This window comes from Marmota flaviventris, chromosome 9 (assembly GCF_047511675.1).
Source record: "Marmota flaviventris isolate mMarFla1 chromosome 9, mMarFla1.hap1, whole genome shotgun sequence".
NCBI lineage: Eukaryota > Metazoa > Chordata > Mammalia > Rodentia > Sciuridae > Marmota > Marmota flaviventris.
Window position 1 is genome coordinate 14,792,281 of NC_092506.1, and position 60,948 is coordinate 14,853,228.

Sequence of the window (60,948 nt, forward strand, 5' to 3'; positions counted from 1 at the left end):
AGAGGATTTCAAGTTCCCGGCACCAGCCTGGGTAACTTAGAGAGACCCTGTCTCAAAATAAAACAATCAAAAGGGCTGCAGCTCTAGTTCAGTGGTAGAGCGCCCGTGGGTTCAATCCCACAAAACAAAACAAAACAAATTTTGTTTCATGTGCAAATTTATTTAAATGTTGTATAAAATTACCTTCAGCTTATGTGTCTAGGCATATATGAAACGTAAATGAATTTTGTGCTCAGACTCTGGTCCCATCCCCAAGATATCTCATTATGTATATGCAAATAGTCCCAAATCCAAAACAGTCTGAAATCTGAAACGCTCCTGGTCCCCAAGCAATTTGGATACAGGGTGCTCAACCTGTAGTGAAAAGGATAGTGTCTTTGGCGGGTGGCTCTGTACTGACGGCTTCCACTTCATCCTCACAAAACTGAGATAAGTAGTAAGTACGTCCTGACTGCCAACTTAGAAGCAGGGAAATGGTGACTGAGAGGTGAGGGGATTTGTCCAAAGTCGTTCAGGAGCTGGGACTGGAACGTGGGTTTGGCACACTCCAAAGTGTGGGTTTTCCCTTTTTTTTGGGGGGTGGGGGTACCAGGAATTGAACTCAGGAATTGCAGGAATTGCACTCAACCACTGGGCCACATACCTAGCTCTATTTTGCATTTTATTTAGAGACAGGGGCTCACTGAGTTGCTTAGCTCCTTGCTTTTGCTGAGGCTGGCTTTGAACTTGCCATCCTCCTGCCTCAGCCTCCGCTGGAATCACAGGCGTGCGCCACCGTGCCCAGCATTGTGTGGGTTTTCAAAAACAAGCCCACTCAACTGTACTTTGGGGTACCATCCCCCTGAAGTGCAGTCAGCCTGTACAGCTCAAGTGGCAACTCCTCTGACTGTGTAGCCTCAGGAACTTCCATCCCGCGTCCCCTGTGTCCCTAACTGTCCCTGCGGCCAGGCTGCTGTAAAGCTAGTGTGATGGTGAGAACAGGGAGCCCCCAGTCACAAGGACCATGGATAAGAGATTTGTGTTTAGAGGTGATTACATCTCTACAAAGTCCTGGGGATCCCTGGCCTCCGCTTTGTCACTGTTAACGGTGAGGTGAGGGCTGGGGCTGTAGCTCAGGGGCAGAGCACTTGCCTCCCATGTGGGAGGCCCTGGGTTGGGTCCTCAGCACCAAATAAAAATAAACGAATATAATAAAGGCATTCTGTCCCTCTACCACTACAAAAAATTTAAATGAAACAGTGAAGACAAGCCCCCAACAGGGTCGTGGGAGTGAGCTGAGGTGGTCAGGAGCACCTTGTAAACCATGTGGTTCTGGGAAACGTTAGGAAGAAGAAGGAGGGGGTGTTCTGGAACCCACCCATGGCCTTAGTATAGTCCTTGACTTTGACCTAAATCCCCAGGATGAGGTTCAGGTTGGGGCAACTCACCAAGACCAGTGTTAAATAAGGCTCCTTCCTCTTTCTTAAAATAGTATTTTAACAAGCATTTATATAGTGCTTACAGTATGCCAAGCACTATTCTAAGTGCCTTACAAATTATTCATGCATTTAATTCTTATGAAATCCCTAGGAGATGGGTGCTTGTGCTACCCCTGATTTACAGGTGGGAAAACTGAGGCCCAGGTTGAAATATGTTACCCCCTTGTGAATGGCAGGGTTGACCTGGGTCAAGTGCTCACCCTCTGAGTGCCGACGGCTGCTCATGATTTCCGCACTAGCACAAGCCATTTTCCCAGCACACTATGCATTTTACTTCTCTTCCTCCCCATAAAAATGCTCTCTCTGTGAAGGCAGGGACTGTTCTGTCCACCACTGTATTCTCAGCACCTAGCACACTGTGGGTACTTGACAAATGCTTGTTAGATTATTATTGCAATTGCTATTATCATGAGCCTCAGCGATGAAGACCTGGTTTTCCAGCCAGCAGACTGGTGACTATCTAGCCAGCCCTGGGGTGGGAGGGGGAGGTGCCTGCCTGCCAGGCTTAAGTGGGGAGGGGGAGAAGGGGGTACCTTGTCCCCTTCCAGCCAGAGGCTGCATAGCCAGGGAAGGTTTCCTTCTCCTGTGGTTTGGAGGGTGTGTTATTGCTTCCCAGGGAAACAGACCCGGAGGATCTGACTGTCAGGCGCTCAGCATAACAACAACAATAAACAACAATTAGATCAATAATAATAACAATAAATAACAATTGCTGTTACTCCTTTAGCTTTCAGAGCCTCCTTTTCCGGCTGGGTAAGAGTGTAACAGCGTTTCACCCTTTGTTCTGTCCTCCCTTGCACTGAGAGGAAAGGTGTGGAAACAGAAAGCCCGAGAGGGCAGGGCGGTCCATGTCCTATTATCCAGGGAGCTGGACAGAGTGGGCCCTTCTTTGGGACCTCAGAGCAGTGCTCTGCCCTCTGGCCCCACTTGCCTGTGCTGTGGGAGGGCCTGGGGGTGGATGAGAAGAGCAACCACAGAGCCCTTTGGGCTGGGGTGCCTGGCGCAAGGCACAGTCCCCTGAAGGCAAACGCGGGGAAAGCAGAGATCACAGAAAGACACATCCACACACCCAGACAGACATGGGGGAGTGTGCAGAGTGGGTGTGTGAAGGGAGACAGACAGAAGAGGCAGAGGCAGACAGATGGGGAAGGCAAGTCAGGGAAAGAGGCAGAGAGGGCCGGGAAGGGACAGGCAAAGGCAGGTGAAGACAGGTGGGGGCTGGGGTGCTAGAGGGGCACACAGGGACCCACACTGAGGCAGGCAGACAGAAGAGATGAAAGACCCTGAGAATGTGAGGGGGACAGAAACTTAGAAAAGGGGCAGAGAAAGAGAGACGTGGAGACTCTGAGGCAGGAAGCTGGCTTGGGAGAGAGGAGGGACTGGAGGCCCCGGGACAGGGCTGGGGGGGGGGGGTGGCGGGGCGCTCACCTGGAGGTGGAGCAGGCTGTTCTCCTGGAGGTAGAGGTACTGCAGGCTGACCAGGCCTCGGAAGATGTTCCCGGGCAGGCTGCTGAGCTGGCAGCGGTACAGATGCAGTGACTGCAGCCGCTCCAGGCCCTGGAAGGTGTCAGGCTCCAGGGAGCGCAGGTGCCGGTTGTCACCGAGGTCCAGCTCCTCCAGGGCCTGCAGGTGGCGGAAGGTGCCCGGGTAGATGGTGGAGAGGTTGTTGGAGAAGAGCCACAGGGTGAGCAGGTTGGGCCCGAAGGTGCCGGGCCGCAGGGTGCGGATGAGGTTGTTCTGGAGGAAGAGTCGCTGCGTGCTGGGCGGCAGGGACAGCGGCACCGAGGAGAAGTTGTTGGCCTGGCAGCTCACGGTGGGCGGCGACGAGTAGCAGGTACAGAGCATGGGGCAGCTGGGGGCTGCGGGGGGCAGGGCCAGGAGCAGCAGCAGCAGGCAGGCTGAGGCAGGACCTGCGGGGAGAGGCCAGTGAGGGCTGGCTGGAGGCCCAGGGGCCGCGCCCACCCGCCCAAGACGTCAGGCAGGGGCTTCTGGATGCCCCTCAGAGTCTGCAGAGGCCTGGCCGCTTCATTCTTGAGGCTCCTTTGAGGCTTGCAAACTTTTATTTATTTGTTTGTTTGTTTGTTTATTTATTGGCACTGGGGATTCAACCCAAGGTGCTCTACCACTGAGCTGCACCCCCGGCCCTTTTCATTTTTTAAAATGATTGTTTTAGCTGGGTGCGGTGTCGCGCACCTGTAATCCCAGTGACTTGGGAGGCTGAGACAGGAGGATTGCCAGTTCAAAGCCAACCTCAGCAATTTAGTGAGGCCCTAAGCAACTTAGTGAGGCCCTGTCTCTAAATAAAATATAAAAAGGGCTGGGGATATGGCTCAGTGGTTGAGTGGATCCAATGGGTTTCAAATCCCCATTACTGTGTGTGTGTGTGTGTGTGTGTGTGTAATTTTGCGACAGGGTCTGGCTAAGTTGCCTAGGCTGGCCTCAAACTTGCAATCTTCCTATCTCAACCTCCAGCATAGCTAGGATTCTAGGTGTGTGTGCCACCCGGTAAGGCTGCAAACCTTCTTTTTGAGGTATATTAAAACATAACACCAAGAGGCATTGTAGGAAGCACCTCCATGCATATAAAGTTGTTTGATGATCACATGTCTTTTCATTCTAGTCTGCTTTCACCGCCGCATGTTTGACCTTGTTGAGAGATTAATGTCAAAAGACTAACTGTGAGAGCTGCACCACCCCAGGGTCCACAGTGGGCCGGGAGTCCTTTGTTGTGGGGGCAGTCCTATGTAGGGTGTTCAGCAGTCGCTCTGTCTTCTATCCACTAGATGCCAGCAGCACCCTGCCCCCAGTTGTGACAACCGAAATGTCTCCAGACATTGCCAAATGTCCCCTGGGGAGAAAAACCAACCACTTGAGAATGACTAGAACTAACTGAAGACTCTGTGAGTCTAAGGCCTGTGCACAGCGTTCCTGAGGCCCAGCCTTGCTGAACCCAGTGACCAAAGTCCTCCCTCACCTTCCTGCTGTTTTACCTGGGAGGAAGCAGAGCCTCTACACTCCAGGAGGGACCATAGGGACCAATGGGTCTACCCAGGGCCACCAGGCACATGCACCAGGATCAGCTGTCCTCCCCAAAAGAATGCAGAATCCAAACTCTGAGTGTGGCAGCCCGGAAATCTGCGTTCTGCATCTCGGGCTCTTCTCGTTCAAAGTCACTTTAAAAAAGTTTTAATTTTTTTCCTAAAGTAATGTTTGAAGATTGGGTATGGTCCACCCTTCTTACCATGTAGATAGAGAAGGAGATGCATGGAGTTAGCCTAAGGACTGGAGGGTCCAGTGCAGGGGCCTGTGTGTCTGGGCTCCAGCAAGGCTGGGCAGGCTCCTCCATCCCTGTCCACCCGCAGGAACTAGAGCACATTAAAGTTCTGGCTGGAGCCAGCTTGACCTCTCCCCTGCATGTGCTTCCCACAGATAGCTCCTGGGACTTTCTTCTGGCAGCCTTGCCTGGAGGGAGGACAGCCCAGCCTCCCACAGCCAGGCCTCAGTCCCTGGGCCACAGCAACGGAGCACCCTTGGCTTCAAGCAGTGTCCCAGGCCTTCAAAGGCTCAGGGGAGGCAGACCTGGTTCTTGGGCCCAAGGACCTGAGATCCTGGGGCTCTGTGTGGATCCAGAGACCCCAGGAGAGGCTCAGGGGTGGGTGACTGAGGGTGAGGCCTCCAGGGCTGTGAACTGCACACCTAGGAGGTTGTTTTGTGCCGATGTCACACTCCGGAGGTGGCTGTGTGTGGATGCGTGCATGTGTGTGTGCTTCTGGGAAACCCGGAGCCAGGTGCTTACTACGTGAAGTGCTGTGAGCCAGGTGTTCGCACATGGCACCGGCAGGCCCTGAATATGGCCTTGCTGTCACAGGTGCTGGGGGGTCTCCTCCCCAGGGCAGCACACTGGCGCAGATTCGGGACCCAATGCCCAGCGCCTGGTGGTCCTGGAGGTCCGGGCTGCTGGCTCTCTGGGGCCTCCCAGCACCAACCCAGGAACCCAGGCCCCATCGCCCTGTCCCGGGCCCCTCCCTGCGCTGCGCGGTGCGTGCGAGCGTGCGAGCGTGCGCTGGCTGTCCCCCGCGTGTGTGTGAGTGCCGGGCCCCGTGCGTGTGTAGGCTGGGTGTGATGTAATACTCAGTGACACAGCGCGGCTGTTCCATTCGTTCACACCACCTCCGCGTTTCTCGGCCCTTCTCACCCCTCCCCCGTGCGGCGTTTCACGATTACTTTCTCCTCCCGAGTTTTTCAAAGCCACGTGGGGCGGAGGAGCATGTCTCTCACCCCTCATCTGTACCACGCAGGGGTGGGGTGTGGGAGCACAATGGGGGACCCACGGTAGGTTTCCTGAGCACTGAGGTTTAGGGCTTCAAATTGGACATTTTCAGAGCTGCCTAAGTCCTCCAGGTTCATCTGGTACGATCATTTGTTCAACAGAGGTGACAGCTGGGGCTCAGAGAGGGCAAGCAACTTGCCCAAGGTCACACAGAAAAGTGGTGCCAGGCAAGGATCAGAATAAAGGATTCTCCTGATGCCCCAGCCAGGACACTTCCTTTCCTGTCAGTTACCCTCTGAGCTCTGCCTCCCCAAGGACTTGACACCAAAGGAAACCCAATCCTTTTCTGATCCCTTAATCCCACCCCTTATCCACAGGCTCACAAGAATGTGAGCCCTAGTGGCCACCGGCTCTCTGGGGGATTACGGAGCTCTTCCTCCAGCCTCTGGGACTAACTGCTATCCCAGGAGAGATGTGCACTCCAAGATGACCCCGGGGGTCAGTTCCTCCTCTTCCAGGCACCAGGTGTCTTCCAGAGTTGAGTCCCGCTGGGCAGGGACTGGCAAGGGCCCCACTCACCCTTAGTATCCAGACTCCCCTGCTCTCTCTTGAGGCTCTTCTCTCTTCCAACAGCCTCCCTATTGTCCCCAGGTCTCCCCCCACCACCGCCCACCTCCCCCAGCCTGCGATGGTATTCCCTGCAGGTTCCTTGAGGAGGGACCCTGAGCTGGGGGCCCCTCCGTGACAGCTGCTGCGTAACAGTGACTCTGTTGCCATTTCTGGCCCTCGCTGCTGCTGCCGTGCAAAAGCAGCGTAACCCAAGGAGCCTCATCCATAATTCAGGCTGCGGCGCTCACTGGAGGCGAGGAGGAGGAGGAGGGGAAGGTGGGGGGCTCCGGCTCCCTCTGCCCCAGGCTGGGCTAGAGGCGGCACTCAGGGCAGAGCTGGAGGGGGCACTCAGGGCAGAGCTGGGGGCTTCCTCCCACCCCTGTCCTGCCCAGTGTGGGCCTCTTCCTTCCCTCCCCGCCCCTGATTCTCCCGCCTCTTCCCCACTACCCTTCCCTCAGGTCCTCACTGCTGCCTCTTCTCTGAGGACCACGGCTCCACTCCTGGCCCCCATTTTGTGGATCCCTGGCAGAGACCCGGCCGAGATGCACAATGTGTTGGGCTGGAAGGGGGGATACCTGGCGGCCCTCCAGAGCAAACCCCCACCCCCATTTCACAGTTGAAGGCTGGGGAGAGGAGGGGCTGGTTCAGAGCGGGCAGCCCATGCCTTCATGTCGCCCTGCCACCTTACACACAGAGGAAAGCCCTTTCTCACCGTCCCCTTCACCCTCTGCTCAGGGCTCCCTCTATAGGCAGGTGAGCCCGAGCTGCAGGGGAGTGTGGAGCACGGAAGGGAGGAAGCCATCTGATAAGAAGCCCCTACTGTGTTCCGGACACTGTGCTTGTATGTGCTAACTTCTTTCCCCAAAGGAGGCAACCCGACACAGTCCCCTGTGAGGTCAATGCTGCCAGGACCCCCAGCTCGAAGAAGGAGGGGCCTCAGGTCATGCAGTTAGTACAGCCCCCCCCCCCCCCCGCAAGGCAGGGTGTCAAACCCATGTTAGGACAGACTCCCTGACCTCTCTCTAGGAGCCCCCTTCCTCAATAATATCCACAGAAACCAGCCCTGGGTAGGAGAGACAGTGCCCTTGAGGGACAGGGAGGACAGAGGCTGTGCCCAGGTGCCCAGGTCTGGACTGGTCATAATGTTGGCTGTTTGGCTGTTTAGGGTCAAGGCAAGGAAGGGGCCCAGGCTCTTTGTAGTTTTTTCTCCTGGGCTCCTAGCCGTGGTTGTTTTAGGGGACCACACATGTGGGAGTCAAGAAGTGATGACCATTGTCCAGAGATAAGGCCAGAACTGTCCGGCAAGGAAAGCAGAGGAAGGCCAGAACACAGTTATTGATCCCGAGGTGCCCAAGCCAAAAAGTATCCATTCACTTAGGGGCCGTTGTCAAGGACTCTGGGCTTTCTGACCTCGGATGCCTAGGCTCTGAGACAAGTTCCCGCCTGGGCCATCCTTTAGGCCAGAGGCCCTCATGCAGGAACTTAAGGAGCAGGCAGGTGGACCTGGGTGGAGGGCAGGAGCCAGGGTGCCAATGCACGGTTGCCCGCACAGAGTGGTCCCAGGAAACAGGCAGGCCTCTGGCTCTGGAAGGAGTGGCACAGGGTCAGGACGGAAGCCCCATCTCCACACCCAACATGCTGCTTTCGGGAAAGGCTAGGCCTGCCATGCAGATGCCCAGGGGGCAGGGTCCCAAGAGGTAGAGACTGGGAGCAGGATGGAGGTGGGGTGATGCCAGGGAAGGGCCTGGGGAGGCACGGATGCCTCTGGTGACTGGAGGTTGAGAGCTGCTGCAAACAGCTTCTCACTCTGTCAGAATGTAACACCCCAAAATAAGCAGCCACTGTCAGTGGCAGCATGCGACGTCGGGGCTCGGAGATATAAATGGCAGCACCAAGCCTGCCCGGGTGCCCACCCTAGGAGGCTGCCTCCCCTCTGGGAGGTCCTTACCCCGTCTTCCTCACAGCTGCCCCCAGCCCCTGAGCTCAGTCCTGGGTCTGACCCACCAGCCACTCCCTGATAGAAGGGATGTGTGACAGGCAGGCTCCTTGGGAATGGAGGGCTTCCACGTGGAAGTGGTTTCCAGAGCCTCTTTGTCTCATCCCTGGGCAGCCACCCCCTCCCGCTGGGCCCTCTCTCCCACCCCTTTCTTTTCCTTCTCCTCTTCCCTCTCCAGCCCTCTCTGCATCCAGATCTACCCCAGCCCCTCTCCCATCTACAGTTTCCGGTTGGTCCCCAAGCCTGGAGCTCATCCTTGACCATCTTCCCCTGGTTCTGTCCCTATCCACTGTCCCCAGTGTGCTCACGTTTCTGATCTTCCCATTCCCATTCCGGTTTCCAGGGCACCAGTCCTCATTCTTTTTCCGTTATCTCCACCCCTGATTCTAGGTGCCTGTCCATAGTGTTCTCTTCACCTCTTGCCCTGTTCTGGTCTCCCCTGCCCTTCCTCTTCCTCGGTCTTGCTCTGGATCCCCGGTCCCTGGAAGCTCTCCCCTCTAACCTTTATTCCTCCTCCTTCCTCTCCCCCATTCCCTCCTCTCCTCCGACTTCCCTAACCACTTTTCTCCATCTTTGACTTTCCTTCCCTAGCCTTCCCCCTCGGACCCCTTCCCCACCCCACCCCCAATCTCCGGTCCACACCCTTGCCTGTCACTCAAACCACGGAACTGTCCTCTTTCTAGCCCGTCCATCTGTCCTACCAGGGAGGGCCCTTGGGGATTCCCTCTGCGCCCCCCTTCCCAGGCAGCCCCCTACCCACATCGCTCGTCCTCCCAGGTGACTGCAAAGTGCTGAGGCACCGGGCACGAGTTGCTGAGTCGGCGCTTCCCCGGCCGCCCGAGTCCTCAGCGTTCCGGGAGCAGGTGGAGCCGGGACAGCGGAACCTGAGCCTCCCTCCCCGCCTCGGCCCGGCGCGCTTGCCCCTCGCGTCCGCTCTCGGTCACGAGCTCCGGCACACTCCGGCAGCCTCCGAGCCGGGTGCCCTCCTCCTGCGGGCAGCCTCGGGGACGGAGGCGCGGCCGGGGCCGGGAGCTCTTCCCCCTCCCAGAGCCACCCACTGCCCCACCCTCGCGCCCGGGAAAGGGGCGTCCGGCTCGCCTCTCCAGGTTAACCCCGCTCTCCCGCCGGCGGGGGTCCCTACCTTGCAGCAGGCGCCTGAGCCCGGGCAGCATCTTGTCTCGACGCTCGGGGGAGGGGCGGCGGGGGGAGGGCGCTCCCACTCGCTCCCTGAGCCCGCCGGACGGACGGCGGGGACTCCGCGGGGCTCCGGGGGGGCCCGGGAGTCCCGAGGCTGCGTGGCCCGGCCGCGGCGCTCTACCCTGCGCCCCCCGGGCTGCGGGCCTCGGGAGGAGCCATCGGCCCCGACGGGACGGGGCGGGGCACGACGGGCTGCGGAGGGCTGGGGCTGGCCCGCGACGCTCTGTGCCCGCACCCTCCCAGCCGCGCGGCTGGCACCGGGGCCCGTCAGTCCGTCGGTCCGCGCGCCCCAGCTGCTCGCCGAGGGAGAGTGGGGACAGCGAAGAAGCGCTTCCCAACCACCCTCCTCGCCTTCCCGCACTCGCAGGCTCCTCCCTCGCTGCCTGGCTTGCCGACTTAACCCTTTCCTGGCCACTAGGAGGCGGGAGCGGCTCTCCGGTCCACTCCATCCCAGCCCCCTCCCAACCTTGGGGGATCCTGTGCGCTGAGTTCTATCGCCTCCGCGGCGCCACGCTTCTAGAGAAATCCCTTCTTGCGGGGGAGCGCTAGTGTTAGGAAATCCCATGGACTTGTCCGGTTTTCCCCTCCCAACCTTCCTGGAGGAGATGGGCTTCTGGGTCATTCTCCGCTCCCCTCCCGCCGCATCCTTGGCTGTGCCTCTCTCTTCCACGCGAGACCCTCAAGATCCCACTTTTCCTTCCAACCCCAGACCAGAAACCCAAAGTGTGCGACTGTAAGAATAATACGTGCAAGAATTTGTGTGTGCAAGATCGAGGGCATATGAACGTGCACGCGCGCTCAAGGGTGCTCGTGCAGGTGTGACTGAGTGCTGGCACGCGACCTTTTATAGCTGGGAGGATGGGGGCACTTGAGTGTGAGCACTGGTGAGCCGCTGAGTACCCGCTAGTGTGCGTGTCCGAGCGGGTGGGAAACTGAGTGAAGCTGAGTGAGATTTTGCGCGAGCAAGCTTGGGTGGGCAGCGAGGACATGGGTTGCACGGGTGTGTTGTACGCCCCTTAAAGCATTTAGGAGCGGATACAAGTTTGGGCGCGCGTGAGAATTTGCGCGTGTTTATACGTATATGTGATGTGTCCAAGAGGGGATATATCATTCCATACGAGAGGACTAGAGAGGACAAAAGGTGGGGAGGAAATTGCTGGCTTCATGCGAATTTCTACTTTCTTTGATAGAGGGCTGGATTCTGGCCTCGCTGGGACCTCTCGCTCCCCTAGCGACCTCTTTTTGTCCCATGTCAACCAATCTGTGATCTAAGAGACTCCTTACAAAGGCTAAGATGCCATTCCCCGCTCTTCTTGGCACGGCCCAAGGTGCCCAGCATCCCGTCTTCGAGGGCCACCCCAGAGAAGGATAAAGCGTGGGACCCTTGGGGATCTATCTCTTCGGGCTAGTCGCCAAGCCGCGCGGGCGGGGTTGAGACTGATGGAGCGGCGCGTAAGGCGGGCGCCAAGGCCATCTGCGCTCAGTCCTGCTCGGCCCGCGGCAGTGCTGGACTCCTGGGCAGCCGCTACTGTGAGGAAAGCAGAGGAACCCCAGGTCCGGCTGCCTCTGGCAGGCTCCTCCCTTTCTGTGCCAGGGTCCAACGCATGGCATACAGTCGGCGCTTTATAAATGCTGCTCTCATTCTTCCCATTCATTCTCGGCTTCTTCCATAATCGGTCATTCTTCCCTCGTACTCATTCGATTTCTCTCACTTTCTCCCCCCACCAATCCTATTCATATTTTATGATCTCCGGCTCTGTTGTCTCCCTCCCTTCTTCCCTCCCTCTCTCCCTTTCTTACTCTCTTCCTGCCCTTTCCTCTTCTAGGCATCTGCTTCTTTCTGTCACTGTCTTCTCTGCTTCTCTAGCTGTCTCTCTGTGTCTTGTTGTCTCTTCTCCCTGCCTCTGTCTCTCCGTCTCTGCGAGTGTCTCCCTATCTCTTAATCTCAACCTCGCCTTCCAGTTTTCACCCAACAGTTTCATTCTCAGGCTCCCAGCCCTCTTGCACCTCGCGCTGAGTGCCCCCTGCTGGTTCCATCCTCTGCACTTCTTGGGCTCCCAGTACGGCCCCCCCCCCCGCCCCCCACACTAAATTTCCTCCCACCCCTTTCATTTGCAGATCAGGTAGAAACAGCAAGAGGTATCTCCGGGGCTCCTTTCCACCTTCCATCTTCAAAAGGCAGGGATAGGGTCCTGCATCTTCCTGGGACCCACCCTGCAGAGGTCCCTGCGCCGGGGGTGGGGGAGGACCTGGAGGGGGTGGCGGGGAGGGAGTGTTGGGGGTAGCAGGGTGGGATTTGGCGTCCTTCCCCGGAATGAGCCGCGGCACAATCTGTCGCTGGGTTTGTTTGCCGAGCTGCCTCCGGAGCGCAGTGGGGCTGGCTCCCGGGGAGCGAAATATCACAAGATGCGGAGACAGACGCTGAGGGGCGGGTGGGCGGCGGGCTGACTCAGGTGTACTGTCATCAGCTCCTGGCCCGCGCCCCTCTGAGAGGGGTGGGAGGGGACCCCCGGCCTCCAACATAGGCGGGAACGGAGGCTGGCAGGGGAGCCCCCATCCTGGGGTGAGCTTCAGGGAAGGGAGTGCCCCTTCTAATAGTCCTTGGCTTGAGGCCTCTCTTTCTGTCCAACTTGGGTATTCCCTAGACAGTGAACATACCCCATTCTACAGGTGTCACGGTTTCCTATAATTGTCTGTTGACTCACCCCTCCTACCCCCCCTGCCCCGCCCTAGACTGCCTGCTTTTTGAGGGCAGGAAATACCTATCATGCATTGTCTTGTCCATTAGTTGCTCAGTGGGTACTTCTGGATGGCTTGCTGCGTGGTGAGCTCATGACTAGTGTCAGTTTATAGGAAATGCCACAAAATATTTGGTCTCCCCTATAGATCATTCTGTCCCCTAATTCCTCCCTCTATCCACGATTGCAGTCCCTACTCCTTCCAGCTTCAATGGGAAAGGGCTCTCTCTTGAGGTTGAATACCACAGTTCTCCAGGTGAACCTAAGCAATTTACTCCCCTTCCATAAGCCTTGGTTTCCTCAACTGAACAGAATCCACTCTCTTAAGGCGCCATTCAATCTCCAGCCACTCAAGGCATGAGAAGCTGCTTGTTAAAATGAAGCATGCAGTGGTAGCTGACGTCATTGCCATCTTGGTGGTCATTCTTTGGTGGTGAGGGCTATGGCAGTAGATTCAGACACAGTGTCTGAATGAGGTATCTGGATGAGTTGGATTTCTATCAAATGTTTTGAGGTTAGAAGGAACAAGCAGATAGCAAATTATAATCAGGGACTGTGCCCTAGGCCATGAAGGCCCATCTCTGGCTGGACACTTGGCCAGGCTCTGCGGTACCTGGTCCTCTGGCCTTGGCTGCAGAGTTGGCCTGCCCTCTGGTGGCCGTAGTTGGATCTGCAGCCTCAGTAGAAGCCAGAGATCTCTAGAAATGGGCTCATGAATGGACTTTTGCTGAGAAGGGGGGAAGACACCTTGTGTGGACAATAGTGGGCCTTGAAAAGGAGGAGGTCATGTAGAATGAGGTTATTGGTACAAACTACATAAGTCTTTATATCTTCTGTGAGTTCCCACCTATTAACCATACCACTATTCTCAGGGTGCCCATGAGACCCCTCTTCCCTCTGGTGGCCCCATCTAGTGAGCTGCAGTAACTCCCTGGCTCTCTCCTTCTCCTGTTTGGTACCTGCACTGTGTAGGGCACGTGGTAGTTAGTGAACAAGGTGGGGCAAGAGCACAGCTTTGATGTGTATGTTCCAGCTTTGCAGCTTACTAGCTGGCTAGATGACCCTGGGCAAGTTGCTTAACTGTCTTAAGTCTCCAGTTTTCTCATCTAGAACATGGGAGGGGTGCAACACCAGTTCCCAGCTCATGAGGTTGTTTGAGGACCAAATGATATAAAACATCAAAGAACCTAGCCTGACCTTGTGCTTGATAAATGCTAATAATGTTATTACTTCTGCCTTGGGCCAACAACAACCTAGAAAAATGATGTTAAAGTCCAGTAGCAAAAAGCTAAGTGGTGGCCTGAGGCCTCCTCAGGAGCGAGTGGCAGAGCTGGATTTGGGAGTCAGCTTTTAGTCATGACATCCTCCTTTTATGGCTGACCTTGACATCTCCACCCTTTCCTGGCACGTGCCAGGGCTTCCCAGTGTGATATCAGGAATCCTGGGTTGAATTAGAAGTGCTAGCTTGGACTCTGACTCCAAAGGACTGTGTAACCGGGGTTGGCCTTTCTGGGCTTCAGGTCCCTCACCTTTGAAAGAACAGCTTGGTCTCGGTGCTTTTGAGAGATCTAGGAAAAGCCATTCTCATTTGTTTTGTGGCTTCTTAGCTGGGAACTACTGAAAATGGAGGTTGTCAGCTAGATCCCTTAGGCCCCACTCTGGGCTCCTTTGCGTGCTCACTGGCCATTAGGCCTGCACCTGAGCTGGTCACTGACCTCACACACTATATACTCTGGAGAGTAGAGGGCCTGTGCCTGTGACTCAGAACCCTCCCCGTGCCCTGCTCGGCCCAGTCTGATGGGGACAGGGTTCCTTTCCTGTGTAGGAAATGAAGAAGAAAGCCTAAAGCAGATTAGTTTAAAGGTCAGATTGTCTTTTTCTCCTTTCCTGCCTAGATTCTGGGGTCTCTGTCCATTTATATAATGGTAAGAACTTACTTCAGGCTGCACACCTGTAATCTCAGTGGCTCAGGAGGCTGAGGCAGGAGGACTGCAAATTCAAAGCTAACCTCAGCAACTTATTGAGGCAGGGTCTCACTGAGTTCCTTAGTGCCTGGCTGTTGCTGAGGCTGGCTTTGAACTCGAGATCCTCCTGCCTCAGTCTCCCAAGCCACTGGGATTACAGGTATGTGCCACCGTAATGGGCTAATTACCCCCCCCCCTCTCTCTCTCTCTTTTTTTTTTTTTTTACAGATAGGGAAACAAGCTCAGATACACAGTACTGCTCTTAGACCTAAGCGAGAGGGGTCTTGCCTTGAGCCTCATGTTCTTAGGGCTCTGCTCTGGCCTCCCTCCAGCCAGTGTCCCTCCAAGGGATGAAAAGTCCCTAAGATCTTTCATTTGCACTCTAGCCCCAGCCTTGCAAATATGAGGGGCAGCCATTCTAAGAGGTCACATAACTTCATCAAGAGTGACATGGCTAAGAATCTAAGAGCCTGGCTCTGAATCCAGGTCCAGTGACTCTTTCCTCTGTTAGGAAGCCCCATGCCCTTTTTGACCACAGGTCAGAATTCTGGCTTCCTGGAGGTCGACTGGTTAGACACTTGGGTCCCATTGTTTCTGCTGGAGTTCCCTCTTGGATGAAGACAGCTTCTCTTTCTCACTGGACGGAAACCCCATCGAGTGCAGAGTCCATGTTTTCTTTGACTCTGTTTATTTTATGCACCTGGCACACCCCTCGTGGGCAGCCCAGAGTAGGCACTCAGCGAAGGTCACTCACCTATCAGACACAGGGTCTACTGGGGGAGCTCCCAATCAAATAATGAAGGTACTAGTTGCTATGGGTCATGCATGCTGATGTTAGAGGGAGTAATGTCTGAGACAGAGTGGGGGTGGACAGTTCTAGAAAGTCCTACTTAGGCTGACTGTTTAATAAATAGCTTTAGACTCTCTTAGTCTGGGAACCCATAGTATGGGGGCAAAACACTGTTGATTCCCTTTTTCCTGTTGCACTAATTCTCCTACTGTTTTCCCATCTCCTGAAGACACCAGCTGAGGATGAGTGGTTATGGCAGCCACTTGGTATGTGACCCTCTTTAAGCAACACATGCCTCATTTGCATAGTAAGTGGATAGGACAGCAGATCTTTCCCTCTCGATTCTGTGGATTGAAACCATTGGATTTGCAAGAGAGAGTGAGTGTATGCATGAGGGGATGGGAGGAGTGGGGCAAAGAGAAGTGCCACAAGCCCTAATAGGTGGGACTTTGAGCCTTTTGTTACTGGTGGGGGAGGGGACTGGGGCCACTGCCCAGTCCAGGTCCCCATTATAGGATCCTACTGACAGATGTCTCTCTCTCTCTGCTCACTTTCCTGAATTAATCTACAAATTAATCTTCCCAGGGTATATAGTTTAGATCATGTGTCATCCTGCTCAGGAGCCTCAATGGCCAAATCTGGCTGGCAAATGATTCCTGTCTGTGGACTCTGACGTGATCACTTGAATTTTCCAGATGAGTCTTAAGACTTCAGCAGAAAACCAGGTGAAGGATACAGATGCCTACTTCACCCAAGAGGATAAGCAAAGAGTAAACAAATACTTGGAAAACAGTTCAACCTATTTGCGATCAAAGAGATGGAAATGAAAGCTGAATCAGGATAGCATTTCAGACTTATTACATTAGCGGAATTTCACAAACACCATCACCCAGCGCTGGCAAGGCTGGATGGAGTCTGTGCTCCTCTGTCTCTGTCCACAAAACAGTCTAGTAAAATGTAACACGAGCCTTGGAAATATGATTACCTTTTGACCCACTAAGCTCGATTCTGGGAATTGATCTTAAGAACATAATTCAACAGATGAAAAAGCTTTGGATATGCCACTGACATTATCCTCTTCCATTTCTCCAGGCTGTGAGACGGTTAAGAAGAGGGTAGTTAATCTACTCAATGCAATATTAAGCAGCCTTAAAAACTGATCACGATAAAGAATGTGCAGAAACATGGAAACTGTTTATGACATCATGTTTTCAATCAAAGGCGGGACACAAAATTTGCATGAACGCTGAAGGCAACCATGCCAAATAAGTATTCGCGTTGATAAAATTGGGAGCAGAATATGCAAAAATGAAGATCATTGAAGGTTGGGAGAATGATGGACAGTTTTCCTGTTGGTTTAATAATCTTCTTGGTTAATGTTGTTGAAATATTATTTCTGGGACTGGGGTTGTGGCTCAGTGGTAGAGTGCTTGCCTAGCATGTATGAAGCACTGAGTTGGACCTCCAATAAATAAATAAAACAAAGGTCCGTTGACAACTAAAAAATTATTTTTATTTTTATTTATTTTTTTTGTGGTGCTGGGGATTGAACCCAGGGCCTTGTGCATGCGAGGCAAGCACTCTACCAACTGATCTATATTCCCAGCCTGACAACTAAAAAATATTAAAAAAAAAAGAAATATTATTTCCATAATGGAATGAGTTCTATAAAAACAAAACATCTTCTATTGCTTATAGAATAAAATCAAAGCTCCTTAACTTAAGCTCACTATAATAAATGACAATGATCATATTTATTAGGTGCTCACTACACTCCAGGAAGTGAAGGAAGCACATTGTCCTTGAGATTTGTTTGAATCTTTACAACCATGCCATGAGGGCAGAACTGTTCCCACCCCTCATTTTACAATTAGGAAGCTGAGATCCAGTGAGGTTAGCCGCCCCCGCCCCCGCCCCACTGCCTGACTTTACATAGTAAGCAACAGAATTGGCCTTCAAAACCACTCTGGATGATTTTGTGCTGAATTTCAGAATTGGCTAGGTATGTCAATATTTAGAAAAATTCAATCAATGATGTATTACCATCATGATTTCTGGAATCACTGCAGCTCACGTACTTCACACTGTGATTTCTTTAATTTTTAAACTTCAATCAACTCACTTTTGAAACATTCACATGCCACATGGGTATCTTCTTATGCAAGAATTCCCTTGGAATCATCGGTTTAATGTGTTGATTGTATTTTTTACTGCCCGATAAAATAAAAAACATTGACAGAATTAAAACAAATATATCAATCGTCTTGTGCACCTACTTTGTGCCACATGGTCTGCCTCGGCCTCCCAACTCAGTATTATTTTCCCCACACCTCCTGCCCTGCATTCATTTCTGAGGCCTAAATTCCCTCTGCCTGTTCTTTCCTGATTCCTCCCTGCTGGATGCATTCAGACCCACCCAGCACCTCCTTCCTGTCCCCAGGCTCAGCTCTTCCCCTGGTCTTGCCTGAGCCAATTCCAGATCAAAGCCATTAATGGACAAAGAGGACACTGAGATTCAGAAGCCTGCCCACTGTGATAATTAATTCTCATTTACTAAGCTCCTACCAGGCACCAGGCATTGCACTGGAGATTTATATACAGTTATTTCAGCTGGTTCTTTATACTCACCCTAGAAGTGGATGTGTGTTCTTTTTTAAAAAAATTTCTACTTTATATGTCAGGAAACTGAGGTCCACCAGGGTTAAGGCTTTTGCTGAAGTCACACAGTGGTAACAAAGCTAGGATTCAAGTCTGGTACTGTTGGACCCGAGGTCCTTGATCATAATTCTCACTCTGCTTCTGGGTCTTAATAATGATAAGAGTTATTCGATAGACCAACAGCTCCTTCTCCCATGTCCTCCAAAGCTGGCCTATGAGTTGCTTGTTTCTCCAGAGGGTGGGGAAAAGAGACCCTCTTGCTTATTATGAGTGGGGATGACGATCGGTCTGACTACCAAGAAGACAATTTGACAAATAGTTATTAACTTTAAAATGTATGTACTCTTTCATCTAGAAATTCTCTTTTTAGGAAATTATCCTGCAGTGACTGAAATGTGCACAAAGACATCTGCAGAATGAGAGCCAATGCAGCCTCGTTTGTAATACATAGAATGTAATAGGTGCAATCTGATATCATCAATAGGGTTTGAGTGACATAAATTTTAGTACCTCCATATATAGCCATCAAAAACAATGAAGAAGGTCTGCATGTGTGTATATGGAACAATATCAAAGATACTAAGTTAGCAAAGCCAGGTACAGAGGAATGTCCTAGTGTGCTACATTAGTATACAATATATAATAGTGTCTTCCAATAGAATGCTCCAGTGTCAAAGTCTGTGGGATGAAATATAGATATAATAGTTATACACGCATTTACTGATAATGCATGGACTAGCTCGGGAAGGACTTGAGGAACCAGTAACCGTCACTACCCAGACTTATACATCAGAGGGAAGCTAGCTGAGAGGAGGGGGCTAGGATTGGTCCTGTAGCTGGACTTACATGGCCAGCAGACTATTTGAATGGTTCAGGATGTAATGGAGATTGCGGAGGATCTAACGCCTCCCAATATTGCCTGCTGCTCACATGCCCACATCAGCCCCTCTAGGCGCTGTCTCTGATAGATGGGGGGTGTGGGGGATGGAACCCAGGGCTTTGATTATGCTAAGCACATACTCTCCCCCTGAGCTACACCCCCAGCCTTGAGACTTTTTATTTTACTGTGTAACCTTTTGTACTGTTTTTTTTTTTTTTAAAGAAAACCTCGTGCATGTATTACCTCTTTAATAATTTAAAATTTAAAATTAAAAAATGAATAATTTCCTGTCTGAGGCAAGACCTACCTAAGAAGTGGAGTCTCTCTGGGCTACAGGTAGAGCCTCAGCGTCAGTGTACCCAGTGGGAGCCTTTGGGATGTCAGGGCCTAAACCCCTGTTCCACAACACTACAGGACCTAGAGGTGCCCCCCCCCCCACTCCTCTCTTTTCTCTCTCTCTCTCTTCAGTAGAAGCCTTTATCCCCTCTTTTCTCTGACCAGGAGTTACGATGGCTTTAGAAGCAGGTCTTTCTTTGGTCAGGACATATTCCATATCTTGGCTGAACTCAAGTCTCCTCACCTATTTAGGACGATACTTCCATATTCTAGAAGGGATGGTACCTATATCATACTGTGGTCATGACAGCAAGGAGCTAGCACTGGGTGGTACAGGAGGAGAGGACAGAACAATGGGGACACCCCTCTGTGTCATCAGCCAAAAGCAGAATGTTGACCTGTGAAGGTTAACCTTGCCAAATCAGCACCTGGCAGGAGTAGAGGGAATGTCCTTCATGAGTTACCTGGGTTCTGTCTGCTTCTCTGCCTCTGTTGGTAGGGCCAGCTTTGTCCTCGGCCAGGTAGGTCCCATCTTGATTATAAGTTGGCAGTGGTGACAGCCTTGTGCCCTCCTGTTCATTGGCACAATGGCAGAGCAGCCCTTCCCCAGGCATGGAATGAAAGACTTTCCCCTGTCTGGGATTTCTTAGGTCAAGTTCACCTGAGTTGGTACCCAGGAGGGTAAAATATACAAACTGTCTTTAGTTAGGGCTCCTGAACCAGTGTGTGACAGTGATGCCACCATGATTGGCTTGGACTCATTGGGGCAACCCTTCAGACACGCTGAAACCACATGACTGCTGAACAGTGGGGAGCGAGAAGAGTTGTTTGGGGGAGGAAACAATGTCTGCCATAGGCCTCTAGGTTCAGGTACCAGCATCTTACCTAGATATTAGAGAAAGAAAGACCATCCACACATCCATGCATCCACCCATTCCTTCATCTGTTCAGTAATTTCTGAAATGACCACTGGGTGCCAGACGGAGGCTAAGGGCTGGAGATTTAGCAGTGACCGGACAGAACCCTGCCAAGTCCTTACATCCTACAAGCTTGGCTCATACCTCCTCCCCTTTTCACAGAGGCCTTGCTGACCTCCCTACTTGATCCTGCAACCATGCTCTCCCCTGGCACTCTTGTACCCCTAGGCTACTTTCCCTTTTTGTTTTCCTCTTTCTTCTTCCTCCTCCTCCTTTTCTTTTTTTTTTTTTTGAACCAGGGATTGAACCTAGGGTTACTTAACCACTGAGCCACATCCCCAGCCCTTTTTAACATTTTATTTAGAGACAGGGTCTCACTGAGTTGCTTAGGGCCTCACTAAGTTGCTGAGGCTGGATTTGAACTTGCAATCCTCCTGCCTCAGCCTCCTGAGCCACTGGGATTCCTTTTCTGTAGCATTCATAACATTCTATTTTAGTCAGCTGTTTTGCTGCTGTAACTCAAGGACAGCATGATTATAGAGGAGGATGAGTTTATTTGAGGGCTCACAGTTTCTGAGGTCTTAGTCCACAAAAGGCCGGCTCCATTCCACAGGACTCGAGGTGAGGCTGAACATCAAGGTGGGAGAGGGTGGCAGAGGGAAGCAGATCACATCATGGTGATCAGAAAGCTGAAGAGAGACTCCACTTTCCAGATACAATTATATCCATCAGAGCCACGCCCCCACTTTCCACTTCCTCCAGCCACGCCCTACCACTTCCTCCTCAGTATAGGTGCTCTGACTGCACGGCTTGGTTGGAAAGAAGGAGGTTTCCATTGCTACTTGTCAGTTCATCCCTATGGGGGATTACATCACTGATTGGGTTAAGACCCTTACAACCCAATCATTTCTCCTCTGAACGGTCTTGCATTGTCTCACACGTGAGCTTCTGGGGGAGACCTCACATCCAAACCATAACACACGCTATGCAAGTTATTTAGTTATCAGGTGTATGACTATTGTCTATCTTGCCCTGTCTTCCTAGAATGTAAGCTTTCTGAGGACAGAAATCTGGGGTTTTTATTCACTGTTGCACCTGCAGCTGCTGGAGAGGTCCCTGGCACACAGCAGCCACTCAATAGATGGTGGTTGAGTAAATGACTGGATTGAGGGGCGGGGGAAGAGTTAGTTTATATGCATGAGTTTTAGGGGGCAAACTCGGAAAGCAAGTAATCTCAAACACAAATATGTATTTATAAGCAGGGATAAATTCTATGACAAAAAGGTTGGGGCTTCTGGGAGGGTATATGTGCCAGTCCTGGGATCAATGATGCTTGAGTCCTGCCCTGAGGAATGAGGAGGAGAGGGCTGGGCAGAGCAGGGGCTTCCTGCAAGAGCTGGGCAGGGCACTGGGGGCCCAGGGGACTTTCCTACAGAGGGGTAAGGGCCCTGGATGCCTGTCCAGGGTCTCATAGTATTCTAATAAAGGGAGATCAAAGCCTCTTCCCAGGGCTGGCAGGGGCTCAGCCCTGATGCCCCCAGCCCTGGAGGTGCCAGAGACCAGGCAGCCTGCCTCAGGGGGAAGAAGTGGTTCTGACCCTGCTTCACCATCTGCTGCCCCTTGCATATCCCAGGGTCTCAACCCACTAGCGGTTCCTGAGGAGGCCCTCACTCAGGCCAGTGCTCTGGGCTTGTGTCTCATGATGATTGAGAATGGGCAGTGTTGTGAGGATCCAGAGTAAGGGCGTCCAGTCTCACGCTCAGGTGATGCTCTTGGATCCTGGGAGGCAGCTCAGGGAGGTTTCATTTCTTTTTTGGTTGAGCAGGGGCACAGGGGAGGATGGCCTGTTCAAAGCATCTCGGAGGGATGCAGGGTTGGGAAGGAAGGGTGGCCCCCCAGGGCCTAGACAAAGATCACAATAGCTTTGGCTTCCTAGACTCAATCTGTGGGCTTGTTAGGGGCGAGGCGCCCCAAGCACACCCCTTCCTGGGGGTCTGTGGGTGCTGCAGCATTATTGCTCCCTATCCTGCTGGTACTGTGCTGTCCCCTTCCCATCAAGGTGGACCTCTTAGCAGAGAAGGGCTCTCTTCTTATGGACGCTGAAGATCATTTAGTAAAAGCCCAAGGGGGTTTTGTTCTTTCCATTTCTTGGGGTCCCTCTCTTGAGCAGTAAGGGCAGGTGGCTCCAGGCTGAGTCAGAAAACAGCCCGGACTTTGTGTCTTTCTCAAAAGCATTTGTCAAGCCTCTGCCCACAGGAGCGGGCCTAGGTTCCTCCGTCCTTGCCCACGGATCAGTTTCCCATCACCCTGGCATTTCTCCCGAGGTGGGGCACCTTCTTTTGGATTATCTAAGCTCTCCAGTCTTGTAGCAGGACCTGCTTTCTTCATAGCTCTCAGAACCTCCTCACCCCGAATCCCAGAGAATGCAGGTGCATATGCAGCTGAGGTGTGCCACACATGGTGTATCCTGGGTCCTCTGTGGACCCAGTCCACAGAGGACAACTATATACAGACCAAACCACGTACAGAGCAGCCCATTCTGGTTCAATCTGCCAGCAGTTTCTCCAGCATCCCTCCATATGGGGTCACTTGCTCTGGGGCCCTTTGTTGAGTGGCCAATTTTATCTAGAACCTCCAGATTTGACTTCAGGTCTCTCCTTTGCACCTTCATAAGGCTTAAAATTTGGCCCCATCAGAGGTGGAGAGAAACTCTTAAGAGCCTTGACTTTGAGGCAGGTCTGACCCACAACTAGCCCAAGCCACAGAGTATGGAGCCCAGCCAGATGGAGGTGGGATATGCAGGAGGACTTCCTTCCTCCCTCAGTATAGGTGCTCTGGCTGCACGGCTTGGGTAGAAAAAAAGGAGGTTTCCATTGCTACTTGTCATCTCTTGGCTGTTGAGATTGCACAGAGGTATACATAGTCTGCGTCCTCTCCTCCCAAAGCTGTGGGCCCTATTTCTGCAACATGGAGTGTCTGGACATTACTCCACACTGTCCCTCTCACCTGCTCAGGAGCTGGGCCTGAGCCTAATTGCTTAATCGCTCAGTGGCATCTTTTAGGTGTCAGTTCCTCTGAGCCCAGATACCTTTCAGGTGTGGGCAGATGAACAGGGGATAACATCTCTGCAGTGACCCCTGGGAGGTATCTGCTTCTCACTGAGGACTCCAAAACGAAGCTTCCTCCAAAGGATTCTGCCTGCTTCCCTGCAGGTGGGCAGGGGAAGATGTCCAGGGAGGGTGTGAGGAAGCGCTTCGCTTTGCAAGTTGTAGAGAATTGTGTAAATACAAGCGCTTACTCTGCTTCCCCAGAACCCTGGCCTGTGGCAGCATCCTGTGACCCACGTCCAGCTGCGAAGGACGAAAACGAGGCTTAGCTTGGGAGGGGTCCAGGAGCAAAGAACAGGGTCCCAATCTCTTGTTGGTATCCTCTCCTCCACAGGTAAAATTGTGATTTAAATAGGAGGCAGGGAATGATGCACATTTTGTGGGCTTGGGCCATTTACGTCTAGGTTTTTTATGATCTTTATAAGCTCTCTTCAGGGAGGACATCCCTCCCCTGGAGTGAGAAACTCCAGTCCCTACAAGATTCAGCCTCTCAAGATGGAGGCGGCAGTTCTGGTCCCGGGCTGGGTTCTGTTCACACTAGAGGAGGGCGGGTGAGTGGTGTTTGGGATGTAGGAAAGTGTTATGAAAGCAGAGAAGCTCCGATTCCTAGTGGCTCCCAAAGGAACGGCCCATGGAAAGTGGGAAACCATTAAGCTACTTGCCATCTTAAAACCAAAGCAATTCAACTTCAGGGATTGTTAGCACACCTAGGAGGCCATTACTAGGAAGGGGTTTTGTTTAAGTCCCACGTTGCAGGCACCTTTTTGAACAGCAATTTGCTTTTTTAAATCACAGAGAGGTAGGATAGTAGGAGGCAGAAGGCTGTTCTCCATCTGCGTTAGTCAACTTTTTGTCACTGTGACCAAAATACCTGACAAGAACAATATAGAGGAGGAAAAGTCAGTGTTTTAGTCAGCTATTGTGCTCCTGTGACTAAAGGACCTACCTGACCAGAACAACTGTAGAGGAGGAAGGTTTATTTGGGGGCTGACGGCTTCAGAGGTCTCAATCCATAGACAGCCGGCTCCATTCCTCAGGGCTCCAGGGGAAGCAGAACATCATGGTGGAAGAGGGAGACAGAGGGAAGCAGCTTACAGGATGGACAGGAAGCAGAGAGAAAGGTCCCCACTTGCCAGATACAAATATATACCCCAAAGCCCCATGCCCCCAATTCCCACCTCCTCCAGCCACACCCCACCACGTCAGTTACCAGATGATCCCTATCAAGGAATTAGTTCACTGATTGGGTTAAGGCTCTCACACCCAATTATTTCTCCTCTGAACCTTCTTGCATTGTCTCACATGTGAGCTTTTGGGGAACACCTCACGTCCAAACCATAACATGTGGTTTCAGAGGTTCTGTCCATGGTTGGCTGACTCCATTGCTCTGAGCCCAGTGACGAAGAACATCATGGCAGAAGGGCCTGGTGGGCAAATTCTTCTCCGCTCATGGTGGCCAGGAAGCAGAGAGAGAGGGGAAGATGCACCCTTCCAGGGTACTCCTCCAGGGACGCTCCTCCTTCATCCTTGCCCCATCTGCCTGGATCACCCAGTCAGTCCCTTCAAACTAGGATGGATCGACTACTTTACAGCTCTCATAATCTAATCATTTCACCTCTGAACACTCCTGCGTTGACATAGGAGCTTTCAGGGGACACCTCATATCCAAACCACAGCACCATGCTTGAAATTTTTGGTTTTAGGGTGAATTTAAGCATAACCAACTCTACAGAATGGAGAACAAACTTGGGATAAAATAAGGCAGAGGGCAGAGTTCTCCCAAGACTGAGCAGTATGAATACGGAACTGCATGAAACAACAGGTGTCTTTAGGGGTACAGCCTAGGGTTTGCAATTCACTTTAAAATTAAGGCATATTGGGGCTGGGGTTATAGCTCAGTTAGAGCGCTTACCTCACACATGTGGGGCATTGGGTTTGATCCTCCATAAAAACAAATAAAGTAAAGCTATTGTGTCCATCTTAAAAATATTTTTTAAAAAATTAAGGCATATCATACACACAGTTAGGGGCATGTATCTGAAGTATACAGCCTTGCCACAGTCTGGCTGGGCACAAATGCCGCAGTCTGGCTGGGCACACAATCACGAGCCACCACACAGCTTGTAGATTCAAACAGCAACTCTTTATTCCCGAACTCACACCAGCCGTCTACAATCACGTTCTGGGGAAATCCACGTTCTCTGCCCAAATCCACGTTCTCTGCCCAAATCCACCTCCACTGGGCTTCTATCTCCCAAAATATACTGTCTGAATCCCCTGAGAACTCAAGGGGAACTCAGGCAGCAGGATACGCCCTATTCCCAGCAGGAATAATCTTAAACCTTAAACCTGGAACCTAAACTGGGAACGCCCTAAACACGATTATCTTAAAACCGGGAACACCCTAATCTGCCTTGGTCCTTGAGCAAGGTCACCTACATTCAATGTCGCTGCAACATGTCAGCAACATGGGGTACGCTGGCAAGGAAATTGTCATACCTACTTGGCTAATGGCTCCCAGCATCTCCCCCCTTCTGATTAATTAAACAACAAGCAATGTGGCTTAAGGACCGTGCCTGGTAGGTTGTCCAATTCAACATATGGTTCTTACCCGTCATCGGAAAACTGACCTTTAGGCGTCAGCCTCCTGTCTTAGGTTGATACCACTGCAATTGAATCATACCCGTCACTGACTACCGGTCCAGCATACAGCCATACTTGTGGATAGGTCTATGCACCAGTGGGGGGGGGTGAGGTTCTTTGCCTCACCTCTGTTGGCCCCCAAATTTGGCCTTGGTGTCAGTGGGGGAGTGAGGTTAATGTGGCTTATGGACCGTGCCTGGTAGGTTGTCCAATTCAACATATGGTTCTTACCCGTCATCGGAAAACTGACCTTTAGGCGTCAGCCTCCTGTCTTAGGTTGATACCACTGCAATTGGATCATACCCGTCACTGACTACCGGTCCAGCATAAGCCATTGGCCCCCAAATTTTAGACCATCACTAGCAGAAGGGAGGAGGATACAGAAATGCCACGACACCAAGCCAATTGACGGCTCCTTGGGAAAAAATTGCATCACTGGTGACACCATCAACAAAGATATGTCAGCACTACCACAATTAACATGGGGTGCGCTGGCAAGGAAATAAAAATTGCATCACTAGTGACACCATCAGCAAAGATATGCCAGCATTACCACAATTCGCTGCACCAAACGATAGTTACATAGTCCAGGCAAGTTCTGCAAGCAGTTCAAAGCAGAGGAATCTATCAATATGTCCATTTCCTCCCAAAATCCGTTTCCTCCCAAAGTAAGTTGACTCTTTGATTGAGCATTACTTGTTGAGTTCTTCACCGGCACTGGGATGGAGATAGGAATTCTGGCAATGATGCTAAAGAGACAGTATCCTGAAAAGAATTATTAAATATAATGAAAAGGAAAGGTGAAAGTAAACAAACAGATCTGTTAACCTACTTTAAAAACAATCCTTAACAGCTGTTTACCTAATTTAAATTAGTAAACAAACAGATCTGTTAACCTCCTTTAAAAACAATCTTTAACAGCTGTTTACCTAATTTAAATTAAACCATTTAAATCACGTGAATAAAAATAATAATAATTCGGATCCATTTTTTCATGAGCGCTCCTCATATAAGAAATATGGACATACGCACATACAGACATACAACACAAAACACAAGAGTGTACACAAACGTACAACACATAAGAAAATAGTAAAGGCCTTGTAGCTTTACCTAGGTGAAATCTCCATTGCAATGTTTAAAAACTCCACAGTCAAAAAAAAAAAATAAAACTGATCAGAAAAACATTAACCTAGGTTTGTATGAGCTCAAAAAATAAAAATAGAACCTTATGATGTGGAAAAATGCAATAATAAAATAGCTATTGAAAAAAGCATCCTGGTTAATCACTGTCGCAGATGTAAGAATGGCCAAGCTGGAGTTCTGGATATCAGCTGTTATGGATTTGAGTCAAATCATCTTCTTTTCGATCTGTAGAGACTGTTTTAGTTAATCTCTCTGGAATCCAAATGGGCTGCTGTTCTCCCTGTGGAAAAACACAAACAGACCCCCGACTCCAGACAATCACTGGGTCAGGACCTTTCCATTGTCCTGTTAGAATATCTTTCCAAAGTACTTTAGGCTTATGTACATTTTTTGGATACATATGTCTTTCCGCAGCACTAAGTCCTGATGAATCCAAATTTTAAAAGTTTAGAGTAAAAAGGGTTATTTTAAGTTTATCTATGGGGGATATATACCCCTTTCCAATTCCCTCTTTTTGCTTTAATAAGTATATGTCTGTATCTAATAGTTGTCTTAGCTTCTTGCATTTTCTATCTGAAATACCTTTACTTGACATTTTCAACCATTTTTTCTTATTTCTATCTTCTAGTTTTTTTTTTTTCCTAAGGTTTGTATATTTACCCTTAGTTGCTTATTTTCCTCCTAGTTTTTTTTTTTCTTCCTATTTTGTGGGTTTAAAATTTTTGTCTTCCTACATTTTTTTATCTTTCTACATCTTTTCTATCTTTTTTTGTTTTTAACTTTCTATACTTCTGTCTTTAAAGTTTTTCACTTTAAATTTTTAATCTTCTTTATCTAAATATCTTTTATCCCATTATCTTCCCATTTTTTTTAAAGTAATGCCTTTAAGATTAAGCTTCTTTCCTCCATCATGAAGGCATTTTAACCACCTTCAATTTAACCTTTTAAAGCCTTTTAATTATCATCTATACTGTACTTTTAAATGTACTTTTTCACAACCTACAACTTCACTCTTTTAAACGAGGTTTAGATTCTGTATAAATTGCTTTAATGTTAGTTTACATGGCTGCCCTTCAACCAAAGGCTTTTTTTCTTTAACTCCATTGAGAAGCTTTGTCTCAATCTGCCATGTACAAATACCTTTTTCTTCTTTCTTCCTTTCTCAAGCTTTTAAAGTAAGTCTAGTTTCCTCAAAATCTTTTTAAATGGCATTTTACAACTTTTTACTTTATACCACACAGAGATTATCTCATCTAGAAACATTTCTTTTTCCTTTAACCTTTTATATTAAAATATATATCCATATCTTGAATCTTTTTCTCTTTTTTAACCGTTAACCCTTTTTATAAATTCACATTTTGAAACAACTCTTATAAAATTTCTGATTTAGACAAATTACTCCACTTTAATAAGATGAAAGACTTTCATGTTTTTTATGATACTATACTATAATTGAAACCCAACTGAAAATTTTTCTACTCTTTGTATATAAATTACACATGATAGAATCTTAACACTTAGTAAACTTGTTTTAGCAAAGACACAGACACAAAGCAATATTAAACATTTTTCCATTTACCAATTTATGAAAACACACATAATGTTTAAATATATTACCTTATGGAACTTAATAAGTAAAGAGTACTTGATTTCATATTTAGTGGTTGATATTTTAACACTTTAGCATTGTAAATTAATCAGATATCTGTAAAAACCAAGATCTTAGACAAGTGTAGTAAACAGAACTAGCCATCTCTTTCTTGAAGAAAACTCCTTCTACAGGATACCATGATGGTCCCATTGATATACTTAATAACTCGTCTTTAAAAAGCCATGGGCTACATTTTTGTATTGTATCAACATATGTCCTAACTGCTCTTGGTCTTACTGGGGTGCCTCTTTCCTCTAACAATTTTTCTTCCTCGGAGGCGAACAACTTCAAACCTTGAGTCAACCATTTCCCCCAGTTTGCCTGAGAAAGTTCTAGGAACAGGCAACTTGAAATAAAAACAAAATAAATCAAAACGATAACACATTGTTTTTTGAAATGTTCACCCATTCTTTCTCTCTTCCTCAAGGGTGAGAAATTTCACTTACCTCTAAGCTTCAGAAGTTCCCCGTACGGGCCACCAAATGCCACAGTCTGGCTGGGCACAAATGCCGCAGTCTGGCTGGGCACACAATCACGAGCCACCACACAGCTTGTAGATTCAAACAGCAACTCTTTATTCCCGAACTCACACCAGCCGTCTACAATCATGTTCTGGGGAAATCCACGTTCTCTGCCCAAATCCACGTTCTCTGCCCAAATCCACCTCCACTGGGCTTCTATCTCCCAAAATATACTGTCTGAATCCCCTGAGAACTCAAGGGGAACTCAGGCAGCAGGATACGCCCTATTCCCAGCAGGAATAATCTTAAACCTTAAACCTGGAACCTAAACTGGGAACGCCCTAAACACGATTATCTTAAAACCTGGAACACCCTAATCTGCCTTGGTCCTTGAGCAAGGTCACCTACATTCAATGTCGCTGCAACATGTCAGCAACATGGGGTACGCTGGCAAGGAAATTGTCATACCTACTTGGCTAATGGCTCCCAGCACAGCCTAACAAATCTTCACATACATACAGAGTTCTGTAACTATCACCTCAAAGGAGAGAGAGAATGTTTCCAGGCACGCAAAGACTCCAACATATCCCCCCAATAAAGGCAATGAACCACTTTCCCTCCTCCAACGATAATTAACCACACCTCCAACTTTCATCACTAGCAGCTGTGTTTGCCTGTTCTTGAACTTCACACAAATAGAATTGTGTGCTGTAAAACCTGTTTGCATCTGGTTTCTTCTGCTCAACACCAGGTCTGTGAGATGTTGTGTATTCCAAGGGTTTGCTTATCCACATTCCCATTGATGAGCATTTGGGCTATTTCCAGTTTGGGGTTGTTATGAATAAGAGCCAAATAAAGCTGTTATGAATATTCGTGCATGTATTATTGGGTGAGCATGTGCACGCATCTCTTTTGGGTTAATATCTTGGGCAGAATTCCTTGATTGCGGTGGCTTTGGAATGTGCCGACTTGGCTAAGGTGAATCCCCTTTCTTGTGCATTTCTGGGTAGGGTGGGCTATAAGGGAGAGTCTGTGGTTAGCTTCCGGGGGAAGGTCACCAGCTTCTGCAAAGTTCCCACATCACCAGTGACTGCAGCAACAAAAATGGACACAGCTTTAAAGATTCCAGTCCATCCTCTTGGGGCCTCATGCTTATGGGGCCAAGCCTACTCCCGGCCTCCCCTACTTTACACTACTGTTCATGGCTGGCTGACCTGAGGAATTCACATTCCAATGCAAGATGCCAAGATAATAGCCCCACAAGACTTCGAGCCAGCACCCACAATTGAGTAAGGCCAACCCTCCCATACTGAATATAGATTTATAGGTTCTGCTTCTCTGATTGAACCTGCCTGATTTGGTAGGTATTTGTTTAACTCAGTTAGAAACTGCTGGCCACTTTTCCAAGGTGACCACGCCCACATTCTCCTCCTGTTGTTCTGCACCCTCACCTTACCTTGGTATTTTTATTATTTTTTTCCCATTATTTTAAGTTTACCCATTCTGATAGGTGTGGGGGGTGTCTGTTTATGTATGTATATATGTTTGTTGCAGTGCTAGGGTTTGAACCTGAGGTCTTGAGCATACCAGGCAAGTACCCCACCCCTGAGATATACACCCCATCACTATCTGCATTTTAAAGCAATCTCTCCTTTAGCTTCTTATGAACACTAAGGGATAAGAAACTGGTTTGAGCCATAAAGAAAAATGAAATTCTGTCATTTGCAGCAAATTGGATGGAACTGGAGGACATCATGTTGAATGAAATAGGCCAGGCAGAAAAACCCATACCACATGTTCTCTCTCATGTGTGGAAATGGGGGGGAAGAGCCCACCCCCAAAAAAGTGGACCTGAAAATAGGATAGTGATTACTGGGGACAGGGAAGGGGGAGGGGTGAGGGTGAAGAAGGGGAGACAGATACGATCAATGTGCCGCGTGCATGTAGGGAAACATCACACCGAATCCCACTAATATGTACAATTAATGTCTCAATAACAAAGAATCCGATTTGAGGAGAGACTTTGGCACCCGAAGGAAGCCAGTTTGATTTTGAATCGCGCCTTCCTGGGTGACTGGCCGGAGGATCTTAGTTGACTTGTTATCTCTCTGGGCTTGGGTTTCTTCAGCTATGAGATGAATTATTAATCATCGCTAACAAGTATTGATTGCTTACTAGAGGCCAGACGGTGTTGGAAGCACTTCGCCTGTCCTCGCTGGTTACATTCTCTCCGTCAATGTCGAGGTGGGTGCTATTACCAACCCCAATTTAGAGAAGAGGAAACTGGCTTTGATCATGTGTCCAAGATCCCAGAGCCTATAAATAGCAAAGCCAGGACGGACACCCAGGCACTCGGGTTTCCAAGCCCATGTTTTTTCCATCGTAGGGAAGCACCAGAGTAAAACGGTAACATGGGCGTGAAGGCTCTGCACAGGGTAGTGAAGCCGGAATGTGCCAACTTGTCTTCCTCAGTGGGAAATCGCTTTTCAGTTCCATTAAACTGCAGAAATTAATCTAAGCAAACACTAAGCCAAAAAGTCAGCTGTGATCCTGATGAATGCAGATAGGATCTCCATAGGATTCAGAAAAATCCAGAGCTGCCCAGAGAAGAGGACACCCAGGTGGCTCCCTTCCTTGGATATTCTGGTCCTTGGCCGGTAGGTCAGGCTTCACCTGGGTGTCAGTCCATCAGCTCCCTTCACTCTGACTTTGAACTCTGAGCAAAGAACCTTCTGGTATTGATTTCCTTTCCCAAAAGTCTATCCTTCCTGAAAGAGATTGTGCTGACCAGTCAACCTCAGGATTCCCGTCTGCTGGGCGGTTCCACTTCTCAGTGTAAATTAATAAATTGCCTTTCGGGTTCATCAATCAGTCTCTGGTGAGTTTGTATCCTGAGGGGTCATTTCCTCTGCACCTAATCACAATTACTGAGCTTCCAAGGAGGACAGAGATTGGGGAGGAGTCACCATCAGGGGTAGCATAAGAGCCATCCATGTCCAAAGAAGGTATGAAAAGGTATGTTGTAAGACCGGAGGCCAGGGAGAGGACAGGGAGAGGACATGCGTTTGGGGAAAAGGGACAATAAGGATGAGTGCATTCCATGCATTCCATGAAGGAGGAGGACTTGCCACAGGAAGATAAGGACTTCTGCACAATGGTTAGAACACAAACCCTGGAGCCTCCTACTTGTTGAAAGTCTGTCTCTTTGCTCATGCACTCACCGGCTGAGTGACTGGGCCAAGTTGATTCCTCTTTCTAGGCCTCATGCGGCCTCATCTTTGAAGTTGGCAGCAGGACAAGGGGGTGGAAATGGAGAATACCAAAGAGTATTCTCATTGAGGAAAATTCTAGAAGGAGACAAGTTTAAGGCCCCCCATTCCAGAGGCAATTTTGTCTCAAAGGGACTGAGAGCTGAGTCTGTCTGCTTTCAGACGTGGAAGGCAGAATGTTCTTTGCATGACAGAGTGCCTTCTTGGAGAGTGCTCACAAGCTGTCCTGTGGTTTTGCCGCCCATGAGGACAGCTGCGCTACAATCTATACGAATCCATCAGCCCCTGGGACTTCCGTGGTTCCTGAGTCACTGTCAGGTCATCTCAGTTTTCAAGCAGAAGCTCCCAGGGTGGGCTCACCATATGGGCCTTTTTGCCCTCTCCTGTGTGGGGAGGGGAGGGCAGTGTCTGGAGGTAGCCTGTGGCACCTCGGAGATAGACTCTGCTCCATATCAGCCTCTTCACTGGAGTCCCAGAGTTCCAGCAAGTGGGGGCTGACAAGTGTGCAGTTTTCACTTCACAGAGGAAGGACCTGAGGCTCCAGGAGGGAAAGACACTCAAGGTGGCCCAGTTACGGACTCTGGATCTCAGATCAGACCCTCACCCTCCTGCTTCCTTGTTCAGTGCTCTGCCTATGAATCCTGCCTGGCCGTCCCTGATTTGAACACAAACTTGCTTCTGTTCTGAAGGACAAGGCAGGGAGGAGTGGTAGGAGGTTGCTGGACAGGCATGTCTGAAGTCTGAAGGATGTTCTGGGGCTTCCATCCCCGCTGTTCTCTCCCTGACAAGTGGAGTGTCCTCTTCTCCCAGATTCCTCCTCCTCCCTGTTGATTCCAGACCCCCGTAGCATCATGGAAGCTGTTCAGTCCCTCTCTGCTTCCTGTTCTTTTTACCTGGTGCTGTGAAAAGTCCATTTATTTTCACTCAGGAATCCTGCCTCCTCTTTCAGATCCATTTCCCTTTTTCCCCAGAGGGCACGTGGGTGATCAGGGGTGGCTTGAAGACACAGAGCCATGGCTGAACAGAGAGGCAGCACTTCCCTCTTGTTTTAATCAATCATTCCTTCAGAAAGGAGTGCCCATGCTCATTCCTATTACTAACAGGTGATGACTCTATCAACTCAATCCCAAGCTCATGCTCCATCCAGTGGTTGGTGGGGGGTTGGGGACAGGGAGGCGGGGAGGGTACCGGTTAAGAACATCAGGTGTCCACAAACACATGAAAAAAGGTTCAACATCTTTAGCAATCAGGGAAATGCAAATCCAAGCTAGCCTGAGGTTTCACCTGACTCCAGTTAAAATGACAGTCATCAAGAATACAAATAATAATAAATGTTGGAGAGGATGCGGAGTCAAAGGAAGACTTGGACACTGTTGATGGGATTGTAAATTAGTACTTCCACCCTAGAAGTCAGTATGGAGGTTCCTCAAAAGACTAGGAATGAAACCATCCATACGACCCAGTTATCCCACTCCTTGGTATTTATCCTAAGGAATTAAAGTCAGCAGAATTATAGTGATCAATACATACCCATGTTGATAGCAGTACAATTCACAATAGACAAGTTATGGAATCAGCCCAAGTACCTGTTAAGAGATGAATGTGTAAATAAAATGTGGTATATGTACATAATATGGTTTCATTCAGTCATAAAGAATAAAATTATATCATCTGCAGAAAAGAAATGGATGAAATTTGAGAACATTTTGTTAAGAAAAATAAGGTCAGACTTTAAAAGTCAAGGGTCTGCAGGTGGTACACACCTGAAATCTCAGTAACTCGAGAGGCTGAGGCATGAGGATCGAAGGTTGGAGGCCAGTCTTAGCAAATTAGATCTCCAGCAACTTGGTGAGACCTGTCTCAAAAAATAAATAAATAAATAAATAAATAAATGGACTGGGGATGTAACTCAGTGGTAAAGCACCCCTTGGTTCAGTCCCCAGTACCAAAAAAAAAAGAGGGAAAAAAGAAAAAAAATGTGTTCTTTCATATATAGAAGCTAGAGAGAAAATAGGAAAAAAAAGTCGGGGGCAGCAGATCTCATGAAAATAGAAGGGAGACCAGTAGAGTAAAGAGAGGTGATCCAAGAGAGGGAGGGAGGGAAGGAGGCACAGGAAACTGGGGAAGGAAAGTAACCAAATTATTTTGCTTGTGCGTGTATCAATATGTCACAATGAACCCCACTATTTGTATAATTGTGATGCACCAATAGAAAATTAATTAGGGCCTGGGGATGTGGCTCAAGCGGTAGCGCGCTCGCCTGGCATGCGTGCGGCCCGGGTTCGATCCTCAGCACCACATACAAACAAAGATGTTGTGTCCGCCGAAAACTAAAAAAAAATAAATATTAAAAAATTCTCTCTCTCTCTCTCTCTCTTAAAAAAAAAAGAAAGAAAATTAATTATATATATTTAAAAATTGGCCAAGGGCTGTAGATGTGGCTCAGTGGTAGAACACTTGCTTAGCATGCATCAGGCCCTGGCTCTACCAAAACAACAAAAAACAAAACAAAACAACAACAACAAAAACAAAACGAAACAAAAAAATTGGCTGAAGCCAGGGCATCCCAGTTTATATCCCAGTCAGGTGACTTACTATGCATTGCATGTGATCTTGAGGGAGTCACTCAATCCTCCTGGGCCTTAGTTGGTCCAGTAATGGATGCTGAGAACAACTCTTATCTTGGTAGATATCCAATGAGAGAATGAGCACAAAATACTTCAAATAGTGCCCAATGTGTGTCAGTTTTCCATGACTATAACGGAGTTCCTTGGATAATTAACTTAGAAAGAGAAAAGGTTTATTTGAGCTCACAGGTTGAGGTTTTAGTGCATAACTGGGCGGGACCCACTGCATTAGGCCTCTGGTGGGATGCAAGATGGCAAGGGTGCGGAGCCTATGGCAGAGCAACTGCTCACCTCCTGGCCAGGGCATAAAAGGTAACTAGGAAGGGGCCAGGGTCTCACAATCCCCTTCAAGGACATGCCCCCAGTGATCTGAGCCTCTCCTGCAAAGCCCTAAAAGTGCTGCTTAACGTGCACAGCACTTCCCAATAATGCCACCACGAAGACTACGCCTTTAGCCTATGGGCCTGTGGGGGACATTCAACCTCCAAATACTAGCACAGGGTCAGTGTTCTGCGTCTCCTTTGGTGGGGCATTCCTTGCTCCAGCCTGGTCCCTGGAGTCTCAGGGGTAGATGTTGTCAGTGCACTGGGAGCATTATGTTCTAGCAGAGTCACCAGGAGGCCAAGTTACCTGTAAATGGCTGCATGATGAACATGGAATCAGAGAGAGGGGTAGGGAAGGTAGTGGAAATGGGGCTTCCATTTCATTCTGGGTGTTGGGCCCAAAGCTCCCTGTGGCTGGCCAGGGAGCCCTGTCCTCTGCAAGGTTGAAAGGGACCTGGGTATAATAGCTGGTGCTGCAGTGTCCCCCAGGGCTGAGCCAGAGCAGCCCCCTCCTTCCAGCGTCTCTTTGGGCAGCCTTTCAGATTCACCATCCATTAAAGAGAAAGCTCTTTCCAGATCAGAGTGGCCCCCTCTGGACTCAGGGCCCTGTGGTAGAATTGCACCCTCATGGGAACTGCTTTGAACACACTAGGAGACACTCCGAGGAGTCCAGCTCTGAGCCTCCCTTGCCTTCCTGTTTACAAAGTCCGTGAAGGAACTTCCTTCCCAGAGCTCACAGTACAATCAACCAAGGTCCCCTGTGATGACTCTGATGTGCATCTTGGTTACATGAAGGTTATCTCCCTAGGACAGGGGTCCTTAAATCTGAGACTGAGACTTAAATCTAACTGAGGTTAGGAGGACTTGGCAATCCTCAGATATAATTTCATTTCCTCTTTTTGATTTCCTCTTGGTTTCCCAGTAATCAAATCATTTTTGTTAGCAGCAGTAGTGGGTATTTGTTAATCAGCTAGTGTATTAATTGGCAATTTTCATGCATTATCTTTAATCCATACAACAACCTGACTCCAATTTTATACATGAGGAGAGGGAAGCTCAGAGAGATCAGTAATTGGCCCTGAGTCAATGTTCTTCTGCTTCTATTTCTCCTTCTCTTTCTCTTCTTCTTTTTGGCATTGCCTCAAGATAATTGGAATTTTTCTTCCCAGTTGAAATGAAAGAGAAAATGTTTGCATTTACCTCTTGCTTTCTGACTTCCGAAATAAGCTCTTGAAGCTCCTTTCAAGACTGCAGGTGGGAAAACCAAACATTCTGATTTGTACAACCCAGATCTTGAAAGGAAAGAAAATTTATATTTGTTTGGTTTGTTTGCATGCTTGGCAATATCAGAAATCAAAGCCCTTTCTGTGAATGGCTCACAGTTTATGCACATAAAAATCTGGAAAGAGCAGAGTGGGTGGGGGTAGGTCAGAATGTGCAACTCCTACCCAGAGAGCGGCAGTGGGGAGGAGGGAGATGGGCCTGCCTGAGATTACATGAAGGAGGCTTGAGGAGGGAGGTCAGGGGAGGCAGGGGCGGCACTGGAAGATGGCCCCCACTGAGGACAGGTTGCTGCTTGTGCCAGGGGTATGATTTGGTGCAGCTCATTCCTACAGCCCTGTTTGGCAAACCAATCTTCCCTGACCTACATAAATAAACGGACCTCCCCACCCTTGCCATAAAAACACCCATAGGGTGGAGACTGGATAGCTAGACATTTGTGGTGGGAAGGAAAAATCCCCTGCACCAGTACTTATGTGGGATGCAAGAGACCTAGCTCTATGCTTCCTTTTCCCCACAATGCAAAGTCCCCTGGCTGGTATCCCCTGAACTTGGACTAGCCTTTACCAGCTGGTTGGCTTCTGACAGGATACAGAATCATAAAATAAACTCCTGCAGTAGAATGGCAAAAGTTTGGACTTGGGTGAAGCCTGCATGAGAAACGATGAGTGATAGGGAGCAGACAGACGTGAGCAGTGGGAACATTAGGTAAAGGGGATAACCGTGTTGAACCCCACAGCTTTCTTTTAAAACAATTTAACACCAGCCTTGCCTGGCTTAAGCCAATAGGATATGTTGCGTTCCTCAGCAATCAACCTGTTATCTGCAAGAGAAACACAGATGCCAACAACACAAGTTACCCTGAAAGGCTGATGGCAGGGTGGAAGGGGGGAGCTGGGGGGTGGAGGTTTCAGCTTCTGGAACTCAGGGAGATAAGGATCATCCCCCCAACCATAAAATCTATGAGAACAAGTTCCAATTAGAACCTGTCGGCGTGAGCCCAAGTGACAGTGACCTAGAGTGGCCCTACACTTTTATCTTGTACTGTGGGACTTGGAAGTTTGATGCAATCCTGCTATCTCAGTCAAAAGTCAAGAGGTGGACCTGGGCAGGACTCTCTGAAAACTCCCCTGGAACCCCAAATAAAACTGGAGAGCAGGAGGGGCATGTCACCCTTCTCCCTGAGAGAATCCACTGTCTCCCTTGAGGGTGTCCAGTTTTCCTCTTTTCTTATTCCTTCTAGTAAACTTCGCTATTCTTGACTAAGTCTTGTCTCTTGCCTGGAATCCTCTAAAGCAAGAATACAGAGATCCAGGGCTGAGACCTCCAGAGCTGCCTCATCAGCTTGGGCTCTGCCAGTGGGTCTCCTCTTCAACCATGAACATTTGAATACGGCAGTGGCCAGGGATGGGCCAGAGAGCTATTAAGGGATGGAATCCACAGGACATGACTGATTGATATGGCTGGAATTCAAGCGCCTTCACTTAGACTGCCACTCTGGCTTCAAGTCTTGCTACTCCCTTTGCCAGCCTCTGTCTAGCTGGTTCCTGAACATTCCTGCTCTCGTGGACGCTCTACTCCTTGCCTTTGAATGCACTGTGCAGGACTCTGCCTGGAAAAAAAATTTTTCACGTTTTTTTTTCTGTTTCTCCCCCAAATAGAGAATGAGCTACTTGAGGGAAGGCACTCAGTCTCCTTTCTCTGAACCCCAGTACCTGGCAGGGTGGGAGCTGGGTGCTTTATATATCTCTGTGGAGCCACAAGCGATCAATAAAAGAAGACTCAAGGTGAAGGGGATGGAAGCAAAAAGAAGGGATGAAGACATCGGGTGAGCCGTCAGACCTTTTCTAATCATTCCTCTCTCTGATGTTACACATGAATCCTCATTGGAGCAAGGCAGAAGAGTGATCAGAATAGGATCTGCCTCTGCTAGCTGCTGGAACTCGAACCAGATAAGATGGGAATGGTGCAGAGAATATTCTAATATTCTGTCCCAACAGTTTTAGGAGGACAGCCACATTCTTAGAGGTGGTTGGTGCCTTCTGTAGACATGGTTGGGGTCTGGAGTGGGGGAACTGAAAGCCAAGAGAGACTTAATAAGATAAAGTGGTTAGAGTCCTGGGTGGCCTGACCCAAGTCCGGTGCTCCAGTCCTGGATGCACAGATAGCCCGTGAGCTGGGCCTTTCTGACTGCTCCTGCCAATTTACATTCTAAAATCTCTCTCTCCTGGCTTTGACTTTTTCTGTTCTTTCCTTGCTACTTCCACTTTTTTTATCCCCCAGGTCCTCAGGAGAGCAAAATGTAAGCCAGTGCAAAAGCTAGGGCTTGCATTAATTTCTGTATCTTTGTATCTTGCAGTAAAAAAAGAAAACCCCACATCTTAAGTCCTGTTTGTCCTGGGCTGCTATATATTTTTTTCTTTTCTTTTTTTTTTTTTTTTTTTTGGTTTTTCCTTCCATAACTTTAGTTTTTCTTCCTCTCCTTCTCCTTCTTCTTCAAGAAAAGCCTTGTTTTCCAAGAATCTGCTGTTAAGACTGGGGTGTAAAGAACACAGACTTGGGAGATGAGTAGTGTTGCCACTTTATAGAGAGACCTTGGGTAAATTGCTTTGAGGTCCCCTCCCAAGTCCACTTCTCTGGCTCTGTCTACATAAACTGCAAACAGGAAAACCCAGGACCCTGCAGCCAGCCTGCTACACCAGCTCCACACACCCATCCAATACCTCTTAGGGGATGGTTTCTGTAATTAAGGTGATATTGTCCTCATTTTATAGATGGGGCAGCAAAAGAGCCTGCCTCATGCGGTGTAATTTGCAAATCCTTGGGGTGCAGGACCATCTCTGCCCTTCCCCCACACAGTCAAGCCACTTTGGTGGCTACAGGCTTTCTTTATATTTTGTGCTTTGGCAGTGATCTGGAAAACACTTCCTGATTCTGGCCTTCCACTACCCTAACCATGGTTGCTTCTTGAAAAAAGAGGGTTGGGTTTGGAATAGCTTGAGTTCCTGGGGATCCAGGAATCTGGGCATAAGGGCCTGCAGATTGCATCTAAAATGCAATAAGCTCTTCCCCAAATGGAGCTTTTGACAGGACACAGCCATCCAGGCCAAAGAAGACGTCAGCTCACTCGCTCTGTGCTGGAAAGATAGCAACCAGCTGCCTAGGCTGGCTATCTCATGCTGATCACAAGCTCCGATGGGCAATTATATATGTCTTTGATTAATAAAAAATGGGGCAATGAATGAATAGTTAATCAATGCAGTCTGGTGGGAAGGCTCTTTCAGAATCTGGGCTGGGGGGGGGGGGTGAAGCAGGGAGTAATCACAGGGGTCCTTGGGGTGAAAGGCAGGGCCCCCGTTCTGGGAATGGTTTCTGAAAAGCCCCTTAGTCCTAATTCTTGGCTCCTTGATTCTGTGATGGGGGATTTCCTGGCAGTTCTGCGGGGTGTGTGTATGGGGGTGGGGATGGGGGAGAGGGAGGGGGGGAGGGTTGAGCTGATGGGCAAACAAGGCACAATACGTTCCATGCCCACCTAAGTGGTCAAGGTAAGGCACCCGGAATACGGCGTGCGAGTCCGCGTGCTTGCTGAAGCCCTTTGCTCTGCATGCATCATCTCCCTGGGTGGACCTGGGCTTGGAACGTTGTGAAAACCAAGTTGCTTGGGGCAGGAAGGGGACCAGGGAGCTGGGCGGAAAGAGACTCGGCTGGCGTGCTGGAGGGCCACAGAAGGAGAAGAAGGGGCGGGGGTCAAGAGAGAGAAGGAAGTGATGGAGATGAGGAGGCCTGTCCCATCCCCTTCCGGGCGGGCGCGGGTGGAGGCCGGCAAAGGCCTGGGAGGGGCGGAGTCAGGCGCGGATCCAGAGCGCGACCCGCCAGCGCCGAGCGACAGCAGCCCCAGGCGTCGCGCGCGCGGGTAGGACTTGGGCCCGGCGGCGCCTCGGCGGGAAGGCGGCTCCGGGCAGCGCGAGTGGCCGCGGGGCTCGGTGCAAGTGGACTGGTGTGCGGAGGGCGGCGGGGACGAGGCGTGGGAGCCCTAGGCAAGGCTCGCGTCCGGAGTTGGGGACTCGTGTGGCCTGGGTTGTGACTATTAGCCGTGTGACCTTGGACAAGTTCAGGAAGTCCCCTGAAACTTTTGTGCCAGTAAAGTGAAGGTAGCAAACCATCAGCCTTGCGGGAGGTGGTGAGAATGTGTGTTGGCTCTGTGTCGAGCCCCCCTGCACCGGGTCCGGGGCGGGGGGCTGTTCCTGTTTTAGTGGACTCCATTCAGAATGAGCTCAGGAGTTCCTGTTTCCCACCCTGCTGCTTGGGCTACTTTGGGTACAACATTAACTTCCATCTGTGACTCTGGGTTGCCAAGTTGGTATTCAGATGCAATAATGAGATGATGTATGAAAAGTTTTTTATTTATTTACTTTTATTTATTTATTTTTGCTTGTGCTGGGAATTGAACCTTGCACACGCCAAACCCTCTGCCATGGATCTACATTCCCAGTGAAGGTGTGATTCCCGAAATTTCCTTCCAGGGGTCATAATCATTCTGCCCTTCCTCCTCCCCCTTTGTCCACCTCTCCCTTTCCCACAGGCAGCCTCTACCTTGTTTTTCAGGATCCAGAGAATCATCCACTGATGGGTTTTGCCCAGGCCCCCAAAAGTTGGAACTATAGAGCTCCTTGAAGGAAAGGAATTGCCAAAGGAATTTTCCAAGTGGGCACACACCAGGACCTGCAACTTGTGTGGTCCGTCCAGGAGGACAAAGTGGGACTTGAGGATTTGGGGCCATGGCAGGGCCGAGCCTGCCCCTTCGTGTGGCCACCCTTCTGACGGGGCTGCTGGAATGCCTTGGCTTTGCGGGTGTCCTCTTTGGCTGGGCTTCGCTAGTGTTTGTCTTCAAAACAGAGCATTACTTTGAGGATCTCTGTGAAGCAGATGCTGGTCTCCTGAGCAACGCCACAGAGCAAGCTGGTAAGGACAGCGCTGGCTTTTCCAAGGACGCTGAGCCAGGTCCCCAGGAGGTTGGGAAGGGATAGGGAGGACTCTACCTCTAGCTCACCTTTCCAGCCTTTCTAGGGCAAGAGGAGTGTCAGCAAGTCCCCCTCTTGTCTAGGAGATGCAGGGGGCTTCCAAGGGGTGTCTTGGGGGCAGGAATCTTTAGGGACAGCTGTGTCTTAACCCAGCTTGAGGAAGAGCCTTCTGCCCGGTGAGCTGTCCTAGAGGGAGGGGAGCCCGAACTGGGCACTCACCTAGCAGGGAGGCTGGGATGATGGGAGCTTATCCCATGTATCCTGGACTAATGAGAACCCTTCTCTCTCCAGACTGCAAAGCCCAGGATGAGAGGTTCTCTCTCATCTTCACCGTGGCCTCCTTCATGAACAACTTCATGACGTTACCCACTGGCTACATCTTTGACCGTTTTAAGACCACCGTGGCCCGCCTCTTAGCCATGTAAGTCCAAAGGCCCAGCCTGGGCAGAGGCTAGTAAGAGGGATTCTTCAGGCAGCTGCCTGGCTGGGAGGGAAACCCAGGTCAGGCGATGGGACAGTCCTGGCAGGCTCCTGAGCAGTAGCTGGCTGGCAGGATGTGTCTGTAGGCCCGCCCTCCTCCCCCGCACCCTCTCTAGCCTTTCCTCACCTCCTTCCCCTGGCTCCATAGAACAGTGTGTCTTTTTATCACCTGCTGAATTGAGCAGGAACCCAGGCTGACGTCCTGTGAGGTCTGGCCTGGGGTCAGGGTTACAAAATTAGCACACCCAAGATTGCTCCTCTCTGCCTCCCTTCACTCTGGGGACCCTTCTGTCACTCCTAAAAGTCCTCACACCAACTCAGCCTTGTTCTTTATCCTCCTCACCCCATCACTGTCCAGGGCTCCGTTACTAAGGTTTTCTGGGTGTCTGCAGTGGTGGGATTTCAGGTCCCCTCGGACTGGAGGGCGACAGCGGGGGTCTCCCTTTCAGGCAACAGGTGGGTCAGGGAGAGGAATAGTTTGCTCCTGCCATTGGCTTCTGTGTTCGGATCTCTGTGCTCTTGGCCAGGTTCAGTGATAAGCAGTGGTCTGCTGAGGGCTGATATGACCCAGAGCAGCACCCCAGGGAGGCTTGTGTGGGCTCAGCTGTGAAAGAGACGGATGGGGGGCTGGGGATGTGGCTCTGGGCTTTCTCCTTCCTTGACGGTATTCTTTTCTGTATTTCAGATTTTTCTATACCAGTGCCACTCTGACCATAGCCTTCACCTCTGCAGGTGAGTCATGTTAGGTGGGAGGAGGGACAAAGACGAGGGGCACTGATAGATGGGCCAGGTACAGAGGGTGTCAACCAGAGCCCAAGCACCCCGGGGTTATTCAGAGATCAGCTTGCAAGAGTCCCTCAGTGATAACGAGGTTTTTGCTGGTTTTGGGAACACAGCTTAGTCTTCCGAGAAAATGTGAGAAGGAAGGGCAATGGAAGTGGGCTGCTTCAGAGAGGATTTATTCAAGGGATTATTTCCTTCTTGGAGGTGTAAAAATGGTCTCTCTTTCTTTTTTAAAAAAAAAAATCAAATGAAAATATGAATGAGTTTTGAAAGTATCCTTACTTAGCAGGATAAAAGTTGACAACTCTATTATACTCAAAAGCTTTTTATTTTTCAAATATTCCCCTTTATTAAAATCTATGAATTCCAACTTGGTTTATCCATCCTGCCTCCTTTATGAAGAAGAGCCAACTGAGGCCAGAGAGGGACCCTTGGCAAAGACTTGCTCCAGAGTTGGTGGGAGGTGGGCCTGGGGGGGCTTTGGGGTTAGGAATTCAAGGTATAGCACATAACCGGGTTCTATACCGGAGATGATGTCAAGGGTGGTCTGCATTCATGCTGAGCAACCTCGGAGATCCAAACAGATCTTGTGAGATAGCCTGGCACCTCTTAGGCCAAAGACTTCACACTGTGCTCCTTATCAAACGGGCCTCAGGTAATCGAAAGCCTGTCAGTAATTTTCGAGTAGCTGAATATGGCTGGCTCGTGTTTGATTCACCATTGTGAATCGTTTGAGCAACTCTTCCCCCTCTTCCTCCATAAAAAAAAAAAAGGGGGACTTTTTGTTCTGGAAAAGGCCTGGAAGCCCCAGTAACTCTTGTGAAAGCAGTCTCTGCCAACCTTTAGTTCATTAGGAGACATGGACGTTTTTATAAGTACAGAAATTGAAATGGTAAATAGCATGAATGCTCTAAAATTAGCCCAGTTCAGGGCTTCTCAGGTTACACAACAGTAGTTACTCAAAAGGATCTTAGCCCCAGCACACGACACACACACACACACACACACACACACACACACACACAGATATTAAGAGCCCAGACAACTTCATTAACAAACATTGAGTCACCTGCTGGAACAGTGATTTTATTTCTCTTTCATTCCTTTTGTTTTCTTGGGGCTAGTCTAACACCCTGATGACAGGAGCAGGTCGATAACATTGTTTTTCTTTGTTGTATTTAATTTTGCATTTACACTCCCATTCATAACCAGGGAGCAAGGGTTTCTACTTACCATGGTGACACAAAGTATCTCTCTCCTTTTTTTTTTTTTTTTTTTGGTGTGTGTGGTGCTGGGGATTGAACCCAGGGCCTTGTGCATGCGAGGCAAACACTCTACCAACTGAGCTGTATCCCCAGCCCTAGAAAGGGTCTCTTCAAGTGGTTTTCTTTTGGTTAAAAGTGGGTCAAATTAAAGAAAATAGTTTCTTTCTTTGTGGGGCTGGGGATGGAACCCTGGGTATTGCTCATGCTAAGCATGGGTTCTGCCCTCCCCCATCCCCTAAAGAAAACATTTTAACAAATAATAGGACAGGCAGAGGTTATGGCCAAAATCGTAAAGGAGGGCAGAAGTCTGTGGTTTGGGAAAGACTAATTTACCAAGAGTTCCTTCGGCCCTGGCCCTTGTTTTGCAATTACTCAGTGCTTACCAGGCCTGTCTTAGCAATCTGCTTGCAGCCAGTCTTTTCAAGTGCAAGAGGTGTGCTTTTCTATCTGGTACTTCCAATGCCAGGGACCACGCCTGACATGAAGGAATAGCTTGAAGTTCAGGGACAGAGGAAAGACCGTGGCCGTGTTCTCAATCGGATCTCCCAGCACCCTCGTGTGGCAGGAAAAGTAGAGACTGTTGTTCCCATTGAACAGATGAGGTGACTGAGGCACAGACGCAGAAAAACAGCTCAAGGCTGTGGTCATGCAGTGAATTAGAGACTGGGCTTTCAGGGACGGGCAGATGAGTCTGATGTCCTCTTCCCTCATAGTGTGGGGGGGTGAAGAGGAGGGGGTGCTTGTGGTTTGCCACAGACCTAAACCCATCTGTAGTGGAAAAAAGGTAACTCTGCAGACACAGCTGGGAAAATCTGTACCCTAAGACCCTTGAGGGAGGCCAGAAGCTGGGGAGAACTGGGTCCAGGGTTGTTGGGCCTCTGAAGCAGGTGGGATCTAGGGCTTCCTGGAGGAGAGGGGAGGATGTGCTGGCCTTTGGGGTCATCTTTGGGTTGCTGCAGCATCAGCCCACCTCTGACTTACTTTGATGGTTCTAGACTCAGCTGTGCTACTCTTCCTGGCCATGCCCATGCTCACCGTCGGGGGAATCCTGTTTCTCATCACCAACCTGCAGGTGTGGGTCTGTGGAGTGTCAGTGGTTGGGATGAGGGAAGGAGGGCACTTTTCCACAGTTGGCTGCTTCTGATGGGGTTGGCCCAAGCCAGTGGGGGGGAGCTCTTGGGGTGGAGGGTGGTGCAGGTTCTGTGCGTGGCTGGTGCTTGCTGGACTCTCAAGATAGAGTTGTTCCATGAGTAGATTGGTGGTCCAGACTTGTTGTGTCTTCTCTAGATTGGGAACCTGTTTGGCAAACACCGTTCTACCATCATCACCCTCTACAATGGAGCATTTGACTCTTCCTCTGCAGTCTTCCTATTCATTAAGGTAAATAATAGCAGAATTGGGTATTCTTTTTTTAAAATTTGTTCTAATTAGTTATACATGACGGTAGAATGCATTTTGACATATCATACATAAATAGGGTAAAACTTCTCATTCTTCTGGTTGTACATGATGTAGAATTATACCAGTCGCGTAATTATACATGCACATAGGGTAATGTCCAATTCATTCTACTATTCTTATTACCCCCACAACCCCTCCCCTCCCTTCACTCCCCTCTGTCTAATCCAGAGTACCTCTATTCTTCCCTAGCTTCCCTGCCCCCACTGTGAATTAACATCTGCATATCAGAGAAAACATTCAGCCTTTGGTTCTTTGGGATTGGCTTATTTCACTTAGCGTGATATTCTCCAGCTCCATCTATTTATTGGAAATTACCATAATTTCATGCTTCTTGAAGGCTGAATAATATTCCATTGTGTATATCACAATTTCTTTATCCAGTCAACTATTGAAAGGCACCTAGATTGATTTCATAGCTTAGCTATTGTGAGTTGAGCTGCTATAAACAGTGATGTGGCTGTGTCACTGTAGTGTGCTGATATTTATTTATTTATTTATTCGAATTAGGTATATATGACAGCAGAATGCCTTTTGATTCATTGTACACAAATAGAGCACAACTTTTCATTTCTCTGGTTGTACATGATGTAGAGTCATATCATTCGTGCAATCATACATGTACGTAGGGTAATGATGTCTGTCTTAATCCACCATCTTTTCTACCCCCGTGCCTCCCTTTGTCCAACCCAAAGTTTCTTCATTCTTCCCATGTTGCCCCTGCTCCCATTATGGATCAACATCTGCTTATCAGAGAAAACATTTAGCCTTTGTTTTTTTGGGATTGGCTTAGCATGATATTCTCTATTGCATTTACCTGAAAATACCCTAAGTTTATTCTCTTTTAGTGCTGAGCAATATTCCATTGTGTATATATAACACAGTTTCTTTATCCATTCATCTATTGAAGGGGCATCTAGGTTGGTCCCACAGTTTAGCTCTTGTGAATTGAGCTGTTATAAACATTGATGTGGCTGCATCCTTGTAATATGCTGATTTTAAGTCCTTTGGGCATAAACCAAGGAGTGGGATAACTGGTCAAAGGATGGTTCCGTTCCAAGTTTCCTAAGGAATCTCCGTACTGCTTTCTAGAGTGTTTGCACCAATTTGCAGTCCCGCCAGCAGTGTCTGAGTGTGCCTTTTCCCCACATCCTCGTCCACATTTTTGTTGCTTGTATTCTTGGTAATTGCCATTCTAAGTGACATGAAATCTGCCACCCGCTTGTCCCATGAACTTTGTGTGATTTCTGTCAATTCTCTGAAGTAGGCACTACTTTGCGCCCCCCCCCCCCCCCCCCATTTCACAGATGAAGCCATGAGTCTCTGCAGGGTTAAGGTGCTTTGCTGACAGTTCTGCAGCTAGTAGGCCATACTTGAGCTAAAACCCAGGCCTTTCTGCTTCTGAAGCCTGAGCTGTAACCAGGAAGCCCCTTCCTCAGCCTCACCTGGACTTTTTACAGCATGGATATGTGTGGGCAGAGGCTGGGGGCCCTTTGGAATGGGGTGTGTGCTGATATGAGCCTCTAGTTTGGATGAGGAGGTGGGAAGGGGCTGGTGGACAAGAGGGGCAGATAGAGGGTCTGTGCAGCTCTCCTAAGGGCTGATGGTAGGTGTCAGGGGGATGCAGTTACCAGTGCCGTTAGTTTAATATTGCTGACCTTCCCAGCCTAGGGAATGAACCCTGATTGGTGTTTAAGCCAACCGCAGCATCTCCCCCTCCCCCACCCACCAGCAGTGACGGTCAGAAGTGGACATATGACCAAGCCCTTCTTCTTTTTTGGGGGGTGGGGAGGTACTAGGGATTGAACTCAGAGACACTCCACCCCTGAGCCACATCCCCAGCCCTATTTTGTATTTTATTTGGAGACAGGGTCTCACTGAGTTGCTTAGCACCTCACTTTTCCTGAGGCTGGCTTTGAATTCACAGTCCTCCTGCCTCAGCCTCCTGAGCTGCTGGGATTACAGGCGAATGGAGAGCGCCTGGCTCAAGACCTTCTAAATGAGATGAAGGAGGTTCTGCAAGAACTTCAGAGGGTATTTCTTCCCTGAAGGAAAATGAGAATGGAGTAAAATGAAAGCCTTCCTCCTCGGTCTCCCTTCTTACCTTTCCTCTTTGAGTGCTGCATTGGGAGGATGTGACAGCTGGAGTTATGGCTGCCATGTTTTGATTATGAGGCAACAGGCTGGAGGATAAAAGTCAGCACACGAAATATGGCTGAGGGGGAAGGGGTGAAAGAGTGTGAGTCCCATGCTGGGGTTTGTGTTGGACCAGAAGCAGCTGATGCTGCCTGAGGATCACAAGAGAAGAGGATCTCTGGAGGTCCCGACCCCAAAATGAACCTCAGTTAGTCCCCCGAGCACCTTGGCTTGGAGAGTGACCCAGAGACTGAACTCCTGGGGTACGCAAGCCTTTTGACCCCTGGTGCAAGGTTACTTTCCAGGTTCTCTCCCTTCCCCTGGGCATGCCACCATTTCCCTCCCCTCCAGAGGTGGCCGGGGAGGGCGCTGTAGCAGGAGCTGGAATCCCTAGTTTAATCCAACTTGGCTGCGTCCTCTGATGTTGGGCGATTCCTTGCACATGGAGGACCTCAGTCACCCTCTGTAGAGGGAGGAGGGGGTTAGACCAGATCTGTGGTTTTTGAACTGGTGTCGAGGAACTCAGGAGTTCCCTTTGATGTGCTGTTGGTCACCAAGGAGAATGCAGGGGAAGATAATTTGGCAGGTTCCCACGGATGTGTTTGCTAAGTTGAGTTTTTGTGTAAATTTTGTTTGAACAAAAAGACTTCCCTGCTATTGGTGTGTGTGGGAAGCCATTGGCTGGGAGATCCCTGAGAGCCCTACCAGGAGACTCCGCAAGACTGTGACGAAGGGCGACAGGATGGCTCCCTGCATCTGGCTGGGCCCTGGGCTGAGGGAATATGGGAGCAGGGTGTCCTTGTTCAGCCTCCAGGGTGTGAGCAAGAGGCCTGCTAAGACTCCTCTAGGAAACTGGTTCTACTTCCTGCCACTCCCGTTGATGTTTCTTTTTCTTTTTCTTTATTTATTTGCTTATTTTGGTGCTAGGGATTGAATTCAGGGCCTTGTGCATGCTGAGCACATGCTCTGCCACTGAGCTACCCTGACTTTTTAAACATAACATAAAATGTCCCACTTTAACCATCTTTAAGTATTTAGTTTGTAGCAGGAAGTGCATTCACAGTGTGGAAACACTATGTACCTCTAGAACTCTTTTTATATAAAAGTGGAATATTCTACCTATTAAAACACTTCTCATTCCATTCCCACCCTGCCTACCAGCCCCTGGTTCTGCTTTCTATCTATGAATTTGCATACTTTAGGTATCTCATGTAAGTGGAACCATTCAGAATTTGTCCTTTTGTGACTGACTTATTTCACTTGATATAATATCCTCAAGAGTCATCCATATTTAGCATGTGTCAGGATTTTCTTGTTTAAGAATGAATAATATTCCATTGAATAGATAGACCACATTTTGTTTATCTATTCATCTAATGATGGATGCTTGGATCAATAATGCTGCTATGAATGTGGGGGAGTGCACTGACTTCTTTTTTCTTTTATTTGTAGCTTCTTTATGAACAGGGCAACCGCCTTAGGGCCTCCTTCATCTTCCTCTCTGCATGTAGTATCTGGCATGTCGTGCGTACTTTCCTCCTGATGCCCCGGGGGCACATTCCCTACCCACTGCCTCCCAACTACAGCTATGGGTAAGGATTGTGGGCCAAATCCTAGATCTAGAGTGGAAAGCAAGAGGTACAACAGATAAGGAAGAGCAAACCTGTCCCAGGAGAGGAGAATGGGAACAGGAATGTGTATCAGTTAGCTATTGCTGCATAACAAACTACCCCCAAACTCAGTGGTCTAAAATACTAAGTATTTATTCTTTTCCACAATTTGGATAGCTGGCTAGTTCTACAGACCAGGGCCAGGTTTAAATGATTTAAGTGGGGTTGCTTATGCTTCGACCATCTGATGCACTATCTAGGGGTAGGCTAGTTTAGTAGACTATGGGGTTTGGAGTAGTAGGGATGTTTGGGTTACATGGTTCATCTTCCAGCAGATTGGGCTGGGCTTGCTCATGTGGTGGTGTCAGGGTTCCGAGAGAGTGCAGAAATGCAGGAGTTTTCTTGTGATTTAGACTGGCACCTTGCTTTTGTTCCATTCTTTTGACTGAAGCAATTCACAAGGCCAGCTCAGATTCAGGGGATGAGAAAAAGAGCTGATAAGTCCCATTGCAAAGGGTGGAGATACAGAGGGGGTGAGTACCTGTGATAATTTTTGCACTCAGATACAAGGAGTAGACAGAGGGTGTTCATTTGCTGCTCATTTCCCAATTGTCAGACTCCAAGTGCCCTTTGATTTCATTCTCACAACAATCTTCTCAGATATTCTTTTTCTGTACTGGGGATTGAACCCAGAGGCACTTAACCACTGAGCCACATCCCCAGCCCTTTTAAAAAATATTTTATTTGGAGACAGGGTCTCACTGAGTTACTTAGGGACTTGCTAAGTTGCTGAGGCTGGCCTTGAACTCGTGATCCTCCTGCATCAGCCTCTCAAGCCGCTGGGATTACAGGCCCGCACCACTGCACCCAGCTCTTACCTCCATGTTCTAAATGGGAAAAATGAGGCCCATAAGGGGTGGATCTGAGAATGTTCCCGAAGCTAGGAAGAGGCAGGGCTGAGATGGGAATCCCAGGCCCGTCCTCTTCCCAGGCTACCAGAGCATCCCCTACTTTTCTGCATATTAGAATCACTAGAATCATTTGGAGATTATTTTTGAAAAATGGGAGCCTGATTTTTACCCCCAGGCGTCCTGATCGGATCCATCTGGGCTGCTGCCTGGACACTGGGGTTGTTCAAAGGTGGCTCCATTTTGCAGGGCAGTGGGGAAATGGGGATCCACTGCACTGTTCCCTCCAGTCTGGGTCTTGGGTGCAGCTCACAGCCCTTGGCCTGGCTGCTGGGGCTTCTGTTTCCACAGCCTGTGTTCTGGGCGTGGTTCCAGAAAGGAAGAGAAGAAAACAGCTGAGCCCGAAAACAGGGAGCTGCAGTCAAATGAGTGTCTTTCATCAAACGGAGGTGAGCCCTGCTGGTCAGCTCATCTCCCCTTCAGAACCTGGCCTTTCCTGCCACTCACCAAGGCCCTCACCTGGCTCCTCCCGTCAGGAGCACCCCAGGGGCTGAGTCAGGACAGGAGGGGTGGAGAAAGGACCTTCTCTGCCCCCTCACTTTGTAGAGGCATTAGAGAGGGCAGGACTTTTGTCCCTTTTGTGTTCCTTTCCTGTGTTCCTCTTTTCTCTCTGCATCTCATCCTGTCCCCAGTGAAGTCTGCCTTCCATTGTTTGGCTCCCCACCCCTACTCCAGGCCTGGTCTCACCTGCGGTGCCAGTGCACTGACGTTGGTTTCTTTGTCCCCATGTCTGTCTCATGGCTCTGCCCTCTCTCATGGCCCCCGTCTCCGTTGCTGCCTCCTTTCCCTCCTCTCTCTTTGGTTACAAATATTACAAATCAGCTACTGCTGGCTGTAGGAGAAATAAAGACAAGACTTGGAAGGAAGAAACAGGGAGCTGGAGCCAAAGGATACAAGGTAGCCAAAGGATACGTAGGATGATTAAGTCTAGAGAGATCATCTACCCATGAGGGCTGTGGCTGATACAATTGTATTGTATTTGAGATTTTTTGCTAAGTGAATAGATTTTAGCTGTTCTGGATTTAAAAAAAAAAAAAAAAATAAGTGGATAACCATGTGAGATGATGGATATGTTAATTTGCTTCACTATAGTAACCACTTCACTATCTATATGTATCCCATGACATCATGTTGCATACCTTAAATATACACAATAAAAATTTATTTTAACAAGAAAGAATAATAGGACTCTGGGAAGCTCATAAAATCAAGGGGAAAATTGCACTTGCCAGGCTCCTGGGGATGTAGAGCCAGGATACTTCTGGGCATTCTATCTCTTTAGGAGAATGAGGTAACTGGTCAACCCTGGGTGAGAAACATAAGGTGTAGCTCATCGTCCCATCTAGACCAGGAGGAATAGAGCAGAGGAGATTTCCCCAAGAAGCTCAAGATGCTGGGACCAAAAGCAAGGGAGGCGATATGGAGCAGACCAGAACAGTAGCTGTCCACCAGTGATCTTCCCATTGGCTCTTTCTCCTCTGTCTTTCTTTTTACCTTTGTGGCTAAGAAAGATCAGGAAAGTATTATTGCAAGAAGTGTCATTGAGCACACCATGAGCAGCAGATCACATTTCAATAGACGGAAGAACTTGGAGGGTCATTCAAAGTGGTAGGACCAGATGACAAGGCACAGCCATGGGGGTGTGCAGGCTGCAGGCAGCTCACAGGGCACACCGGATGAGTTCCTGACACAGGCTGGAAGGTGAACGGGACCTGAGCCTGTCCTGGGAAGGCACCCTCTGCCTTTCCTTCCCCTCCACTTTCCCTATGGTTGATGCCCCCTTCGTCTTTCTCCTCAGAGAGCTCAGGACTCGCGCAGCAGAAGAACCTCCGTTCTTTCTGGAGCTATGCTTTGTCTCAGCGCTTTGCCTGGCACCTGGTGTGGCTGTCTGTGATCCAGCTGTGGCACTACCTCTTCATCGGCACGCTCAACTCTCTGCTGACCAACTTGGCAGGCGGGGACAGGACGCAGGGTGTGTGTGGGGGCTGGGAGGCAGCCCAGCTGGCCCATGCTGGAGCCCTGAGGGGCGGGAGGAATGGGCCCTGTGTTCCAGAGGAGTGCCAGAGGGCCTGGGGGGAGGGACAGGCAGGACAAGGGCTGGGTGGGGGCATCCTCTCCTGAAATCAGGCCTGGAAATCTCTTATCACCCACCCCTCTCTGCTTTTTGCAGTCAGCGCCTACACCAACGCCTTTGCCATCACTCAGTTCTTCGGAGTGCTGTGTGCCCCCTGGAACGGGCTGCTCATGGACCGGCTTAAGCAGAGGTACCAGAGGGAAGCGAAAAGGACAGGTGAGATGGGTTGAGGGACCAGGAGAGGAGAGATCCTCGTTTACCTCAGGCTGTCTTCTTTTGTATTAACCTCTCCTCCCTGCGCTCATTCATTCATTCAGCCACCGGCCCCGGAGGGATAATTAAGAGCCAGCCGACAGGGCCAGACACCAGGGGTTCGGCAGAGGATGAGTCAGATACACCTTTTTTCTCAAGCTGTTCTCCATCTAGCGGGTAGAGCAAGACAGGGCATCAGTCAGTTACGACCCACCAAGCACAGACAGTCCCTACCCCAGGGTTCTGACTTTCTGACGATGACTAACCCTGCAGTACAGCCATTCTGTTTTTCCCCTTTCAGTGTAGTCTCCCATAAATTACATGAGGTATTTAATGCCTTATTATAAAACAGGCTTTGTGTTAGATGATTCTTCCCACTGAAGGCTGAGACGTATGTTCCGAGCACGTTAAGGTAGGTTAGGCTAAGCTGTGACGTTCAGCAGGTTAGGTGTATTGAATGCATTTCAACTTGATGATATTTTGCAGTTTTCAGTGAGTCATAACCCCGTAGCAGACGAGGAGCCTGTGTAAACACACAGGGGATAATGGGACCCAAAGAAGGTCATGTAACTTGTTCTGGGTGAAGATGGGTTGGTGTCAGGGAAGGCTTCCTGGAGGAAATGGCATCTAAGCTAAGACTGAGGGAAGAGTAAAAAGGGAGGAGATGAGGGGAGGGGGCCAGAGAGTAAAGAAGAGAGCGAGACAGTGAGGCAGCTGGTGGATCCTGGCACGTGATCTAGGCCAACCAGGGCACAGAGTTCTCGGGGAGCTGTAGGGAAGGGCCTGGAAGCAGAGGGGTGAGAAGGGGCCAGGCTGCTCACCACACCCCGAGAGACTGGACATGATGGGAGGACACTGGGCTGCTGAGGTACCTCACCCTGTGGGGGTCAGGAATGGGGAGGGGCAGAATCTCAGGCAGCATGTCCTTTCACCCTGGATCTCTGACGCGGGGCCTCTTTTATGTAAATGTCACCATGACATCATTGTCACACCTAAAAAAGGAAGAATAATTTCTTAATACTGTCTAATGTGCAGTCACTGTTCAAATTCGCTTCGTTGTCTCATACGTAGCTTTAGGGTTGGTTTGTTCAAATTAGGATCCTAGGTCTACAAGTGTTCTCAGTAGCTGTGCCTTTTTAAAAATCTGTAACAATGTCTCCTGAGCCTTTTCCCTTGTTGTTTACTTGTTGAAGGAACTGGGTTATTTGTCCTGTCGCGTTTCCCACATTTTGCATTTGGCATCTTTTTGGTGTCATTTCAAAGTGTTCCTCTGATTGGGTATTTCCTATAAACAGGCAGATTAGAGGCTTGACAGAGACTCAGTTTGATTTTTTTTGGCAAGAATCATTCAGAGATGGAACCGTGGTCTTCCTCTGCCCTCCTGTGAGCAGGCTCCTGGTATCTGCTGTCTGTGGTGATGAGGTTAAGATTCATCAGCTGATTCGGACACTGTCAGTCTGATCCGTCTGTTTCCCATCAACCTTTCGCCTAATGATTTTAGCGGCCACTGATGATCCATGGCTAGACCCATTATTTTATTAGGGCTGTAAAAGGATGATTTTATATTTCTTCCTTTCCTTCTGCTTTTCATAGCTGGAATTTTTCTATAAAGACTTTCCTTACTATTTCCTTCTCTTGAAATAAATGCTTGGTTTCCCCCTACTTTAGCAGTTTCAGGGGAAAGAGTTGGTGCCTTAGTGTCCCTGGGGATGACTACTTCTTTCTGTCTTAAAGTCTCATTTAAAATATGTTTGAGGGGGCTGGGGCTTTAGCTCTTGATAGAGCACTTGCTTTGCACATGAGAGGCACTGGGTTTGACCCTCAGCACCACATGAAAATAAATAAAGATATTGTGTCCATCTACAACTAAAAAAAAAAAAAAAGGTGTTTTTTTTTTTTTTTTTTTTTTAATGTTTGACATGTTTCAATCCATTCTGTCACTTGTCACCTTCTTCTTCTTCACCTCCTTTTTTTTTTTGGTGCTGGGATGAAACCCGGGGCCTCATGCGTGCTGCACAAGTGCTCTCCACTGAGCTTCACCAGACACCTCACTATTGTTTTGTTTTTGTCCTGGGGATTGGTCCTAGGGTGCTTTTCCATTGAGCCACATCCCCAGCCCTTTTTATTTTTTATTTTGAAACAGGGTTTCACTAAGTTGCTAAGTTGCTGAGGCTGGTCTTGAACTTACAGTCCTCCTGCTCAGCCTCCCGAGTCACTGGCATTACAGGTGTGTGTCACCACAGCTGGCTTCCTGGGCTGTTCTCTTCTCTTCTCTTCTCTTCTCTCTCTCTCTCTCTCCTTTCCTCTTCTTTTTTTTTTTTTTTGCTTTGGCTTGAACTTAGGGGCACTTAATTACTGGGCCACATCCCTAGCCCTTATTTGTATTTTAGACAGTGTCTCGCTGAGTTGCTCAGGGCCTCACTAAATTGCTGAGGTTCACTTTGAACTAGCAATCCCCCTGCCTCAGACTCCTGAGCCGCTGGGATTATAGGCATGTGCCACTGAGCCCTGCTTCCCTCACTATTCTTTTTTTTTTTTTTCTGGTACTGGGAATTGAATTGAGGGTACTCGGCCACTGAGCCCCATCCTCAGCCCTATTTTGTATTTTATTTAGAGATGGGGTCTCACTGAGTTGCTTAGCGCCTTGCTGTTGCTGAGGCTGGCTTTGAACTCGTGATCCTCCTGCCTTAGCCTCCTTAATTGCTGGGATTACAGGCGTGGGCCACGGCACTCAGCTTCCCTCACTATTCTTTTCTTTTTTATATATTTATATTTCAATTGAAGTTGGACACAATACCTTTATTTTAATGTGGTGCTGAGGATCGAACCCAGGGCCTCGCACGTGCTAGGCGAGCGTTCTACCACTGAGCCACAACCCCAGCCCCTCCCTCACTATTCTTAATGCTCAAATGCTACCATCTTTGGCCACTGAGAACTTTACTAATCTAGCATCTGTGTCTTTTAGACATGCTCCCGATAGTTTGAGACAGTGTCTTTACTTTTTAGCATTGTTGGGTATTCTGGTTCATTTCCTTAGGCGCGTTTCCTGCCCCAGATCTGAAATTGGCCATTTCTCCAACTATCCTGGGTCCTTAAATGTTAAATGGAATTTAGAGGCTGCAGTCTTCATGCCAGGCTTTCTAATTGCTCCTGTGATGTCACTGCTTTCAGGCATTGGATAGAATTATGATAGATAAAAATAAATAAAAGATTTTGTAAGAAAAAATGTACCATGAATACTTAATGCTGATATTTTCATTCACATTTCACTTCCTTGATTTTGTATTGTGTCTCTTTTCTTCTTGAAATCTTGTTTCCCAATAACATATATATAAATAAATAATATATACACACACACACACATACAGATAATCTTAAATGTGATCACTAGTTTTAGCAACATCAGTATTAAGAAGAATGCAATTTCCAAATGCTATTGCTCCTTCCTTCTCCCCTCTTCCCCTCCTTTCCTTCCTCTTCTCCTCTCCCCCACCCCCACATTTCCTTCCTCTCTCTGTTTTTGGCTTTAGACTCTATCCCTTTACAGATGTACAGTAAAATTACAGTCTGAAGGGTCACCAACTTGATACAGAGTTATGTTCATTTGTTTTATTTTATTTTGTTTCTGATATTTTGGGATTGCTCTGCTTGTCCCCGCCCCCTCCCATTATTTTAATTTAATTGTGTTTTTAAAAGATTTACATTTTTAAAGCCAGGCATGGTAGTGCATACTGTAATACCAGCTACTCAGGAGCCTGAGGCAGGATGATTACAAATTCAAGGCCACTAAGGGCAACTTAGTGAGACCCTATCTCAAAATAAAATTTTAAAAGGGCTGGGGGTATTACTCAGTTCCCTGGGTTCAGTTCCTATACAAAAAAAAAAAAAAAAAAATTGGTCTGGGGTTGTGGCTCAGTGGCAGAGTGCTTGCCTTGCACATGTGAGGCACTGGGTTCGATCCTCAGCACCACATAAAAATATATAAACAAAGATATTGTGACCATGTATAACTAAAAAATTTTTTAAAATTACATCTTAAACTTTACATCTCCCCCAAACTAACAGTATGAAACAAGATATATTATATATTCAAAGTTTAGCTTCCTTCTCTGTTCCTTGTACCCCTTTCCTTCCCTCTTAAAGTAACTATTTTTATTATTTCTTAAATACAAGTGTTCGATAAGCATGTATATATACAAGTGTGTCTCTGTGCCCCTCTTCCTTAGACAAAGGTAGCCGACTGTAGGCACTCACACACTGTTGTGGTGCGGGGTTTCTTTTTTATGTGACTCTGCCCTGAGGTTGCTCTTACCTGTGGCTTACCATGAGGCTGTAGCATAGTTGGGGCCCCACTTCCTCACTGGCTGTTTCCAGTTTTTGGCTGTTACCAGCTATGCTATCAAAAAACACCTGGCTACAGGGTATCGGGTGCAAAAGCAGACATGGAGCCTGTTTGGAAGCCATTGCAATAATCTCTGAGTGAGTTCATGGTGCCCTGAAAGTAGGAGGAGCCCATGGGGACAGGGAGGAGTGGACACATTCCAAAGGTACTACTTAGGAGAGGTGAATTATCAATGTCATTTATGGGATGGCAGCAGAGCATGCAGGAGAAGAGAATTCAAGAAAGACCCTTACACTTCTGCTCGGACAGTTGATAAACCCAGCCTAATTCCCTCTTAAGATTGGGAGCCATCTCGCCACAAAGGCATGAAAAGATCATCTCAGCTTTACTATAAATTACTGCAATTTCTAAACTTGCTTGGAATGCCTGCCCGAGCCTTGAACTCACCCATGCCTGGCTTTCCCTGACCAGATAACAACCCTCTCTGAAACTTTAGTGGCGCTTCATAAATTCTGGCTTTCCCTGGCCAGATAGGGACCCTCTCTGAAACTCTAATGGTGCCTCATAAATTCCATGCTGAGATCTGCTACCTGCCTTTGTGTTATGCTTGTCAAAATTGTCTTATCTGTGAGTTCTCAAGACACCACCCCCCCCCCCCACTTTGTGTGACTTTGTGGGCTATAAAGCTGTGCTCCAAGAGAGCTGCGGGGCTGTCTTCTGTTCCCATGGTTTTTGGGAGAGACAACCCGGCCAATCAAAATTATAACCTTGCTTTAATTTGATTTCATTTGGAGCCGATGGTCTTTTCTTTGCCTTGTGGATATTGCTCCCACCTTCTCTGGTCTTTCCTGTCCCTTGTGCTCCATTGGGTTCACCTACGGCAGCTTCTCTTTCCTCTTGGAACAGGTTCTTCCACTGCAGCTGTGGCCCTCTTGTCTGCAGTGCCTTCACTGACCCTGACATCTCTGCTGTGCCTGGGCTTCGCCCTCTGTGCCTCCATCCCTGTCCTCCCCCTCCAGTACGTCACCTTCATCCTGCAGGTGGTCAGCCGCTCCTTCCTCTATGGGGGCAACGCTGCCTTCCTTACTCTCGGGTAAGTGGGCTTGGGTGTTCTGTGATGGGGCAAAGGGAAGCAGGTGGGAGGTAAAGAGCCTGGGGGGGTGAGGGTGGGCCTGGAGTTGTCACGTGAAGACAACTGGATTTGGGAACAGGTGATGCTGGAGGTGGAGGCCAAGAGCAGGAGAGAGCATGCACATATCTGAGCCTTTGCATCAGCTGTGCCCCTCTGCCCGTCTCCTGGTGGATGCCTCCTTCAATGCCACCTCTCCCAAGGGTAATTGGAAAAAAAGCCTTTGCCCTTTTCTGTGCCCTTGGTACTCCATTCCTGCTTTCTTTGATAGTGTGTTCATCTGCCTTTTCCTTAAGATTTCCCCAGGTATGGCCTGTGTCTGCATCCCTGCCCTTCCCCCCGGGGCCAGCACAAGCCTTCTCTGTGTTCTGTGGTCTGAATGCCTGAGCACAGGGGAAGGGAAGGGCTGTGTGGGTGGGCAAAGGAAGGCCTAGGACAGGAATCGGAGGCCCACAGGTGACAGAGGCCCACAGAGCCCAGGCCCCTGAAGCTCACTGGGTCCCCCTGTTTCTCTCCTCAGTTTTCCTTCAGAGCACTTTGGAAAGCTCTTTGGACTGGTGATGACCTTGTCAGCCATTGTGTCCCTGCTGCAGTTCCCCCTCTTCACCCTCATCAAAGGCCCACTCCAGAACAACCCCTTATACGTGAGTGCTGTGGGGAGAGTACTGTGGGGGGAGTACTGTGGGAAGGCTGGTTCCTGGAGGCCTCCATCCAGAGCTGATACTAGCCCTAGGGCAGCAAGGTGCCCAGCAGGGGGCACCCAGAGCTGACTCAGGCTGCGGGAGCCAGGGCTATAGCAGAGTTCTGCACATGGGTACATCCTCGGCCTTGCTTCTCAAATCAGTGTGAGTGGGAGTACCCCTGGCTTGCACTGGGGGCAGCTGAAGCCACAAGGGTAACATGGTACAACCTTCTGGAGAGTCTGTTATTCAGGGCTTTGAGGGAAAATTATGATGGGTGTGGAGATAAGTAATGTATTCTGGACTAGGATGCAGAATCCTCACAAAATTTTAAGAAAAACCTAAGACTTCAAAGATATTTCCTGCTTCAAGTGAGTGCAGGCCATTTCCCAAGGCTGTACGTGGACTAGAGTTAGCCTGAGAGACAGGGTCCTCACACCTGAAGGATGCTCAGAGGCCCCGTCCTAAGAGTGGGGAGGACTCTGTAGTTCTCTGTAGAAACTGTGGCTCAAAGAGACTTACACATTTTGAGGCACACGGCTAAGGGGCAGATGTCTCTCCACATTGAATTCAGGGTTCGGATCCCCTGCCTGCCTCTGTTTGCCTCATTTTAAAAAAGTCAGCAGAGTGTAAAACAGGAGTTTAAATCTGTCACTGGGAGAAAAAGAAGGAAAAACTCAAACTAAGGATAATTAGCTGACTATTAAATCAGGGGATCTAACCTAACATTCAGATGGGTGGTATGACAGGTGCCGCCCCAGCTTCCCATGTGACCTTGAGCAGTCGATCATTGAATGCTCTCTAGCTCCCTGTTTCTTAATCTGTGAAATAAGAAGTATTTATTTCCCCTATTTCACAGAAAAGAATGAAAAATAGTCAGAAGTCCTTCTTTCAGGGCGCCATAGTGTGTAGTGGGAAGTGGAATGTGAACTGGGGGCGCTTCTGGCCCCTTTGCTGCTTGAGGGGGTGGCTCAGAGTTGCTAGACTGGCTTCCTCCTTCCTCTCCCTGCAGGTGAACGTGACGCTGTTGCTCACCACTCTTCTGACGTTCGTCCACCCCTTCCTGGTGTACCAGGAGTGCCGCTCCTGGAAGGAAGACCCCTCTAAACCATGAGCTCAGAATCCCTCCCTGGATGCTTTGCATTATCGTTCCCCGCCTTTGAGGACCCCGTGCCAATGGACTTTGTCTACCCAGGTTACTTGTATTAAGTAGTCATTTTTTTTTTTTTCTAAAGAGAGAGAGAGAGAGAGAGAGATGTTTAACCGCTCACCAGGTTTCTGATCAGCAAGAAAGGAATCTCAGTTGCCTACAAACCCAAGGCAAAGGCTTGTGGATCTTCTCCTTGGTTCCAAAGCAGGAAGTGACTCTCTACATGACTCTGGCAGATCCTTGAGAGCAAGAGAGGTGATATGGAGGAGGGGTTGTGTCACCCCTTTGGCCCTGAAGCTCACATGTGCTGGCACCTGTGCTGCCAGGTACATTTCTAGGTGAAGTGTGAGGTCATCATGGCCTACTGCCTGGCGTTTAGAGGTGCTGCAGCAGACCTAGCTTTCCCTCTGAAGCACATCTTGGTTGGAGAACTTTCTATGAGCTTCAGGGCAAAGAGGAGCAGACAGAGGCCCCTGGTGCCGGATGAGCTTGGGTGCCCTTTTTTGGTCTGAGCATCACTTTTCCCATGTGTAAAATGAGAGAGTCCAAGGTTCTTTCTGGAGCTAATGTCCTGGAAAGTCTTAGGAACAGTGACAGGGAGTCCACTTGCCCAAGGACCTTAGGAACCAGCTGACCCATTTGCCAAAAGGAAGTCTGATGAACCCTCCTGGGGATATTTTCCTCTTCAGGAAGGGGAATAGTTATTTACTTTCTGGCATTTTATAAAACATTTTTATATGGGATAATTTTGTATAAAAATAAAGACTCTGTGTCTAAGGCCATTGCTATTTCTACTTCTCTGGGCTTGGGACTGGTGTGTGTGTGTGTGTGTGTGTGTGTGTGTGTGTGTGTGTGTGTATGTATTTGTGTGTGCACGTGCATGCACGCACACATGAGAGTTTGTATGTATGTGTACACATGGGAGTTTGTGTGCATGCGTGCACACACATGTGTTCCTGAGAGGCTCCACCCTGGAAGACTGACTGTGTGAGTGGAGGTGGAGGATCTGGCTGCACATCTTCATATAGCAGCTTGTCACTGAGGTGGGACAGGAGCCCTCAGACTAGGACCCACCCCTGGTCTATTCTGGGACATGAACTCAGAGCCTCCCGCCTCATCCTCCCTATATCCTTCCACACCACACAGCTAGCTAAAAGCATTAGTTGGAAAGAGAAGTTCCTAGTTTTGATCTCAGTTCTGCTCTCAGCAGCTGACCAAGTCTCTTAACTGCTGAGTCACAATCCCCTCACCTGACAGTG

General features: G+C 49.0%; 2 protein-coding genes across 5 annotated transcripts in view; one reads left to right on the forward strand and one right to left on the reverse strand.

Annotated features, from left to right (window-relative positions):
- Rtn4rl2 (reticulon 4 receptor like 2) overlaps positions 1–9,826 on the reverse strand; it is a 15,605-nt gene extending 5,779 nt beyond the window's left edge. Inside the window, exons 1-2 of the mRNA XM_027944707.2 lie at positions 9,495–9,826; positions 2,907–3,388 (exon numbers count right to left, since the gene is read on the reverse strand). Coding sequence (XP_027800508.1) covers positions 2,907–3,388; positions 9,495–9,525 — 513 coding nt within the window. The 5' untranslated portion in view covers positions 9,526–9,826. The remainder of the gene's footprint in view (positions 1–2,906; positions 3,389–9,494) is intronic.
- Positions 9,827–40,176: 30,350 nt separating this feature from the next.
- On the forward strand, positions 40,177–60,471 carry Slc43a3 (solute carrier family 43 member 3). Of its 4 annotated transcripts, none has more exons than XM_027944304.2 (13): positions 40,177–40,254; positions 40,947–41,303; positions 41,654–41,783; positions 42,528–42,574; positions 44,886–44,962; positions 45,178–45,270; positions 48,937–49,076; positions 50,354–50,451; positions 51,861–52,034; positions 52,233–52,352; positions 57,637–57,823; positions 58,380–58,503; positions 59,552–60,471. In XM_027944304.2, the coding sequence occupies exons 2-13, from the start codon at positions 41,120–41,122 to the stop codon at positions 59,651–59,653; spliced, it is 1,476 nt and encodes a 491-aa protein (XP_027800105.1). In that variant the 5' UTR covers positions 40,177–40,254; positions 40,947–41,119; the 3' UTR covers positions 59,654–60,471. The 4 variants fall into 4 exon arrangements, with proteins under 4 accessions (XP_027800105.1, XP_071472258.1, XP_071472257.1 ...); XM_071616156.1 differs by lacking the exon at positions 40,177–40,254 and adding an exon at positions 40,290–40,378; XM_027944303.2 differs by lacking the exon at positions 40,177–40,254 and adding an exon at positions 40,294–40,492.
- The last annotated feature ends 477 nt before the right edge of the window (positions 60,472–60,948 follow it).

What these genes read in the sequence shown, in the direction of transcription:
- Slc43a3 (XM_027944304.2), top strand. Translation starts at nt 41,120, where the DNA reads ATGGCAGGGCCGAGCCTGCCCCTTCGTGTGGCCACCCTTCTGACGGGG. An exon ending in GTGTCTTTCATCAAACGGAG is followed by an intron (nt 50,452 to 51,860) that starts GTGAGCCCTGCT and finishes CTTTCTCCTCAG; the next exon opens with AGAGCTCAGGACTCGCGCAG. An exon ending in TCCAGAACAACCCCTTATAC is followed by an intron (nt 58,504 to 59,551) that starts GTGAGTGCTGTG and finishes CTCTCCCTGCAG; the next exon opens with GTGAACGTGACGCTGTTGCT.